The 72,089-nt window shown below is 34.5% G+C and overlaps 3 protein-coding genes across 6 annotated transcripts in view; 1 reads left to right on the top strand and 2 right to left on the bottom strand.

The window, feature by feature from the left end:
- LOC132724823 (dual specificity mitogen-activated protein kinase kinase 1-like) overlaps positions 1 to 3,292 on the bottom strand; it is a 30,673-nt gene extending 27,381 nt beyond the window's left edge. For all 3 annotated transcript variants that reach the window (XR_009624963.1, XM_060709775.1, XM_060709774.1), the window contains exon 1: positions 3,111 to 3,292. Coding sequence is in view for 2 of the 3 variants with exons in the window: in XM_060709775.1 (XP_060565758.1) it covers positions 3,111 to 3,184 (74 nt within the window). In the remaining variant the exon portion in view is untranslated. The remainder of the gene's footprint in view (positions 1 to 3,110) is intronic.
- A 9,075-nt stretch (positions 3,293 to 12,367) lies between these two features.
- LOC132724824 (uncharacterized) lies at positions 12,368 to 18,676 on the top strand. Its single transcript, XM_060709777.1, has 6 exons — positions 12,368 to 12,770; positions 14,373 to 14,547; positions 14,907 to 15,109; positions 16,261 to 16,461; positions 16,704 to 16,778; positions 17,091 to 18,676. Exons 1-6 carry the CDS (start codon positions 12,680 to 12,682, stop codon positions 17,732 to 17,734), a joined length of 1,389 nt encoding a protein of 462 aa, XP_060565760.1. The 5' UTR covers positions 12,368 to 12,679; the 3' UTR covers positions 17,735 to 18,676.
- A 22,941-nt stretch (positions 18,677 to 41,617) lies between these two features.
- LOC132724822 (uncharacterized) lies at positions 41,618 to 46,481 on the bottom strand. 2 transcript variants are annotated; one of them, XM_060709773.1, is made up of 4 exons: positions 46,411 to 46,481; positions 43,192 to 43,278; positions 42,222 to 42,461; positions 41,618 to 41,989 (listed from the first exon to the last, which is right to left on the bottom strand). In XM_060709773.1, the coding sequence occupies exons 2-4, from the start codon at positions 43,247 to 43,249 to the stop codon at positions 41,772 to 41,774; spliced, it is 516 nt and encodes a 171-aa protein (XP_060565756.1). In that variant the 5' UTR covers positions 43,250 to 43,278; positions 46,411 to 46,481; the 3' UTR covers positions 41,618 to 41,771. The 2 variants fall into 2 exon arrangements, with proteins under 2 accessions (XP_060565756.1, XP_060565755.1); XM_060709772.1 differs by lacking the exon at positions 46,411 to 46,481 and adding an exon at positions 45,143 to 45,310.
- Between the last annotated feature and the right edge of the window lie 25,608 nt (positions 46,482 to 72,089).

Below are 72,089 nucleotides of genomic sequence, written 5' to 3'. Positions count from 1 at the left end.
ATTTATTTGGTTATTAGTTGACAGCCATGAAAGTAACTGAAGTATGTTGGGGGAGATCGGTCATGGAGGAAACATTATGCGAGAAACTTTTATGGGGGAGCATAGTCTGACTACCATGTACTTTTATGTTTTATTGGTATGATCATAAAGTTTGGGCGGGTTGGACTCTTCCTATGAAATCTGATTGAGACACTTTTTACCCCCTCCCCCCCCCCATATTTTGGTTTTATATTTTAGGTGAAAATATGTAGACTAGTGAATGGTGAATAAAACTGTTTTGACATATTTTTTTTTATGTTTGTAATGAAGACCTTATAACATAGATATATTGTCATTTTCCCAAAAAAGGCTCTGACACAAAAATTCTATTTGGTGTTGAAATATTTACTCAAAAATTATAAGTGGTGTGCCGTTAATTGTCTTTCTGATGTTAGGGAGTAAAGTGCCTGGGAGTTGAAGCATCTTGTTCCCATTGCATGTATCATATATAAATATATATCTGTGGATAAAGAGTCAACTCGGCTCTATACCAACTCAGCCCACTTGTAAAAACAAGAGGGCCATGATGGCCCTGAGGTCGCTCACCTGTATATAGCCCCCCCCCCCCGGGCCAATTTTTACCCAAGGGCTTTTATTTGTTTATTTGAACAGACTTGGTAAACACCCATAAGAAGATGTTTCATGCTAAACATCTAAGTTCTAGCTCATTGGGTTTTTTAAAAGAAGATTTTTTAAGTTTTTACTATACACATATTGTTAAAAACAATGACACCCCTGGGGCAGGGCCAGTTTTGACCCCCCGGCTTTTATTTGAACAAACTTTGTAGAAATTTACTAAAAGATGTTTCATGCTTAATATCTAAACTCTAGCTATATGGGTTTTTTCAAAGAAGATTTTTAAGTTTTTGCTTTACACAAAAAAGGAAAATCAATGACCCCCGGGGCAGGGCCAATTTTGACCCCCGGGCTTTTATTTGAACAAACTTTGTAGACACTGATTAGAAGATGTTTCATGCTTAATATCTAAACTCTAGCTATATGGGTTTCTTCAAAAAAGATTTTTAAGTTTTTGCCATACACATATAATGAATCAATGACCCCCGGGGCGGGGCCAATTTTGACCCCAGGGCTTTTATTTGAACAAATTTGGTAGACACCCATTAGAACATGCTTCATGCTAAATATCTTAGCTCTAGCTCTTTGGGTTCTTTAAAAGAAGTTTTTTTAAAGTTTTTACTATATGCATATAGGGAAAATCAATGACCCCCTGGGGCGGGGCCAATTTTGACCCCAGGGCTTTTATTTGAACAAACTTGGTAGACACTCACTAGAAGATGTTTAATGCCAAATATCTTAGCTCTAGCTCTTTGGGTTCTTTAAAAGAAGATTTTTTAAGTTTTTACTATATGCATATAGGGAAAATCAATAACCCCCTGGGGCGGGGTCAATTTTGACCCCAGGACTTTTATTTGAACAAACTTGGTAGATACTCACTAGAAGATGTTTCATGCCAAATATCTAAGCGCTAGCTCTTAGGGTTGTTTAAAAGAAGATATTTAAAGATTTTTCTTTCGGTTGCCATGGCAACCAGAGTTCTGCATGGAATTAAATTCTTTGAACAATTTTTAAAGGTGACCACCAAAGGAACATTCCTGTGAAGTTTGGATGAAATTGGCTCAGTGGTTTATGAGGAGATGTCATTTAAAGCAAAAGTTTACGGACGGATGACGGCCGGACGCCGGACGAAAAGCGATCACAAAAGCTCACCCTGTCACTTTGCGACAGGTGAGCTAAAAACATATTAAACATATTAACTTTTTTCTGATTACTTGCATGCTATCAAGGCACCTTTTTTTAAATGAATAAAAAGAGATATCTGGTATATCATTATATAATTTTACATTGTACTTCTGCAGAATAAAAGTATATTTAGAAGAAATTTGTTATGTTTATTCGTTAAAAATTAATATAATACAAATGTGTTTCTTTTGATGCTTTTTGTTTGTAAAGTAATCTATAATAAAAATATGAAATAAAAATATGTTCACTTATTATCATAAGCTTCTAATTTAGTAATTAGTTGTAGGTGGATATTAATCAAATTTGAATGATCCCCTCTATCTAGTCAACAATATATTGATGTGCCAAAGCTAGATTGCGAGATATTTTCGTTCTGGGTAGGAATCTCGCTTTTAGAGGCCAGATGTTGCCCTGAAACAAAATAGCACAATATCTCTTCATGCAATATAATTAGTTCAACTAGCATTAATCATAATTATCATCTGATTAATTGGTACCCTTAACACACATGGTAATTGTTTGGTTATAAAAGCGGGTGATGATAATTTATAAAAAACATTAATTATTTGGTTCCCACAATAAACAAACCATTATATTAATAATTTGAAAAGTAGGCCGAGCTGACCCCTGCCGAGCTGACTCGAGGGCCGAGCTGAACCTGATTCTATCTGCGGAGGGCTATATGTATAGGTTAGAGTGCATATTGGGTGTTCTTTGTAAATAAGATTAAGAAAGCTAAAAAGGAGCGGAGCTTGCGAAGCGACTGTAGCTTTCTTATTTACGAAGAACATCCAATATGCACTCTAACCGGCTTAGTGCTCCGCCAACTTGCGTTTTATAATATAAAACGTCCAGTTTATATAAATCTGTTCTATTAAGATTTGTAACCTGAAAATTTGAAAAATCCTTGTCGGTGATTGGCTTAAAAAAATGGCGAGCACTAACCCAGATTAGACTGCAGGGTCTAAACAAGGAGTATATATAGTAGACTCATTTTGTATATAAAATATTGACAGAGATTAACATGATAAACAGTGTCTATTCCAGGAGATGATTTGCTCAGTGGAGTTTCTTTAATTTTCTAAAGTTTACATAAATTAACAAACTGAAACATAATCAGATAGTGAAACACAATTTCAGCCTTTCTGACAATATTTTATACCATAATAATTATTACACTGGAATTAATCTGTGTCATTTGAAATACTAACTTCTCCTTCAATAACAAATGAAACTAAAAAAAATAACAGGAAACAAAATTATTTTTTTGTATTTTTTTAGGTTAAAATAAATGTATGTAAAACACGCACTCGCCGCCGTCTGATTCTCCATCTCCTGTCTGTGTGGGCAGACGAAGATTAAATTTGTTCTTACTCATAGGCATTTTTTATCTTTGCATGTAAATTATACACATTTTTAAAGAAAATATAGCATCGATTTCTTTCCTCTCGCTCTAATTGGCAATTTAGGAAAATTAACGGATGTGACGTCACTATTTTCGTTTGACAGTTTTAAAAACGGAAAGTTTATATTTTGTCGAAATGATATTTTTAACCGAAAAGTCTTTTGACTTACGTAGGCCAATTTAATTTTATGTAAATTGTATCATAGTTATGTATAGTAAAATAAACATTCGCTAAATGAGCACTAGCCTTGATATGGAATTGAAACGGAATGTATAATCACGACTGGGAAATATCGTATACTTAAACACATTATATCTATTCAATATGAATAGATACGACCAGTTAAGTTCCGTTGATTAGCTAGGTTACATCTACATGCTTAACAATCAATTCTGATTATGACTAGCAGGCGCGTTGTCAGGGAATTGTTAATAAAAGAAACAATTTATATGCAAATTTAAAAAGTTAAAAGAATAAAAGTTCTACAAGACTATATATTAATTTAAAAGACATAGCTATATATAGTGTGCGATTAAGAATTTATAGAATGGGTCAAGGCTCTCAGTAAAGATGTTTAAACTGGGGCTAGACTGAATTAACAGTCAGAGGAAGGCTATTCCAAAGACGTATGCTCCTAGGAAAGAAAGAATTTTGATGATATTATGTCCCCGAGTAGGGTATCAGGTAGTTCAGATTTCTTGTTTGATTAAGGTGTTGGTGGTCAACAAAAACAATATGTTGTTTTGGATTTTATACAAGTAGGTTACAGCACTGATGTTTCGACGCTGTTCAAGGGTTTGCCAGTTAAGATCATTTATCATTTTTGAGACACTACTTGTATAGTCATTGTCAATAAAAATATATCTAGCAGCTGATGTTTGGACTCGCTCTATCTTATAAATTAAGTACTTCTGCCAAGGATGCCAAACTATGGAGCAATATTCAACTTGAGGTCTAACATAGGTCTTATATGCAGTTTCCTTTATCTTTTTATTTGGGGTTTTAACATTTCTTCTAATGAATCTAAGGGAGATATTTGCTTTAGATGTAATATTGTTTATATGTTTGGTCCATGAAAGGTCTTGACTAATAGTGACTCCTAAGTATTTTGCTTCTTGAGTTGAGTTTAGTTGGATGTTAAGGAGGGTATACGGAAATATTACGGGGTTTCTTTTTCTTGTTATCCTGAGAACTTCACATTTATCAGGGTTGAACTCCATGGACCAGTCTTTTTCCCATATTTCTAAAGCATGAAGGTCATCTTGGAGGGTTTGGGCATCTTGTTTAGATCTGATGGTAAGGTAGACAACCGTATCATCTGCAAAGATTCTAACCTTACCTTTGACACTATCCGGGAGGTTACAATTATTACTGTAGGAAAATTTGAGATGCTACGAAGAATGTTATAAATTTATTTTCTATATCTCATTAAAAAAACCTTTTATCTTCGATTTTTATTGTTTATCATCATTATTATTATTATTATTATTATTATTATTATTATTATTATTATTATTATTATTATCATCATCATCATCATCATCATCATCATCATCATCATCATCATCATACAGGATTCATTTTTAAAAATGCCAATAGCATAAAATGCTCTCACTTTTATTTGCTTGATATTATAATAAGTCATAGCCAGCATTTTTTTTATGAAATTAAAGGTACATGATATTGTACATACTAGCTCAAAATCCACATCAAGGATATGAATGTACAAATGCAAAGGCATACACAAAAGATATTCCAACAGGGCCGACAAATCTGATTTTGATTTTTCTGTTTTAATCTAAAGCATTTCTTAACTTGTCTGTATGATATTTATATAGTAATTTTTTTGTAATTTCCACTTGTCCGTACAGGCTGTGGGACAACCGGGACAATACTCCATCTCCCCTGCTCGAGACGAAGAAAGTCTAGAATTTCTATAAAAGATATTTGAACCTTTGGTTTTCATGAATTTTGTCTGTTTCAAAGTATTAATTTAAAACCGTTTGAAAATGAAATATGATATTGTTACAATTCATATAATTCGGAAAAGAATGACGTTTTTGTACACAATAGTATTTCTTGATCACTTACATATGAAAATGATCAACAACAAAGGGTTAACTTTTTACCATTTAAAGAAAGTTTAAAGCACAAAAACATTATGGTATACACGTATTATATACTCCAAGCACTTGGTGCAGGCATGGATCCAGAAAACCATGGCTGTGTACGTTTGGAATAACGTACCAATTATCTTACCTCCCCACTTTACCGGGTGTTTGCTTCTAAAGCTACATTTAAGCAACTTAGTATTTCTAAACAATTAACAACGAAGCACGAGACTGTTGTAAGAAATCAATGGACATATACTATGGAAGGTTTTCTGGAGCAGAACTAAAAAAAAATAACTAAGGGATACGTCTACAAAACATCTCGTATTTCCACAGTGGTAGATTTTGAGTAATGAATATCAGCAATTTGACTTTTACCCAGCAAACATTACAAATCGGTCTAATGTCGGCCCGTTATCAGCAGCAATGTCGGCACGATATCAACAGCAACGATATCGGGCCGATATCGGTACCCATTGTAGGCCCTGACGTCGGATATGCAACCCGGCTCAAGATCGGGCCGATATCGGCTGTGTATCCCTTTACCGACTTACAGCCGATGTCATGTCTACACTCATAAGCATTTTTTTTTTTTCTGAAAGCATATATTGCTTTGCTTTCCTTTCCATAGGGCTTAATATCTAAACGAAAAGTCATTTAATATTTTATGTGAATAAAATTAAGTTTACTAGAGATCATAAAAACAAATTTAGGAAATGCAAGTAACTTTTGTCGTTTGACAGTTTGACAGAACAATCTGAACGAAACAAAAAAAAAAGAACAGAATGAAAAAGTATATCAGCATCTGTAAAAGTAAATTTTAAAGGCTGCATATAGACTTGAACCTACATATAAGATTAGGACGTATGTCAAATTGTCAATGGTAAGATGAAGGTCACATAAATGTAAGAGAACGTACGACTAATTTTGCAACAACAAGTAGTTAACAATCTGTTTGAGTTAACTACTGTATCTGAGTGTGGGGTGGGGGGCAATTTATCTCAGTTATCAAAATGATTTAGTGTTTTATAGAAATGGGGTCACTTTTTCTATAGAATATTGACCGTTGGTTATTACTCTATGCGGTTATTTTACTTCGTTACACCTGTCAACAAAACAAATAGTGCAATACTTGTAAAATGAATAACGAATGTACTTATATATATTTGACATCGAAAGGAAAACAAAAACCTATTTCCGAAACAGTATGATTGAAAAATATGTCTGATTTTAAAATGCATATTTGCATACACTTATGAACAATTCCGAAATATCGTCAAATGTTACACTTTGTATTTTCGGTTTGTAACAAATATAATAATAAGGATCCTGTAAGTTGTATCTGAGGTTGTAATTTTGTTGTGATTAATGCTTTCGAGGGATCACTTTGTTTCCATTTTTTTTAACTTACGACTTCTGATAATGGAATAAACTAAGTCAACAACTCCCAGCGTTTACTTGTTTAGCTTTTTAGCGTAGCATTTGGAACTTTAAAATTGATTCGCCCGAGCCGAAAAATTATGAATGTCTTTAACAATTACAATGTTTTCTTCCATATATAAAGGGCACTGGTTATGAACAATTTTAAATTCATGTACATGGTTAAAGCCTGGAAGATTTGAAAATGTATTTAAAAGTAAAATATTGTGAAGTGAACAAAGAAAGTAATTTACACATTTCAAATGACACATAACAATCCATGTAAATAACAAAAAAGAGATCAAATATGCAAAAAAATGCCCTTATAGCATAAGTAACGCAGTAGAAATGTGGTAACAAATACTGCACAATCAGTCATTAATCGCACATACAACATGTAACTTATTACTTGAATCTTGAATCTTTTTGCTTTTCTTAAATTGTTAAAATCGTTGTAGGTTTTTTTTCTTCTCAATTTTGATTTTCTCGAAATATTTTGCCTCATATCGACTACCAAGAAAAACATTTTGCCTCATATCGACTACCAAGAAGAACATTTTGCCTCATATCGGCTACCAAGAAGAACATGAATAATCTGGTAGCTTCTGTATACGTGCTGAACATAAATTATATTTTCTCTCGTTATCTAAAAAACCTTGCTTGTCTATGCATACAGCAGTACGCTTCCAGATTCATCCTAATTTTCATGAAAATTTTGAAAATGCATTTAAAAGTAAAATATTGTGAAGTGAACAAAGAAAGTAATTGACACATTGCAATCGGCACTTATAATCCAAGTAAATTACCAAAAAGGTCAAAATATGCAAAAATTGCGATAGAAATATGGTGATAAATACTTCAAAAAATCAGTCATTAATTGCAATTAAGATATAAATTATCACTTGAATCTTTAATCTGTTTATTTTTCTTAAACTCTTAGTACATGTACAGTTTTCTCAAGTTTAATTTTCTTGAAATATTTTGGCTCATCTGGAGGCATGCAGCTTTAAGATGCAAATTTACCTTACAAAGAATATCACTAGCATTTGTATCAACGTACAAAGAATTATCGATAAATAGACCTAGATATGCCCATTATGTCCCGGAAATGCTTTTTTTCCTCAATGTACTTTCTGAACCATATTTTTCTTCTGTTGCTCTTTGGCAATTAGTAAAATTATAGTGATTAAGTATTTTTTATAAAAGCCAAAAAAAACTATTTGTTTACATTTTGCTTCTTGTGTGCCAAATCATTCACATTTAGTGCTACTCTCTTCAAGTAATATGAATGTAACATAATTTTAAACCATTATTAAAATGATATAAAAATTAATATTTGCAATTTTAAAGATTTTTTTTTTCATTTGATATGTCCATTACAATCTATTCGAAACTTTTAAATTGTTAAAGCTTTCGTTTGGAACCGAATATAAGACATTTAGACTTTGGCGAAGCCGTTGAACAGCATCGTCTCTTATGGAATGCCTTTTTTGTGTCACATGGTAGTATCTGTTATAATTACCAGTTAATGTCATGTTGTGTTAATTATTTTTTTTATTCTTTAAAAATGAAGTAAACAAATATGTTGTTATATTTTTATTTGATAACTTTATTTGTGCATTGTGATATTTATTTTTATGAAATGGCGGCTCAATTTAACAGTTTATCCGTTATTTTTGCGTTATTGGTAATACTACAAGCCGGACTCTATGGTGGCTGATTTGTGCCATTTTTTGGTTTCGCCCCTCTATCCCGCCAAGCGAAAAATCGAGAATTAACAAGTTAAAACGGCGGGGTCGCGGGACGAAAATATGCTAATTAGCGGGGGTGCGGGGCGAAGTTAAATAAATAAAACTTCGCCCCGCGGGGTGAGGAACGAGCATTAAGAAAAAACGGAGGGGGCGCGGAGCGAAAACACGCTAATTAGCGTTTTTTCGCTCCGCGCCCCCGCAATTTTAACTTGTTAATTATCGACTTTTCGTTTGGCTAATTAGCGTGTTTTCGTCCCGCGATCCCGCCGTTTTATTTCTTAAATCTCGCTCCGCCCCCCGCGGGACGAAGTTTTATTCCCACGACATCGTTAATAAGCTTGTTTTCGCTCCGCGCCCCCGCCATTTTAACTTGTTAATTTTTGACTTTTCGCTTGGCGGGGTCGCGGGGCGAAAACACGAATGACACAAATCAGCCACCATAGGACTCCGAATATTGTTATGGTCTACATTGAATACACTGGTATTTTCTTCTTCTTTTTTGTTGTTGTTGTTGTTGTTGTTATTTATCTTAGATTTAGTTTTTATGGTCTTCACTGTTTATTCTTTTTTGTGTGTTACGCATTGTTTATTGTTTGTCAGGTTTGGATTGAAGTAAATGAATTATTTAACACAACTTTATATCTGTCGCACTTCAATTTTTTAGTCTTTCCCTGTTTTTGAGCACACGTTGTCTGTAAAAAATTAATGGAGTCAAAGTCTTGACCAAGTGCCTCGATTGATATATCATACAATGATACTTCAAAATAATGATCAATTTATTGACCACTCTTTCAGTAATAGTCTTAATTCAATCTGCACAGTTCATTAGTCAGCAATTATATTTTTGTCTATCCATCCATTGATGATTAATGATACTATTCAATATATGGAATTGCCAAGCCCAAGTTAGTTATAGCAACAAGGTTAAGGTTAAATTTAATTTGATTTTGTTGTTTATTCAGGTCAAGGTGAAGTTAACATTGACACTAATTAGTGCAGAATACTTTTCATCTAGAGATTTACTTTTGGATCAATGCTTTTCTTGTTCCTAGATTAATTGGCAATTAATTATCTAAAAGCCAAGATGAACAGGACTCTATAATTCTTGTCGAAATTACACTTCTTTTTTGTGATCGCTGTCATCAGCATACAGAATAAGCTATACTTAAAATCATGTCATTTATCTAATCCATACTCGGGTCACGACCATGTTTCTTCATATGACACCAGTACTTGTTGGTTCCAGGCAGCGGACTCAAAAGTGATTAATATAAGTTGCAAGAACATGCTTTGCATTCGAGTTTAGATAAATATGTTAAAACCAAACAAGGTGGATGATACATGTATCAGTGGAATATGATCTTTTTTAAATCATACTTAATTCATGCAATAAATTATATTCTACCAAAATCTTTTTTAAGTCGTGAATACACAGATTTTTCTTAAATTTTTGACACAATACTTAAAATACTAACATGTCTATAATTTCCTACTTCAAAATATGACAAACAATATCATCAATGAACGCACCCCACACGACTCAACAACAAGAGCCAGTGGCAATGAGCCCAGGAGGACTCCAAACAAAAACAGGACAGGGCGGAAGGCAGAGCACGGACAGGCTAAACGCTAAAACGAAACATATGATGAAATAATATTAACCGACAAGCAAATCAAAGATTTGCCACAAGGTTCAAGAGCTTTTTTATTCTTTATTTCAAACTTTGACAGATTAACAATAAAAGTGTTTGGTATTTCAAAACGAAAGCGGCATCCTTTAAAAACCTGGGACTTCATCTAAATCCTATACTTTTGGATGACTTTAAATTTCTAAGTTTTGTTGTGTACAGATACCTCAGATACATTTTAAGTATAATTCTTGTTTCTTAACATTTTGTTATTATAAATTTCTTACAAAGCTTGTTAGTCAATGTCCAACAATATTTGGCAAGTAGAAGGTAATAACTTATCAAGAAGATTAGAAGCAACAGTAGTAAATAAAATCATTACTAACAATTTTTAAAGGACTATGATAGTTTTTACACCTCCAATTTTTTAAACAATATTTTCACTACCTTAGTTTTTTTTTTATTTTACCACAAGCATTGTGACTATTTCTATTTCTTAGCAATTTGATCAGAAAAATAAAAAGACTTAGCATGTTGTACGATCTCATCCTAATTTACGTATGTACGAGGAGGAATGGTCCAAACTAACGCAGACTTTTGTTATTGTATACACACAAAAGGTTAAAGAATTTAGGATTTAAAGCTTTATCTGATGATCTTTTTAATCTAAAACCTATTGACAGAGACCGGAAAATCAAGTAAATTTTATGAAACATGTTTTATTTGTTTTGAAACTTTGTGTTTACATTTTGGAGTCTGCAATCTTTACATTTTTTAGACTTGGTTTGGTTTAAACAAATATATTAAGCTCGATTGCGAAACAAGTTCTTGCAACTTATACCAATCACTTTCCAGTCCACTTCCTGGAACCAACCAGTACTGGTGTCATATGAAGAAACATGGTCGTGACCCGAGTATGGCTCGAACCCATGATCTTTGGGTTGAGAGACAAACACCTTAACCACTAGCTCCCCTTTTTTAGACTTGACGGTTCATATGTATTTTTTTATTTTTGTGGAAATGGTTTAAAAATAATTTTAATGATTAAGACACATGCCTCATTTGTGTAAAAATGTAAAAAGTTTTTATTGACCGTTTACAGGGTAGGTTCATCCGTGTTGGTTTGACGCCCAAGTGTCTGTGCTTTTTATGGGTGCCACTTTTTCCGTGGATATCAATTCCGGTGCAGGTTAAAATTCATTATCCATTGGGTATATTTTAGTATTATGTATATACTTAGTGCAACGAGCAAATGCTTGAAGTCATTTTACAACAGTAGTCCGACGTTTTATAGAGTGCGAGGGGCAAAAAGTTTCAGAAAAGGTAAACATATTGTCTGGTACCCATTATGCTTATTCAATAATCGAAGTCAGGACGTCATGAATCAGCAACTGACAATAGTGCTCATTTACTTTTGTGTATAATTGTCGTGGGATTTGTATTTATTTCTAAATAGAACTGTCTATCGGTAGCCTCACAATTCCGCTCAGGTTGCACATTTTCTCTTGAATTGGAATATGCCTAGCATGTTTCAATTCTAGAGAATATGTGCAACCCGACCAGCATTGTGAGACTACCGATGGGCAGTTCTATCCACTGGACTACCCGGTTTGTTATCAATTCCCAAAACCATTATTAGTTAATAGGTCTATATCTTCATAATTCAAAGGAAAAGACGCATTTTGTATGTTTTCAATAAGTTTATATAAATGCGCAAATTTACGAATTAACATCGACATATTGACAAACTTTTATTTATTTATTCTTAACGTCAGTGCAATAAATATTTCCGTTTTCCCAAGATTACAAATGGCAAAATTGGTCACATCAAAATAGGATGGTTCAATAATCAATATATACAGTTACGTAATATGAACACAAATTGATAATAATATGGTAATAATCATCATTATTCACCTTCCTCGCCCATGTCAAGTTTGAGAAAACAAAAAGTATCAATAATAAAATGTAACACATTTTAGTTAAATGAAAATCAAATATTTTCCAACTTCGATTTTATAAACCTTACAAAAGAATCTTGTTTGTTTGCACGTCTACATCAAATTTATTTTTGGCTTTCATCCATTAGAGTGTATTAATTTAAAGAATGCATCACTAAAAGTTTCAATTTATTACTTCCATTTTACTTTATTTCATTGTTATGTTTTAACATTAACACTGCTAGCTTGTTATCAAAAGAATGTATTTAAAAAATACCGGCGCTACCTGCGACGTTTAATTATGGTTGTCACGGTTAGTTCGTGCGTTCATTATTAACGATCATGTCCATTTCCACTTGGATAACGTTAGTGCACGTTACTGGTGCTGGAATAGAAAGTCATTAAAATCAGTAATAACTTTATTAAAGGCTTTATGCAGAGTACTTTCTCATTTCCGATGACAATACTGCCTTTAATAGCACCATGCTCCAACTAGGTTTCACATTAAGGACCTTTCTTTGTTTTTTTTCTTTTTTACATTAACTTTTCACTATCTTTTTTGTCGTCTAATACTGAAAACGGTATTTTTTATTTCAGATACAGGATTAAACAGGTGCACTAAGGATGCCGTCTTTTTTCTTATGTTTTATGTTGATTCTAGTGAACACATTCAGTGAAGGAATACAGCTTTCAAAAATTGAAGAGCCGGACAAAGGTAAATAAAATTTAATGATATGCATGTATATTTGCTTGCTTATTTTTGTTAATAGTTTTGTTTTCATGAAGAAGAGTGCGGGGTGGGGTCATTCCGTGAAGCCAAATTAATACATTTTGTGAATATTAAGTAAGTGGCCAGTTTCACTGTACATGGCTACTGCAGCGTTATTTTGAACAAATGTCTTATCTGTATCATGATTCATTATCTTTGTTTTTTCTTATTTTCTCCTCTTTTTTTCCTTTTTCTTTCCTTAAAATATAAAAACAAACTTTAAATCCTGCTAATATGAAATTTTCGTGTTTCTTGATTAAACTTAATAGTAAAATACTTTGATCGTGCCAGAAACTACAACTTGTTTTTTAAAAGTTCAAATACATGTAGTTGGATTTTGATTAAGATAGAAACAAACGGAATCCCTTAAGAACTACGTGTATTAAAACGACAAAATTGAAAATGCTGCAGACTCGGTTTCATGGATTGTACTTGAAGGTGCAAGTCACCGTCCACGCTCGGTAGCACCGGCTTAAGCAGAATTCAACATTTAAACACGAAAATGGTGAAATTTGAATTTAGAAACAGCCACAGATGTGTTTATACGGGGGATTTTCATATGATCATAAACCTTTTATCAGGAAATAGATTTTCTTTATTCTATTTCTAAAAGTAGTGAGAATTAAATGTCGCGGTATATTGTATCTCGCTCACATCTGTTCTAGTACGATAAAGATAATTATTTAATTGAACACGACTTTTCTTGACTGCGGTTCATTTTATTTACAACATAGTGATTCCCCAGTCAAAATTCTATGATAAAAATGACCCCTTTATTGTAACGTTACCAAACCGCACGTGAAAGAAATTTTACTATTTCTTGTATAAAAACGGAGCACCGGGTATACATTATATGAGAAGAACACGTGCATTAACTGATAAAAATCACGTCAACACGCGTCATTGCTGCACCTTTTTTAAAGGCATATTATGCCTTAGAAAAATCTTTTTTAAGAAATAGCAAACAGCAGTTTTATAGCATTTAGATAATTGTTTTAGAGATGCTTATTACCTGAACAAATTGGCGATGAATGTAAACTTCTTTATCATAACAGTATCAAAATGTAAAAGGTTCATGTAATTGACCAATTATAATCTAATGGAAATTATAAATGCATAAAAAGGGTTTTGACATTTAAAGATAACAGCTTTTCTTGGACATAATTGGCTTTAAATATGTGTGACTCACGGCGCCGAACAACAATTATGACAGGGGAAGGTCGCAATTATTCGCAAGGGTCATTTTGTATGTGAGGGAGGTCATGATACTTTAACCGGGGGTCATAATATTAAGACCGAGAAGGCATTATTCTATGAAAATATATTGTTCGTGTGGTATTAATTCTATGGGAGGTACTGTAGATTGTTACACCGCGGCCAGGGGACTTACACGGTAGCTTTGACTCTCCAGTGGTCAAACAATCAAACTGAGCCTTCAACATTTTCATTTTTGACGTTTTGGACGGTTTTAACGGATTCCTTTTGTCTCTTTTATAAAATGTTTAAAATAAATGCAAGAAACAATAAAAACTACCCTTTCTATTTCAGACATTTTTCAGCCTAACATATTGATCAACTATGTATACTATCCGATTTCGGCGACATGGAATGAGGCCCGGACAGTATGTCAAAGTCTAGGCGGAGATCTAGCAAAGATTAATTCAGGAACATTTGTGGACATAATTGCTAACATTGCATTTGAAAATTACCAAACAGACATCTTGTATGTACACTACTATTCATTGAACTAGACACGTGTTCAAAAAAACAAAAACTAGGTCAAATAAAACTAAAAAGTTAAATTCAGCAAGTAAATAATAGAAATATCGGATAAGTAACAGCAAATGTACCGTGAAAGTAATTCATATTTAGCAAAATGTTTAACGCAATTTAAGTAATAGATAACACTGCTGAGTTTTTATCAAAGTGTTGACTCTTTGACCTAGGTCTCTTAAGAATTATTTTTATGGCTTGTACTATCAATTAATCTTTTAATTTTCTTTATGAATTTATATCTAATTAATCTGATTAACCACTCATAAAAAAGGTACTCTGTCACAACTTTTCACAACTTTGTTGTAGTTCAAAAGAATATTGGATCGGGCTTGTAGAAATGACAGAGGACAATCATTTCTGGGTATCGGATTGCTCACCTCTGAATTTTGGCGAAAACTTCCCGTCTAACTGGAAAGACAATGAGCTGTGTTTCCGGATGAGAAAAGATCACACTGGGGAGAGAAAGAACTGCAACACAAATCAGGGGTTTTTATGTCAGGTAGAAACAGGTATGAACGTAATTATGCTCAATTATATCAATAGTAAGAGTGGACAGAGCCGGTTAAAATACGCGTGTCGACAAATGACAAGTAATTGCTTAGAATTGTTTAACCATTTTCATGGTATCATTCAATAATGTCATACTGTAGGCGGCCGACAAAAATGGTGATTACTAATATTATGCATTTGCTGATGCTATATTTTTACAAACTGAGAGATTGCCTTGCACTCCATGTTCTTTGTATAATCCACAGCCTTTGTCTTTTAGATACTTTCAAGTTTCAGATTTTGATTATGATTTAGTGACCTATTTTTATCTTAGAGCTACAGCTTTCAAATTTGGACTATATGCACATTTAAACTTTGATATCAGTTGACTTACTTTTTACCCAGATCACTTGAGAATAAATGTGTCTTTTACAGGGAGTGTTTCTCATGTGAGCGATATAGAGCATTTAGTCAATTTTGTTACGGTCTTTTTGCACACATATAACGCTGTTGCGTTCGGCTGCTTCTTTTACGCCTGATGTTCGGATAGTCTGTTTTCTTTGCATGAACTGCGCTGTCTATTTCTTTCAGAGACGCTGCATTCCTGTGTTACTCCATCAATCGTAACGTTTTGACCTTTTCTTTAAAAGACCGTCAATATGGTCAGAAAAACATTTCATATTGTTGGTATTTCATACATCCAGTGTCATTCATATTCCATATTCCTCATGGCATTTGTATTTATTATACACTATTTTCATGTACTTCATGTCATTTGTATTTCATATTTGTTTTCATATATCCATGCTATTTGTAATTCATTTGCCCAATGTTATTAGTATTTCATATATCCAATGTCTTTTGTATTTCATGTACTCTGTGCTATTAACATTTTATAAATTGTGTGTCATTTGTATTTATAGACTTCATGTCATTTTATATCGAATGCGCCGTGCCTTTATATTTCATTTAATCACATCTTTTGTTTGATACCCCTTATCTCCACATTCACAGCAATTTATAATCTTGGCTCCTAAGCTAATCTTGTTACATTTTCAGATACTCCACGTCACATCACGTATTGTTTGTAAATTAATTCAGGAACTAGTGTGACCGATGTTTGAGTGTAAGCTGTAACGAGATAATTGTATTCATGTGTTTTATTTTACAGACGTTCCATGTTCATACATTTCTCGACTAGACAGTCAGTTTCTGTCAATGAGCACTAATAGCTCGGACTGTAAGTCAGAATGTTCAGGTAACGTTGATTGTTGGGCCACCGTCGAGAAGTTTCCAGATACATGTATCATGTTGGCCACGATGGATCTTGGACAAGGAATTTTTCAGATGTTCAGCAAATTTTGTTTGAATGGTAATAGTACATGTAGTTTCTGTTACCTACAATAGAAACAAATATTTCTCTTGAAACATTCAGTTAGCTTTCTTATCTTTATACGAATACAGTTTAATTCACTGTGATTGTATGAACGTTATATCCAAGTTTGGTTTGTCTATAAATTAAGTAAAGTATTTGATTTGGCAATAATTTATCAATGGAATTTCTGGTGATTAAGTTTTGCATTTTGAAAACATGAAGTATTTTTTTTATTTCAGTGACACTAAACACGGCGATGCCGGTAATTGCTGAGAACAACAGTTATATACCTGGACATAACTGCTCTAATTTAGGTAGTTATGTAGTTAAAGTATTGGTGATAGTTGGTGATATCTATTCCGCCCATTTCCGTTACATTGAATACTAAATAAAGCTTCGATGTTTTAAAGATCATTATAAGAATCTTGTGAAAAATATTTGTACCGGTTAAAGTTAACTCTGTATAGCAGGATAAACCTTCAATGCAGGAATGCCTCAATTCATAATGCTAGTGCAAATGATTCCTTTATGTTATAACGTCTAAGATTAATTCTTGTTTGTATTTAGTTTTGTTTTTCAAATATTTCATTTCCATTATCGATTTGACCGATTTATGTTTCTTTCAGGATATACACCAGTTACCGTGCCAACACCAAGTAGCACGGTGGTACCATCTTCATCCGTGGTGGTTGTACCAACTTCTTCAACTCTTTGCCCGCCTTTAGTCGTTTATTCAAGTATTTCTTCTATTTGTTTAACAGAAACAAGTATAATAACGTCTTTAGTTACAGAACATTTTTCTGTCCCTTTCAATGTTACACAGACCGTCAATGTGACACACAATGTATATAACACTGAGTATTTTAATATCACTCTAACAAACACAGAGTTTTTAAATATTACTCAAACTGTGTATTCAACGAATTCATTTACTGACACCTACACGGAAACAATTCATTCAACTTCAACAGAATTTTATACAGTTACACTCACAGTGTCATCATTTGAACAAAATAACTTTACCACGGAGCAAGCGGAAGTCATCGCCAAGGAGTTCGTGAAAAATCTAACAGTTAACTCTAAATCAACTGGAGCTCATATGCGGAAGTTGACAAGTGCAGACGACAGGAGAGCGTCGGTTAAGTATATGGGTACCGTCGGTATAATTGCTGTTGTTATTCCATTGACTATTTTACTTTTACCAGATTTGAAAAATGTGTTCATGCATATTCGTTCGCATCGTTCTATTTATAGCCGTAGACAGTTATAACAACACACTTTCTTGGATAAAAAGTTTTCATGGGTGCATTGAAATGAAAAAATAAGTGTCTGGATGGATGTAAAAATGATTCTAAACGTCATTTCTGGGAACTTGCTGTAAATGAGAAGTGACAAACACATAATTATGCTAATAAGCCACTCGTTTGAAATATGTCTTTCGGACAAAAGCATTATTATTATAAAAGAAAACTTGTTTTATAGATATTAATCTTCAAAAAGGGTGATGTAAATATTGCAGGAAATTGTCGAGCAATTTCATTGATACCAGTTCTCGAAAAAATTTACTTACAAATTTTACTGAACAGACTTACCATATGGTTTATTAAGTATGACAAATTAATTTAAAAGTCAGTTTAGGGTTAAGAAAGGCAATTCTATTATTGATTGTATTTTCAAATCAGCATTCGGTTAGAAATAAAGTGATAAATGCTGTTGGTAAAATATACTACTGCTTTGTCGATTACGAGAGAAGAATTAATAGAAACTTTGTTTATCACAAACCTCTTACACAAAATGCTCATTGTAAGATGGTGAAGGCATTAAAAGCAATGTATTCCACAGTTAGATCATGTGTAAGATACATGTGTATAACAATTTATACTCGGGACTAATTTTATTCACATGTCGGTTTGAAACAGGGTGACTCGTTATCGTCGTTACTGTTCATGTTTTTCTTGAATGACTTGATGAATAATGTCAATTCAGACATAGATGACATCTTAAGTAAAATCAGTTCAATTGAATTTAGCAAAATATAAGAAAACAATGTTAATTAGTCTTACACAGATTGCTATTGTATTCAACACTTTTTGTACCAGAAATACTTTAATGCTTACTGAAGATGCAGAGGACTTATTATTGCCTTTGTACTATTTGCACTTATGCTCATCAATTTGTATATATGGGATGTGTACAATTTTTACAATGTTTAATGCTCATAGTCATTGTTTGTGGGCGATTTTAACGTTTTAAATAGATGTTTATTATTATTATTATTATTATTATTATTATAAATTCCTAGAGGAAAAATAAAATCGTTGATGTATGACTGTTTCAAAACAATTTCTCATCACGCATAAATCGGGATCGTACAATTGTCATCAAAGTAAGTTATTAAGCATATGTCTCTAAATGCAGACATTTCAAATATTTGCAGAAGTTGAAGTAACAATAACGAAAATACTTAGATACACGTATCTTTGTGAGTTGATCGATCCGTAGTTTGAGTGTTTAGAAAAACTTGATGTTTATTTATTTTCATACTTTTCAAGAACCCTATGTACACATGTATTTCTGTACCATTGTCTAAACAGGAAACCATGTTATATCTAGTAAATATACAAAACAGTTTGAAAGAAGTGACATGTGTGTTTATATTTGTCTGAAAGAGGTATGCATAACTGAAATTCAAACTTTAATCGCCATGTTTTTTCTGGATTTATCATATTGTGCATTTAGTAATAAATGTACATGTAGTTGCATGGAATGCATTTTCTATTTCTATTTAATGCTTAATTTCATATCAATAACAAGTAAGTTTTAAACATAGAACATATTACACATATTTGTTCATAATTTGAAATAAGATTCCGCTCAACATTTTTCAGGAGTCGTACGTATAATGAACCCAAAGTAGAATCACAAAAGTTTGATGTTATAACTATTTTTGACATGTTAAACATGTTCAAAGTGACCTTGATTGAGTATGGTGGATAAGACTCATCATGATGCCAGTGACTTTAACCTGAAAATGAGTGTTACATGTAGAACTAAACATATTTAAGTTTTTTGGTATAGATAAACAAAAACAAAATGTATAACCAATACCGACACGTACTGCCTATTGGGTCATGGCAATAGCTCCACCTTTTCCTTGAATTGATGAGGTTATTATGGTGCTGTATATAATCAAAGCACTAAAAGTGCTGTTAGCGGCAAGACCCAAAAATGTGTATAGAAATACTTAATCAAATAAATAGGAAGACACTTAGTTTATAACTCGACCTGGTTTAATCAATCAGCTAAATATGGCAATATAGTTAAGACAAATTTATTTTAGTTATTTATTTTAGTTCGATTGTGTTGGATGGTATAATCTTATTGGAACACTCTCGAATCCGTTCCTGGAACCAACCAGTAATAAGCAATGAATGTGAAGGTTTTTGCTCAAGGAAACAACGACTTGCCCCAGACAGGGATTGAAACCACGCGGTCAGCAGTCTTTAGATTACTAATCCGACGCATAAACTACTCGGTTACGCCGCCACGCCAATATAAAGAAATCCTTTTTAAGTATCTTGAGCAATTATTTCGGACACATGACCGATATGTATAGACTCTTCATCCGCATACTCCAAATCATTATATTGAAATATTTGAACTAGAAAAATAAGGGGTGAGAGGTAAAATAAATTATTGATTTATATGGGATGAAGTTTCCTTCAAAATATGAGAGGTCAAGTGTCTAGGATGAATCTTTTGTTTCCTAGTCTATATTTTGGTGATTTGCAAAGCAACATCAAAGGTACTCGTGCATGCATAAATTTAAAGGCATGATATGAACTTTGTCCTAGCTTGAAAAAAAGTTTACCTTTACAAATTCTTTTCTATCTGCATGTAACGTACATAATGCAGAATTATCGTTTAATGTATGAAAAGTCTTGTTATTGACTTTTTTTCATCTTTCGCAACATTTTTTACTGCGCAATAATAAATCAGATTTTAGAGCTTTTGGTTATTTTCGCTTACTTCAGAATGTGGGTTGTTACTAAAGCGGCTTACCAATATGAATAATTGTAAAAGTCAGTATGAAATTTGTTATAATGTGTTGTAGGAAATGTCACTGACAAACATTGATTCATGACATGGAACAATAATCTATGACAATGTTGAACGGAAGACGCAGCTGTTTTTGTATATATCAATTTTCATATAAACGATGATGCTACAATTTAATCTGCGACAAGATCATGCAAAATCAAGCTTGTTTAATCATCGCATAATGGTACACGCTTGCAGAAATAACGAAGAAACATTAACATGTGGCGCAGAATAGTTGTGTTAAACATATATATTAAATGGCATTACCAACTGAAAGATACACATATAATTCTATTTACAATCACAATAATTGACATTATAAACTGAATATGAATTGTGTTTAATTTTCGAGTTTAAAGGTCTGCGTACTTTCATAACCTTCATGGAATCACAAAATGTTGCATTTTCACTTCCTGTTGTTGTTGTTGTTGTTGTTTTTGCTGAAGTCGTGGCTCTATTTTTTAACTTCGGCATTTGACATAAAATGTCTGTAACCTCACCGGATACTTTTTGAGTTCCCAAAAAGGAACAAAGGTCGCAATGGCTGAGTGGCATAAAGAATTACATCTCAAGAACACGAACCTTTGGCAATATTGTGATTTTGTTACAAAAAGATGTCGTTTATAAACTGTCTAGTACATAGGAGTTACTGACATGCAGACAAAACTAACGATTTTAATTACCAAGTTTTATCAAATAGGTTTTAGATAATTGAAACAAAATTAAAAATCTGCTTTCAAGTATTGTACATCTAGTCTATCCAAACAATCATATTCAATTAATAAAACGTATTGATTAAATCACTATAAAATCATAAATGCGCCCATCCGTTAAACATATTTTTGAACCGTAATGCAAACACGGGTGTTCTGTACAGTATCTAATGTTGCTATGCAACAGAGGAAATGGAAGGCACTGTCTCACGAGAGTAATGAAATGTAATGTTTTCACGCGCATTAATAAATGGAGGTAATTTCCTTTCAGTTTCCTCTAAACATCATTTTTACTATAACTTTATGTACAAATTTATAGCTGTATTCAAGGTTATTGACAACAGACGACATTTATGCACGTGCTGACAATGCATGTAGTAGTTAAATGTCGTACGGGATAACCTATATTCAATTGAGCCGAGTCACGACAAAACCAACATAATCCGCGCAGTCTGATCAGGATCCATGCTGTTCGCTTACAAACCCTATTACAAGTAGAGAAACTAACAGCGAACAGCATGGATCCTGATCAGACTGCGCGGATGCGCAGGCTGGTCTGGATCCATGCTGGTCGCAAACCCATTATGTTGGTTTTATTGTTTATCAGTTCTAAGGTTGTAACTATAGATCTTATATTCAGCGATTTTTATCCCGAGAAGATTTTTCGTTAAATGCTGTATCAGTTGTTTTGGTTAGACGTACTACATTGGTTACTTTAATACTGGTCACAAAATTTTATGAAGTTTTATTAAGTTTGTAAATTATGGCAACTGTCAAAGTACTTAAGAATCGACACCCACCTTCTCCCCAAAAAGAGAGAGGGATACTTGATTTAATAAACCATTTTACTTTTAAAGATTTTTTGTAACAATTATACATCTTTATAAGATATAAAATATGTGTTTAGATCAAATATACTGAAACAAAAAAGAAACTTTCTCCAAGTTTGAATGTAGATATGTCCAGGTTTTTTTCTTATTCATAACTATTTTCAACATTTTTGAAGTTATGGTTGTTCCGTTTTTAATATGTTTTGCACTTTTTTGTAAATACTATACTTTTGTATATAACATTGTTTAAGAATTAATACTGAAAATTCATTCGGATTAAAATCAATAAATGTAATTCCAGTGCCGTAAATACAATACAAAATGTGACAATTCAGTGTTTTTTTAGTTGTTTCATATCCGTGTAGACAATTTTGCAAGCGCTTGACCATTTCCCATCTTAAAAATAAAAGAGAAAATATAAGTCTAAAATAAAACAATTCAGAAGAAAGAGGGTCATTTTGACCTCTCAATACAAATAGGGTAATATTAACCGCAGCATGCCTCAAATTGCGGATGTTACGAAAACTTAAAGCTAATGGATTTTCAAGTTATTACACATTAAGGCCATTTACTTCTTAAAATAAACCAAAAAACGAAGTGCAAATCCTTAATGCGTTTAATTGAGGACTATAATGTATTCTCAAAACAGGGCAATAAAATTAGACTATTACTTTAATTGTAAATATTTTTACTTTTCTTAAAATCTTCATTTTTTTTTTAGGTTGGATTAAAAAAAAAAATTGGCTCATCTGGAGGCAATTTTTACCCTCTATTGCTACCCATGTCAGCAAGTAAAAGCTTATAACTGTTAAGTTTCTTTTCACCGATGTTATACTTATAAAAATGTAAACGATGGAAGCAAGATTAGATAAATTATGTAAGGTTTCAGAATGGTGTAATTTCACCCTTCCCAAAGCGAACACCGACTTTGTTAATGGTAGTAATTCTTACACACCTTGACTTAACATCGTACATGAATATTACTCTGCGATAAATTATCATAATTATTTTGTACTGTTTTCAAATAATTATATATATTTTTATAACTTCTGATTACTAGTCGAAGAGTAATCAAAATAGAATGTGATTTTGTTTTGCTGCGTGTTTGCTGTAACAGGTTGCCGAGGTGCTATCCTTTTTGCCTGCATCATCTCTGAATATCGAAGGCATCATGTATAGTGGAACATGTAAAACAACAAGGTTTGAAATACAATGGAATTATTGGATGTTCACTATAATGAGACATCTTTATGACACTGCGCCTACTGACAAGGTTCTTAAACATGACGAACCTGAAACGGCGCAGTTTGAACATATATGCTTCAAATAAAAGTTTTGTCAATGAACAATGTTTTAAACAAAGCAATGGAGTACAGTGGCCAGACTGTTGACTATTGCACAAAGAGAAACCGTAAAATCTTAATCAAAACATCCACGTACAGCGCGAAGATGTTGTAAACATATGATTAAACTTCTCAGCCCCTGAAGGTCTTGAACTGAAAAAGCCCGATGCCTAAAGAGAGACTGTATGTACTGCGCATGAGGGCCAAACTATATTTGGCATATAAGCGAATACGATAGGTTTAAACCCTTTGGCTTGATTTCTGTAAACATGGTGCTTTAGATGGTTTCAGTATGTAATTAATCTGGATAGACGTTTCGGACTCAAAGAAAAAAACGACCCAAAATTGATAGTCAAACTAAATTGGGATGCACTGAAACGGATCGTTAAAGCATTAAATATATTGCGCTGAGATGTTGGCACATAAAACTCGACTGTTTCTGTAGAAGTTTTATTTTTCAGAATGATGCAACCTATGCAGTTTGCTGGAAGTCGATGCGTTATTATTGGAAGTGCTTCTAACGGGTGCAATAAAAGATGGTGTGGGTGTCAACACAAACAAGGACTGAATTAGTAATAGTGATTCTGAACATTTTAATGAGCTCAGTTTAATACAATACGAGAATCTCTTTTATGTTTTTTGATGCAGTTCACATAATCGTACGAAATTAGCATTGCACAACTATGAAACGTGCATGGTATAAAACAACAGCGTATGTATTCTGATGTTCATTACGGATAACCTGATGTTACGTGCAGTTTACCGGAGATGATTCACAAAGATGACAATGCTGAATGATTACTGTGATGTGAACTGTTTTCACTGAAACAGAGAAATTTTGATGAATTAAACAATTTTGCATGTCAATTTCAATTTTTTTTCATATGCCAAATTACCCCGACTAGGTCTTTGATTAAATATTATATAATTATTTTGTATTTAGAATTACATTTCCCTTTAACCCCTTACTAAGAACTGGAAAACCTGGTCACAATTTGACCTGCTCGCAGTGTCAAACACACAATTTTGGATTGTCGTCTGACAAAGGGGTCTGAAGGCAGGGAGAGGTATGGTGGATATTTGAAAGCAACTTGCATGGCATGTTGGAGAGTGGTATGGTTATTTAAGTTCATTGCCTCGTTTGAGATGTAATTTGTACCTCGTGGCTTATGGCTTTTGATTTTGACTTATGAGTTTTGAATTGTGGCTTAAAACCGTTGACTTAAGATTTTTAATAGTAACTTATTACTTTTTGAAATGACTTGAATACATCAATCAAATATTAAACTAAGGTTTATTATTAGTCGATATAACTTTACTTATACCAGTTACCATTAATTAATCTTATTTTTGAAAGACTCTTACAGTATATGTGCATATTGGTAAGTTAAATCATTCTTATACTAGACCAGCATCATTACAGTTTAATTAATAGAGCAATAAAACAGTTTGGATGCAGAAGGATTTTTTAAAATAATTTTAAGGGAATGTACAAATATATGTACGCCTTTGCCTAAGAAATATAATTGTTAAGGCTGTTGAAAAAACAGATGACAATAAATGAATATTGTTGCTCACTATGCAAGCAATTATCGGTATGTCAGGAAGGGTTGGATATAAGTTAAGAATTAAGATATAAGTTAAGAATGGATGACAATATAAGGAATGAATTATTAAGTAGGGCAATTATAAAGTAACCTTGTTTTAATGATTTTAATGACAAAGCTAAACTAAAAGCTTTTTTACAAGTAAGACTTTTATAACCGTCGTATGAACAACAATATGGATGTTTCTTTTAATTAATTCAAAATTTCACTATTTTTGTGTTTAAATGTTATATTCTGCTTAAGCCGGTGCTAGCAGGAATGGAGGTAACTTGCAATTTCCACTACCGTCCATGAACAGACTTAATTAAACCGAACCTGCAACATTAAAAAAAATAACTTTAAACCCCCAAGAAGTGTAATTAAGGGAGATAAATCTGCAGTACACAGTTGTAATATGTACTGTGGAGTTGTTTACCTTTAACAGCCAGTTTTTTTAAGTATTTAATTTTGTAATCTTTTTTAATATATACATTCATGAACGAGCCTGCAACATTTTTAATTTTGTCGTTTATATAGGAGACTATGATAAATTAACATAAATCTAAATGAACTGTGAAATCTAACTTACCAGTTTCAAGTTTGTTAACCAGTGCTCAAATAATCTAAAAAGCGCAGATTGACAAGGATATTGTTTATAATGCCTCAGTCACAAATGACAAACGGCCGCCGGGCGGCGTCTTTTCCCCCAAAAATTCGTAATATCGGCCAGTGTCTGTACGGCACTGTGACAATCGCACGACAGCAGCTGAAAATTTTGCTCATCGGACAGGCGCCATCGAGTTTAAAGTACAGTCGAGACTGTCATATGTGACTTTCCCAGGGATCTTCAGAAAAAGGTCGCATATGACAGGGAGTCTCTAAATACAGTCTCAAAGAAAATTAAATTTAAATATCATCTATCTGTCTATATACCAATGTGACTTACAGATCCTGTATGTTTTGTGATTGATATTGTTACTGTGTTTACGTATCTTGCAAAAAAATATATATGGATATAATTATGCAAATAAAACAATTTTTAAACATCAAAGAATATGTAAAATGTGTACTGCAAATATTTGTTCACATTATATTTAATCAATAAATTACATGCATTGATTTCTTATTGGAAAATTTGACTTAGAATTTATAGAAAATAAGGTTCTAATTACCTCCCTTTAATGGCCTTTATTTACATGAAATGTTAAATTGGGTGATATCTTTACAAATAATGCTTATTTGAACTTACAATATTGACAAATCTTAATTTGAGCATCATATTTATGAAATAAAACCATGAAAAAATTGTGTTACAGGATCTTTTAACAATTGTCCATATCCAAAGCTTTTTCTGGTTCGGTATCAATATTTTTTGGTATCAATATTTTTTCCGTATAAATTATGCAGCCATAGAAAGGTAAATTAAAAAAAATGCTGCCTAAAGAATCTTCCGTGTGCACTCTATAATTAAAAAAAATCTAACACAAGTACTCAGGCCATTTTGTACATTACACACACATCGATCGCATCATGCTTTCCATGAACAGACGCTACGTCACTTGGTACCTGCATGTATCTATATACATGCTAATTGTGTAATTGAGATGGAGGTGTGAAGACTTTGTTTGCTAAGTGCTGGATTATAATTGGACTTAATTATTTTGGCCCTCTGGGTGTTAAAAAAGGGATTCTTTATCTGATTAACGGATAATTAAAAGGTGTGAAAGTCGTTTAAATCAGACAAAACATTGCATTGGGACCGGCCAATTAAGGTCGCTTGTCACATATGACAGGGAGTCGTTTAATACAGACCATTTATATAGGAAAATACGTTGGGAGTACTGAAACAAGGTCGGATAAGACAGGGAGTCGTTTAAACCAGGGGGTCGCTAAGGCAGTACTACTTAACATCTAACGGCGTCCGGACGATAATTTTTGGGGTCAGTAAGTTGAAAAGGTCATCTGGCGGGGATCGCCCAATCGCCAGGCAGCACCTGGACATCGCCCGGAACCCGCACGGCGCCCAATTAGACACCAGTTGGCGAACGAGTATCGCCCGGTACCAGGACGATTCATGCACAGGCACCGGGCAGTCGTTGTTTCGTCGTACGGCGATCGCGCGCCTTGAGTTTGTTGTAATTACGGCTTGAGTTTTTTGTTGTTACCTAAAAATGCATTTGTGAATTTCTTTGGATTTAGTCGGGCAAGAACGTCTACGTGGACTATTATTAAGTAAAAGGCAAACTACAATTGTTGCATTATTTGCTCGACCTTCATCTTGTCTCTATCAACTTCCTTCTTTCCTGGCATATTGACCACTGACTGATTTTTAAAAGAATATCATAAAATGACAAAATATGATAAACAAGATCAACAAGGAAATGCGGCGTTCAATGAACGCAACCCCCACATGACCCAGCAACAAGAACCAATGGCAAGGAGCCCAGGGGGACCTTTACCGCCGGCGCTAACGCGGCGACCGTCTGATCCATTTATAAATCGCGCAGACGTCATTCGTCAAAGCCGCCGATGTTGTAAAAATCGTTTCATCGGACGGGGCCGTTATATTTGTGACCTAGGCATTACAATAATTGTATTTTTGTAGAATATCAGTTCGCTGAAAGAATTTGTGTAAAATATACGTCTCATTTATCTTTGCTATAGAAGATAAAATTGACATTGGCCTTTTGAACGTCTACATGCCTCCAGATAAGCCAAACTATTTCAAGAAAATCAAACTTGAAAAAATATACTCTACAATTTTAAGAAAAGTAAAAAGATTCAAGATTCAATGTTAAATGTGCAATAAATGACTGATTTTGCAGTATTACTGGTTGATTTTGCAGTATTAATTACCATATTTCTACTGCTTAAATAATGTTGACATAATAATGAACATTTTAAGGAGATAGACATTGATCAGATACGTCGCTATACAGTAATGAAAACGTTCATTTACAGTTAGTGAAATTCATTCAGTTCTTAAGTATTTAAAGAACAACAAATCTGCTTCACCAATGGATAACTATCTTACATGAATACCTAAAAAACTTAAATCTAACTAAATTTAACCAATTGTTTGCAAACTATGTAATATTATGTTTGATCCAGGTTTCTTTTGGAGCAATCTGAAGTACTGTAAAGAAGTAATTTTCCTTTATATAAGAATAAAGATGATATAAACGATCCTGATAATTACGAGAAATTACTATTTTGAGCTGTTTCGGAAATTTGTTGTGAATAGTCGGTTGAATAATTTTTAATAATCTAATAACATAATCTCCGAAGAGCAGTCTGGGCTATGAAAGAAATGAGCCGCGTCACGACAAAACCAACATAATGGGTTTGCGACCAGCATGGATCCAGACCAGCCTGCGCATCCGCACAGTCTGATCAGGATCCATACTGTTCGCTTACAAACCCTATTGCATGTAGAGAAACTGAGAGCGAACAGCATGGATCCTGATCAGACTGCGCGGATGCGCAGGCTGGTCTGGATCCATGCTGGTCGCAAACCCATTATGTTGGTTTTGTCATGACGCGGCTCAAATACAGTTTGTTGATCATATTTTGTCACTAGAATGTTCAATAGATTTGTACTTGATCAAAGGAATCTATATTGTGCTTTTATAGATTATAGAAAAGCCTTTGATTATGTTAATAGACTTTCTTTATGACATAAATTGTTAAGTTCAAATATAGATGGTGAATTAAATATTTTAAGATAATATACAATATGTATACAAATGTCAAATGATGCGTTAGAGTCAATGACCTTTTTCTTTTTCGAGTTTCTGCCGTCGACCAGGCGAAAATTTTCAAAATAAATACTGGCAAAACAAAAATTGTTGGTTTAAACAATATTTATTTCTTCATCAATATTTACAGACAAAATTACAATATATAAATTGCATTCAGGATTGAGTAGAAAGCTAAAAGCTTATATGAAACTCTCTCCTGTGAAAAAACATATTCAGTGTTAGGGATTTTCCCTAACTTTACCGAGTACCTGGGACTCAGTGCTAATACATCTGTTACGTCCCACTTCAAATGGGACGAGTCCTCAATTTACAAAAATGTCAATGTTTGCATAACTTCATAATACAATCAAATTTGTGTACTTTATCTATAAATTGACGTCTGTGTGCTCTTGAATAATATCTAAGACTTAGAGGTCAATAAACTAAAAAACATTAACAGTCATGTTCAATTCGTCATGTTGAAGAGCCTGCAAATCGACGGTCTACAGTCTTAAACGGTCTCCAGTCTCGAAGGAATGTGGAAAAGAGACTGCTGACTTAAATTTACTTCATATCTAGCATTAATATAAGCAATGGATAAGAGTTTATTTAAATACTTTTATATTTTTGTACATATTTCCATGTGTATTGAACCTTTTCAAAGGTAATATTTTCCTAATTAACAACGGAACAGTCTCATATCTCAAAACATATTGACAACAGTGACTGTTGATGTTTGTGGATACCATTGATAGGTTGGCCCAAAACGAGGCCGAGCACTTGCTCCTAGTCTACGTTTGGGATATAAATCTGCATTGCTTATGAGAAGGGAACAAATCAAAATGAGGTGAAAGTCAAGTTCTTAAAATACAATTTATTTAAAGCGGATAGAAAATCCGTTTTCAATCAGAGCAAAAAAACTTGAGAGAGAATTAACCATTACCGGGGGAGAAAGTGTTTCATCCCAGGGACTTAACGGCTCTTTTTTTCTTTCCTCCCTGGCAATTTTAGCGAGTAAATTGATATGTTTACTCAGTAAACGCGAACACTGATATTAACATTTTATTTTAGTAACAACTTGATAATATTATATTTTTTGCAATAACAGTTCATTGTACCTGCATTTAATTCCTTCCATATATTTACAAGAAGATAATGAAGAGTTTCAAGAGTTTATTTCAAAGTACATTCGGGCAATATGCTCATGTGTACACAGTACGTATAACAAATAAGCATACAATACAATCAAATAATAAATACCTACTACGTAGCTATGACGTAATTTGTGAAGGATCATAAAAAGGAGCTGAACATGTCAAGTGTATAAGATTCAATGCCTATATCCAAATTTAAATAATTTCTCAACATGGGAGAAAGGAAGATAAATAGACAAAAAAGAAAAAAAGAGATCAGACTAGAGACACAGAAAGTGGAGTAGACGGGGGGGGGGGGGGGGGGGGTCACTGTCATACAATGGAAAGTGTACAAGTAGGTCCTATTTAAGAGACTTACAAGAATTAAATCTTTAAATAAACCAAGTATTGACAATTTAAAAAGATTTATTTATAAGTAATACAGTAATGTGTTTCCTCGTGACAATATGCAAGTTTAAAAAAAAGTTATTTAGAAGGTTAGCCTTGTCAATATCTGATGTTATAGGAGTACCATTATCAATAAGTGTGTTTTATTCCAGTGTTATGTGATGATGGGTGTAATAAATTGTTTAAGTTGTTTCAAATAGTCAGATGAGCTTATATTTTCATTTTTTTATTTTCTCTGCAAGTTTTATTGTATATGTTTTTTGGCATTTCTTAGAATTTCAGTAGTTTTATTTCTTAATTGTTTGTATATGTCCCAGTGTTGTTCTTTTTGTGTTCTTTTTGCTCTGTCATATGCTCTTTTACGCTTTCTCATGAATTTTCTTAGATCATTGTGCATCCAAGGTGGGTCAGAATGCCGAACTGTAATTGTTTTATGAGGAATATGTTTTATGATTTTATCAGTTACATTTGAAGCGTAAATGTTGATATCTTCATGGAAGAGAGAGTTCCAGTTAAAAGTACACACATCATTTTTAAAATTGATATAATCGCCCTGATTGAATTTCCAAATAGACAGACCTTTTGAAGCATTTACGATGTGGTTTGGAAGTTTTTAGACAGCAGTAGATAGGACAGTGATACCTTACATTTTGGGCAAGAAACGGTTCACCTACACCAAATAAAGTCACCTCGCATGTCGATGATAAAAGAAAGATATCAATAAGAGACTGAGAAGATTAAGTAAAGTGTGTTGGCTCATTGATAACTTGTGTCATGTTATATTGTGAAGCTATTCTATTTATTTTTGTGCTTGTGGAAGACTTCAGCATATCTAAATTTAAGTCACCCGTGATCAATATATTATCAATGTTTGTATCAAAAGCTAACCCTATAGAATTCTCAATTTTTCCCATGACAAGTGAAGAAGAGTTTACCGGTCTGTAAAATGAGCCAAAAAGGATTTTTTTTTTTGTTTTGAAAGAGAAGTTCAATCCATATACACTCTAGCCCCTGAATTTCTAAGTCCGTTCTTCTGTGAGCTGGAATGTGGTTTTTAACATAAACACAAAATTGTTGTGCTTTATAAAAGGAAAAGGGATGTGTTAGAAAATATTAATCCTTTAGTTTGATTATTGGTAACATGCTTGAGATTGTTGATTTTTTTCATTTATGTATAAAAGGTATTCTTTATTTCATGTCATAGAAATTATACTATGATCTTTATGAGGATTTTCCTTGGCTGAAATGTATGAAAACTTCTTTAGGTCAATCTATTAGATATTTCAAACAGTCACTTCCGTGCTTGATTATAAGAAAATCATTTATGTTAGAATTAGATATCAGTTTTTATTTTATGCTTTTCAGTGGATTACTGATTTATCCGTGAAAATTATATTTGATAATTTCACAGTAAAAATTATCAAAATATAATTTCACTTTTTTCAATGACGAAACTACTTTTTTAAGATTTTCCCCATGTAGTACCTCAATTTTATTTTTACTGACAATTCTGACAATGTCAGGCTGTCAAAAGAAATAGCAAAGCTGAAATAGATAAATAACTTAAATGTCAAAAGTAGTAAAGAGAGAAAACTTACTTCTATTCCTTCAAATTCCAATCACCAAATTTCGTCTCTAAAAATTTTTTTGTTTCGTTTTTACAGTCTGAAAAATACATTCCTTCCCCATGCAAAACTGCTCTTGATGACATTTGGGCATATTAAAGTATCCTACGAGCAATAACTGCCGTATGCTTTATGAAAAATTGAAAAGCATTGACAGCCATCACTCGTAAAATAAGTAAATCAACCCAGCGTTCCTTAGCAAGCTTCCAAGTTTTCCAATTTCCTAGCTCCTTTTCTGAATGTTTTCACTTCTGTCAACACTTATTTTTTGTCTGTTACAATCCTCAAATAAGTTTTCTTTCTTTTAAAAAGGTGTATGACTAACAAATCCAAATTATATCCTTCTGAATCTTACACAATTATTTTCCTCCCATGAAATACACAACTTTAAAAAATGGCTGCCGTTTACATTTTACAAAGCCAGGTCTAATATAAATTCGCAGTAAGTAACAGAAATATGGATGGATGGTTGGACTTTTTCTCCTACAAGAATTGTTTGTTTTTATTATTAAAACAAGCGATCATTCATATTTTTGATAAAATGAATAAATATCACCGTCATTTAACCTTGATTGGCGGACTTTTTTTTTCAGCTCAAGACTTCTTGTTTAAAATGAGAAATTCCGTCTAAATGGGGCTCTCAATGGGGGAAACAGATTTTAATATTAACGTTAAAATTATGGAAATTTCGTTTTAACTTGTTTTTAAGCATAAAATAAAAAGAAAATTTGTCTGTTTGTTGTGTAAGATGTAATTTTATTTCATCTCGTGAACTTTAAAAACAGTATTCTCACTCGTGGCTACGCCACTCGTGAGAATACTGTTTTTAAAGCCCACTCGATGAAATAAAATTTCATCTTACACACAAACAAACAAATATCCTCTATATTCAAAGTTGTCAAAATTCCGTGTGTGAATCTAATAAATGTCTAAATTAAAGAACTTTTGAAAAGGTAAATGGTTTTGAAAAATACTTAAACATTTAGCCACCAGATTTAGCAATAGTTTTTTCTTCAAATTTAGATGTATGGGCCATAAAATGCCAATTGAAACATGTAGAGTTTATAGTTTGATAGAAGTTTAAGAATGTGTGGTTTATGTTCTAATCATAAGCAAGGTTATGAATTTCATTATTTATGTAATTTTTCACTCACTGAGAAAGACATATTAAAACAGTTCTTATTTTCAACCAAACATTCTTAAATTTTATGAATAGTGAAAGCAAAATTGTTTTGGTTAATCCAGCAATCTGCAGCAAGAAAACCATTTTGTACTTAGTAATACAAAATGATCACATTCACCAATTCTAAAATTACAATGGTATAATTTCTATTGTTTTTATTTTTTCCTTATGTACGTGTGTTCACATTATTGCCATGGTTTCACTTTACTATGTCACTTTGTTTTGTACTGTACATGTTTTGTTCTATTCTTATTTTCTCAAACTTGAGGTATCAATAAAAAAACTTAAGACTCCTCTATTATAAATTATATCAACTGATATGGATAAAACCTGCCACATTAGTGTATTTGAAGTCTTATTTTAGCATGATATGAAAAGAAAGCATAATAAGAAAGGAAAATGTATTATTATTATTTATTATTGTTGAATTGTACACTAACAATGCTACCTTTTTATCTGAAAGTATAATAAAAGTACTACCTGCGACGTTTAATTATAGTTATCACGGTTAATTCGTGCATTCATTATTAGCGATCATGTCGATTTCCACCCGGATAACGTTAGTAAATGTTATTGATACTGGCATTGAATATCATAAAAATCGGTAATACATTTCTTTAAGACTTTACGTAAAGCACTTTCTAATTTCCGATGAAAAACATAGAGGGCATTGCCCTTTTCAAAGGTAATCGAAACAGTTCATAAAGCAGACATGTTTTTATGCGTCTGATACTAACAGTATTAGTATTTATCACAGAAACAGGAAGAAGAACACGCATGTAGGATGTTTTCTTATATCAAGGAGTTTTTCTTTCGTTTGTTTTATCTTATGGTTGTAGTGAAAACATTCAGCGAAGGAATACAGCTTTCAAAAATTGAACCTGTCATAGGTAAATAAAATCTGATATTAGATATTATTTGTTTCGACGAATCCAAAATAAAAATGGGTTTGTTGTTGTCTTTTTTGTGAGGGTTGGAGGCGACAGAGAACAAGAATGTTTTATAACGTGAATCTTATGAAAATTTAGATAATTTCTTTATCAATATTTAAATAACTTCAGGGTAACTTCAATAATAGCTATATTAGATATACATTTTCTTTTGTTTTTCTCTTTCTCTCTTCATTATTTTTGTATTTTTGAATGCAAGAAAAGAATTTGAGCCGTGTCATGACAAAACCAACATAATGGGTTTGCGACCAGCATGGATCCAGACCAGCCTGCGCATCCGCGATCCATGCTGTTCGCTTACCAACTCTATAATCAGTATAGAAACCGATAGCGAACAGCATGGATCCTGATCAGACTGCGCGGATGCGCAGACTGGTCTGGATCCATGCTGGTCGCAAACCCATTATGTTGGTTTTGTCATGACACGGCTCAATTTTATTGAAGTATAAGTACTCACTTTACATTTCTTTAACACTTGTATTTTATACAGTTCCTATTCCATGTCTGTATAAAAGGGATTTTATTCTTAGGACTCCATTTGAAATACTTTGTGCGCCTTTATCCTCTGGAATTTTTTTAGCTTGCATTTATATTTTAATTATTAATTCTAGCGGGTAATTTTTAATTTCTTCTGCTGAATAATAGTAGTTTGTTGTTTCAGTATTCTGTAATTTCTGGCCTCTGAATCTTGCATTAGAGTAGCTCCTTTAATTTTTAATAGGTCGTTGTTAAAACGTTGCACTATATTGTTGTTAATATTTACGGTGTCGGAATTTGTATAATTTATATTGAATTATGACTTCTGTCCGTCCGTCTGTATTTTGATTTTATTCATAAAGAGGTTTTTTTAATGATCGCGCAGTAACAGTCTCGGATACTGAATTGCCAAGATGAAACTTGAAATGGTCCCCATTAGGATTTGTACAAAACGAACATTTATGTTTCAGATTTCTTTCAACCAAACGTGTTGGTCAACTATGTTTACTATCCAACTTTGGCAACTTGGAATGAGGCCCGAACAGTGTGTCAAACTTTAGGTGGAGATCTGGCAAAGATTGATTCACAAACAACCTTGGACTTTATTTCTGACCTTGCATTCGAAAACTACCAAACAGACATCTTGTATGTATATTAATATTCACTAAACTAGACAAGGCAAACCTATTTTTATGTGAAATCTTGACTTGTTAATTATTCGCAATCGCAATAATAGTATATAGTTAGTTCAATTAAATCATATTCTATGGTTCTACATAAAATCGAGAAATTATTGTAATTACAGCATAACTCACAAAATATTCAATTCAAAACTAGCAAAATATTCAATTCAAAACTAGCAAAACATTCAATACAAAGCTAGAAAAATATTTAATACACAATCTTACGTTTAAATAATACTAATACAGTTAAAGCATTTTGGATAAGTCCAAGAATTCTCGGATATTACCGTAATCTGAGCAGTGTATATGGGGATAGAATCATTGCAGACGTCTATAAAACTTAAATGTGTCCATTTTTATTTCTGTAAACTGATATTGAATGCTTCAACATTTGTTGAAAATGCTGTCACAACGTTGTTTTAGTTTAAAAGAATATTGGATTGGACTCGTTGAGATGACAGAAGGCAATCGTCACTGGGTTTCAGATTGCTCACCTCTGAATTTTGGCGAAAATTACCCAGGTACCTGGCAAAGCACTATGCTCTGTTTTCGGATAAGGAAAGATCAAATTGGGGAGAGGAAGAAGTGCGACACAAATCAAGGGTTTTTATGTCAGGTAGAAACAGGTATGAACGTAATTAATAATGCTTCTATCGAGTTTAAAATTTACAAATTTTCAACTGTCCCTTATGCTCAAACACGGATAGGCAGATTGGAATCAGAATATTTAAACAATTCAAATGAGCCGTGTAACGACAAAACCAACATAATGTATTTGTGACAAGCATGGATCCAGACCAGCCTGCGCATCCGCGCAGTCTGATCAGGATCCATGTTGTTCGCTATTAGTTTCTTAGTTTAGTTACTTTCTTGTTGTAGGGTCTGTAAGCGAACAGCATGGATCCTGATCAGACTGCGCGGATGCGCAGGCTGGTCTGGATCCATGCTGGTCGCAAACCCATTGTTGGTTTTGTCGTGACGCGGCTCATTTAAAAGAGAATGTTCCAACAACTAGTATTAAAACTGCTGCCTATGTGAACAGAATCAAAGAAGACATAAATCGAAAACATCATCGAAGTAATACGAGTATAAACAAGTAAATTTGTTTTCAGTTGTAAGACCCATGATTCATATCCTTGATCTCTCACATCCTGAACTTTCAATAAAGTTATTATCAAAATACAAATCCGGAGCATGCTTAAAATGATGAAAATGATACGCCGACATTCTATTACACTATAAGTGATGCAAATTCTTTTTGTTGAACATAGAATCAATATCTATTTACAATGTGAACCTTGTATATCAAAGCGTTATCAAGTTTTGACAATTTTTAGGGATAAATCATTTAAAATGTAAACAATTAGATCTAAAATTATAGCTACTATCATCTATGAAAATAATAAACATTATCAATGATCATTTTGAAATTGAATTTTTGAGCATCATTTAACCATATATCACCGACGTTTCATGTTTCACAATCACTACTCCTAGAAAATAAGTAAACTCCACGAGACACAAGTTCATTGCAATCCTAGAAGGAATTCAAGCCACCAGAAAATAAATGGCCCTCGAACCTTTAATGGCTATTATGGATATTTTCTAGACTTAATTGAATAATGAGAAGCAGCAAATAAGTTTTAAGTTCTTAATAATTGTATATATGTGTTCTATTTTACAGACGTTCCATGTTCATACATTTCTCGACTGGATAGTCAGTTTCTGTCAATGAGCACTAATAGCTCGGACTGTAAGTCAGAATGTTCTGGTAACGTTGATTGTTGGGCCACCGTCGAGATGTTCCCAGATACATGTATTATGTTGGCCTCAATAGATCCTGGGCTCGTAAATTTTCAGATGTTCAGCAAATTTTGTTACAATGGTGATAATCTTTTCTGTTATTTACATTTGAAAAATATTTCTATTGATTTGTTTGTTTGTTTGTTTGTTTCATTTTACGCCTTTTCCAACAGTATTTCAGTCATATAGGCGGGTAGTTTCCTAACCATTTCTATTGAAACGTTATATATTCTTTTCATTGTATTTACCTTTTTTTCGAATATTCTTTTATCTACCGTGACTTAAAACGTATTTGTTACTTACAAGCTGGAAGAGTATACATTTTCTAGCTTTTTTGCTTTTAATACCTTAAAATGATATTAAAACGTTACATCTGGGTGTGTCTTGATGCCTAGTTAAATATTTGACTTAAAACTAAATGAGCCGCGTCACGACAAAACCAACATAGTGCGTTTGCGACCTTTTCGCTTACCAACACTTTTACTATGTTGGTTTTGTCGTGACGCGGCTCAAATTATATATGAAATTTCAGGCAAATGAGTTCTAATTCAGTATCTTTAAAAGTACATAGCACCCATTTTCTTTTTTTTTTAAGTGACATTAAACGAGACCATCCCGGTCGTTGCACATGACAACAGTCATATACCTGGACATAACTGCTCTGATTCAGGTAATACGTATTTTGTTACAAAGATCACTTGATAACACATATTCCGCCAATTTCCCGCACATTTTAACCAGATATCAGATATATATATATATATTTTAACCTGATAATAGATATACCGCAAATTTTCCGTGCATTTAACCCTGTTAATAGATATTCCGCCGATTTCCTGCATATTTTAACGTGATAATAGAAATTCAGCCAATTCCCCGATAATAGATATTTCGCCAATTCCCGCGCATTTAATCCTTATAATAGATATTCCGTCGATTTCCTGCACATTGTAACCTGATAATAGATATTCCGCAAATTTCCTGCATCTTTTAACGTGATAACAGAAATTCAGCCAATTTCCCGCACATTTTAACCTGATAATAGACATTCCGGCAATTTCGGTTCCAATTAATACTGACGGAGTTTCAATGTTCATAACAATATTGTTAGCTGAATGATACAATCTTATATGGAGGACAGACTTAATTCATAGTGCACGCGGATTGATTGATATCTTATGCTTTAAAATGTTTTATTGCGCTAGACTATAGAGATCGTTCAGTCTACTTTGTAGTTATCCAGGCAACCAGCCGGAAACCGTCCGCATACGCATTTGCAAATAGTTCTACTTAAATTATCCCTGTACTGATCAGGGGGAATTATCGCCGCGGGGAGTTTGCTTTATCTAGTGGACATTTGATAGAATGCCTATCGCCGAGTGACATTAGAAATTTTACACCTCATTTTTTTCAAGCAATGTAGTTTAAAATAAAAAGTGTTGAATTGAATTGATACATTACGCTTTATATACAAAAGGACTTTGTGTCAGTCTGGTTACGATATAAAACCGCAAACTCTGAAGAAATGAACTAATGATGATGAGGACACATGCAGTCATTTTGATGAGTTTACATTATTATCCCACATTTCTTTCCATCTTATTTTTCATTAACGATTTGACTTCACTATTTTACTTCTTTCAGACTATTCTCCGAGCATCGTTCCAACACCAAGCAGTACATTAGTCCCATCTTCTTCCACGGCTGTAGTACCAACTTCTTCAACTCTTTGCCCGTCCATAGTCATATATTCAAGTATTTCTTCTATTTATTTAACAGCGACAAGTATAATAACGTCTTTAGTTACAGAACAATTTAATGTCACTCGAACCATAACAAACACGGTGTTTTCAAATGTTACACAAACTATGTATTCAACGAGTGTATTTACTTACACGGAAACGATTCATTCAACTTACACAGTTACAACACTGTCGTCAATAGAACACAATAACATTACCACGGAGCAAGCGAAAGTCATCGCCAAGGAGTTCGTGAAAAATCTAACAGTTAACTTTAAATCAACTGGAGCTCATATGCGGAAGTTGACAAGTGCAGACGACAGGAGAGCGTCGGTTAAGTGTATGGGTGTGGTCGGTATAATTGCTGTTATTATTCCGATGACAATTTTACTTTCACCAGATTTAAAGAAATTGTTCATACATATTCGTTCGCATCATTCTATTTATATCCGTAGACAGTTATAACAACCCACTTTCTTGAAAAAAAAAGGTTTTCATGGGTGCCTGTCATATCTGGAACTTGTAAACACATAAACGAACAATCCACGCGCTTTACATTTGTGTTTCGAAAAATAGCATTATTTTCATTGAAAAAATGTGTTGTAAATATGGTGGACGATTTAACTTTTTAGACAAATACAGTATTACAGCCATATAGACCTTTTTACGATGCGGTCCGTTGCTATGAAAAATCGACCGGAGGTAGTATTTCCCCGCACATGCGCAATCTGCGTAGGGCAAAAAAAAAATAGTCTCACATAGAAATATAGAAGAAGTTCATATAGACAATTCCGAGTTAGTTTAAGGTGAAAGGTAGAAAATAGCTTTAAACGAAAATTAAAAAGATTCCTTTATAGCTTTGAAAAGGAAATTGTTTAAGAATTCCCCCTTACGGTGGGCCCGCTTACGGTCAAGGACCTGACATTGAGATGTTTTTTAAGAAAATGTGGAATTATATTTTTTATTCAAAAGGGAGTCAACTAAATTGTTGTTGAAATAGTTCATAAAAAAGATAAAAGAAATTTTATAACTTATGAAAATCGAGGTTAATTAGCATTCTGAAAATAGTTAGAACAGGCCCGTTGATAATGCATTTTTAGTGTTCAGTTTACCTGATTTTATCCTTTATTTGACTGTGATGCAAAACAGATAATTTTTAAGTCACATAAATATATTTTAAATAGTTAATTTTTTTTTCAAAATCTTTAAGGAAAGTGAAATAACACTCATTTTATCCGGTTCCTCGTAACACATGTTAATATTTTTTAATGCAAGTCACACTAATTGTCACTTCACAAATCAATAAACATTGATGAAATCGGTATATATAAAAGTTACTTAAATTACGATTTTCATAATTGTACGTGATAACTATGTCATGGTTCTAAAACGTCCCGGTTGAATGATATTTATACAATATCTAGCTGGAAACAAACAACCACGGTCGCGTGTTTGACACTTACCGCCTGGCCAATCCAAAGGAAGTGTACAATACACATTCTGTAATATTATGTAATACAGGGGTAATAAAATTTAATCTTTAACACCCTGCTGTTTAAATTTAAATTACGGATGTAAAAGTCGTCTTATGATACCTTAAACAGACGTTGTTGTTGTTGTTGTATGCGCCTTTTGACCATTGGATTATTAGTCCTGCATATTTATTATATCTGTTATAAATATCAATTGACGTTTTAAGTACTTACCGTTTTAAGTCATCCCAAAATTACTGTTTTCTGGTTGATAAAACATGGAATCACGACTATTAAAGCTTTAAAGTATCATACACTGTTGTCAATTTTATTGCGCTTTTGCCCTAGGCAGAATGCGCATGCGCGAAATGCAACATTGGTTGCTATGGAAGAAATGTATTGTAAAAAGGTCTATACTCCTTAGCGTTGAAGCGTTACATATGATTGTGCAATTCATTCAAAAGATGACATCCATGTTAGATCTTTAGAATATGTGATAACAGTTAAAAATTCTATAAACGGGAATTCTAAATACCGACATTCAAAATATTTGTCGAAGTTGAAATAACAATAATGAAAATAGCAGTACACCTTTCTTAATGAGGTGTGAGTTGATCGATTCGTAGTTTGAGTGTATTTTTACTTCATGTGTTTCTTTTTCCAGAAAGTGAAAGCAATAGAAAAACTTGCTGTCTATTTAATTTTATACTTTTCTAGAAACATTATGCAGACAATATATGTTTGTAGCATGTCTTCACAGACAACCATGCATTATATCCACTGAAATTTCCAAAAAAAATAGTTTTAAAAGAAAGTGGCATATCCATCATACTTGTCTAAAAGAGGTATGCTTTGAGAAATCAAAACTGAAATCGCAATATTTTTGGGGAATATCATATTGTGGTTAACAACAGAGCTATCTCTTTTAGAAGTATACGATGAATTGTTCCTTTAACAACGTCTGAGCTAGAGCATGTCGCCCAATTTAAGTGTTGTTGTCATATTATATATTTTTGTAAGCCCTGCATCAAATATCGAAAATCGAAGAAAAAAAGGTTTCCTTTGAACTGTAGTAGTGGCGGCGTTTCAATTGACACTACAATTCGGCGGCATGCCCGGAAATCGCTATAGAGTAAATAACCGTATACGGGTAATGGAAAATGTCACCAAACAACCTTGATTCATGACATGGAACAATTATTTGTGACAATTTTGAAAGGAAGCCGAAGCTCTCTTTGTATTTAAACGATGATGCTACAGTTTAGTCTGCTATAAGTTCATGCCAAAATACACCCGTGTAATTATCACTAAATGGTACTCACATGCAGAAATAACGGAGAAACAATAATACAGACTAACAAACATTAATTCACCGGAGGTTAATTTTTGTGTAAAAATAATCTATATTTAAACATTATGTTATATGGCAATATACCGACTGAAAGTTAAACATATGATCTATCACAAAATGACATAGTAAATTGACTTTGCATCACACGCCTCAAATTAGGTCATGTTTCATTTTCGATTATAGTTTGAAAATTTTAAAGGACTACGTAGTGTCATAACCTTCATGGTATCACCAAATGTTGCAGTTTCACTTGTTACTGGTGTTGTTATTGCTGTGGCTCTGTTTTTTAACTTCGGCATTTGACATAAAATGTCGTATGTACTTGACCGGTATTCTCGTCCTCTCCAGCAGAAATAACATTGTCCTGAAGATGGATGAAATATTCCTGAAAATAAAAAAGAACATAAAACCGGAAGTTGAAGCGCTTCAATAGTTGCACGTCATCATGGTTCTGCAAAAAAATATTAATCAGAGAGTAAGTACGTTAATTTAAATGAAAGGATGGGAAAAACAATTACTGGAAAATCAGACAATCTCAGTAGATTTTTATTTGAATAAAGACAATGGCGATATAAGTTTAGTGATTTAAAAAAATCATTAATTCTATATGAAATAACCTAGACAATGGGTATTTCCTGGTGACATAGCCCGGGCAATATACAGTGGTTCCCCAGCACGTGAATATCCTCTCTGAACAGCTCTACTTGGCATCTGGCCATCACTGCAAGAGAACCATTGATATCCTTGTAAAGCCCATTGTTTCATAAGCGTCTCGTGATTAGGATTACTAAAAGGTTGAGGATAAAATCCTGTATCCAGTGCTACAACATTGTAGCTCCGTGCCGTACCGGTACGATCTTGAATGAAAAGTAATAAGACATGGTTAATGAAGCATTAGTGCATATTCGGTATCTATTACCTTAATTAGTATGCTAACGTTTTTTTAATATCTTGCGTTACAAATTATTTAACAAATAAAAGAACTATCATAAATCAATGAATTTATTGGTTCTCGTGAATGATTTATTGAAATCATGGTCTTATATTTATACACTGGTCTTATATTTATACCATGATCTTATATCTATAACATGGTCTTATTGGGCGTATGTAATCTATAGCCCCTTGTCCCGTGTTCACTATGATTCTAGAATCAAGATCCACTTTAGGAACCAATTAAATACTAAAAAATCGCCATTGTTTATCATCATAGATTTAATATTCAATTATTAACTTAATAAAATTGGGCTTGAAATAACATGTTCATGAAATTCTAGATTTTTTTTTTTACTTTACAAGATATGGGCTTTTCAGAGTTGATCCAAAAATTGATATTGATCCTTATTTTGAGCCGAATATGCATATATTTTGTATTGTTATCCCAAAAATGGTCACCATGTTTTTGGTTTTGTTTATTTAACATTTTATTTTATTTTAATAAGATTAATTTTAGTTTCATAAAGCACTGGGGAATAAAAACAGGATAATTTGCTTTTTGAACACGAGGTCATGTGTGCATTTACCGGGGGATTTTTATTTGTTAACTGTTTTCAGTCTTGTTACCTCACCTCTATACATTGTATATACCTTTTGAGTTCCGAGGCGTGAACGGTCGTGTTGACTGGATGGATCTCGGCCGTTGCATTTAGAATAACATCTCAAGAACAGAGTTGTCTGAAAAAAGTGTGATTGTCGAATAAACAATATGTCATTTATGCAATGTCAAGTAAATAATGAGTTATGGTGCATGCAAACAAAACCAACGATTTCCATCATTAAGTTAAATCAAACCTTTTTGAAAGGTTAAAGAAAATTGAAAACAAAAATTGCTTCCACTTATAGTCGCTCTAGTCTAAACAATTACATGTAATTGATAAAACTTATTGATTAAATAACTATAAAATCATTAATACCCCCATTCGTTAAAGATATATAATACTCAAAGTTGATATTTGAAAATGCTGGTTATTGCTTTACAGTCTTTTTAAATGCAAAATAAACATCTTTTGAGTATATACAAAGAAGGTATGTTAAGTTTTAAACTCTATATATAGGTAAATACAAATATCATTAGAAAGAAAGAAAGAAAGAAAGAAAGAAAGAAAGAAAGAAAGAAAGAAAGAAAGAAAGAAAGAAAGAAAGAAAGAAAGAAAGGGTCAAAATAACTTGACAAGTAATAACAAAGTTTGTTCTTTTTCTCTCTCTCTTTCAAGTTTGAAAAATTCAATTAGAATTTTAAAATTTCAAAAAATTTCTGCAATAAAAGTATTTAACCCAAAGATGGGCATATTATATGTGCGTTCAGACAGTGTCTAATTTTGCTAAATGAGAAAATGGAAGGTACTGCTTCACAAATAAAATGAAAAGGTACTGTTTCACTAGTAAAATGAAAAGGTACTGTTTCACGAATAAAATGAAAAGGTACTGTTTCACGAATAAAATGAAAAGGTACTGTTTCACGAGTAAAATGAAAAGGTACTGTTTCACGAATAAAATGAAAAGGTACTGTTTCACGAATAAAATGAAAAGGTACTGTTTCACGAGTAAAATGAAAAGGTACTGTTTCACGAATAAAATGAAAAGGTACTGTTTCACGAATAAAATGAAAAGGTACTGTTTCACGAGTAAAATGAACAGGTACTGTTTCACAAATAAAAATGAAAAGGTACTGTTTCACGAATAAAATGAAAAGGTACTGTTTCACGAGTAAAATGAAAAGGTACTGTTTCACGAATAAAATGAAAAGGTACTGTTTCGCGAATAAAATGAAAAGGTACTGTTTCACGAGTAAAATGAAAAGGTACTGTTTCACAAATAAAATAAAAAGGTACTGTTTCACGAATAAAATGAAAAGGTACTGTTTCACGAGTAAAATGAAAAGGTACCGTTTCACAAATAAAATGAAAAGGGAATGTTTCACGAATAAAATGAAAAGGTACTGTTTCACGAGTAAAATGAAAAGGTACTGTTTCACGAATAAAATGAAAAGGTACTGTTTCACGAGTAAAATGAAAAGGTACTGTTTCACGAATAAAATGAAAAGTTACTGTTTCACGAGTAAAATGAAATGTCACGTTTTTCACGCGTTTTAATTGTTTCTTTGTTGTTTTTTTCTCTTATCATCATTTGTAATTTGATGTTCAAGTTTATAGCTGTTATTTAATGTTATTAACAGCAGACGACATCTATGCACGTGAAGTTCCGGTATCGTATGGGACACCCTACATGTATAATTATTAAATATAAGATATTGACTTTTATACCCTATATATTGCGAGTTCAGCGAGATTTTTCCATCAATTTTGTGAACAAATGTAGCGTTCTTTAGGTACTTATTGAATTAAAAATGGGGTGAAATAAAGTTAAAAATCCGAATCGAAACCCACGGAAATATTTGAAATTGTCAAAAAAAAAAAAAAAAAAAGACTTAATCTTAATAACTTTTTACCTGTGAAAAAGTTTCTGTGTGATAAATCATTAAATGTTAAGTTTTAATTTTAAAATAGAAGATCTACTAAAAAATAAAAAAAAAACTTACGAGTTAAAATAAGTATCCATATAAAACACTATGAACTTGTGACACAAGAAATTAACCGCTTATTGAACAAGTTTTATATTATTTACAATTACAACACAATTATGTTTTAGTTGATAGTGTAAATTACTTCAAAGTGTAAATTTCAGTGTCATGTTTTTGTATACATGAGGTCATAGGTTTACCTGTATGATCTTCAATAGATAAAACATTTCTGCATTTAGTATATACATTTGTACAAATAGATCGAATATATTGATCATTTTATGATCAATAGAAACCCTGTCAATATATGAGAAATGTATACAAATCTTTCCGCACTACAAGTATACCGTGCACTTGAATAAAATAAAGTATACCGTGCACTTGAATAAAATACGTCCTCGAACAGAATTAGTTCTATAGAACGCGGCCAAATGTGACAACTTTAATTTTGTTACTTTTTGCATATTTTGTTTTCTTTTTTCCTTTTTTCTTTCTTTTTTTAGTATGTAAAAAAGTAAAATATTCTGTAAAAGAATCATTATCTTTAAACAGTAATGATAAGTGATACAATTCTTAACGGGACATCAATTTTTAATTCTTGCCAAATGTTTTAAACAACGCCTATTGATACATAAGTTGCGGAACGGAACGGAACAAAACATTGGGGCACCGCATGGGACACAGCAATGTTTTATTACTAATATGTCATTAGCATAGCTACTTATAAGTTAACATGATTCGTTTTAACTGTAATCAAGGTAGTAATGAGAACATATTGTATGTTTCAGAAATAAAAGAATACTGAGTTTAAAGAACGTAATGATTTAGCATTAAAACTAGGGCAGATTATTCAACATCTAAGTTTACCTGCTAAATCAAAGCATCAAACTCATGACCTCTTTTTTATTTATACAGATAATACAATGAGTTAAAAGTAAGTTGAATGATAAACAACATTTTTGAAAAAAAAATGTTCAGAAATACACCACAATGTGTTCGTTTGACACTCCATGTGTGGAAATATAGACTTCGGGAGTATTTAAAATTTCAGTTTTGTTCATTGTGTTTTACATGTATATTTACAAGAACAATATATTTATGTAGGTAAAACACGCCTGCAAACTCAATATACATGTTTCCCCTTAAAAGTTTGGAAATACCCTTACCCAGTTTATATTATATTTAATCAAAGTCAATTATACATATACATGTATATTACGTTTAAACAAATCATGAAAATGCAAACACTACTTCACATTCAAATTCAATAACTTTGATGATCATACTTGGATAATAATGCTGCAAACTTGACCTGGCTTAGTGAAACTAACCGGTCTATGGTAGTAAACAATGGTTTCTATATATCAAATTAAACTGTTTATTTGTTTATTTATGTCTCATACATGTATATTTACATAGTACAAAACATATAGTAAAAACAGCAATAAAAGCATGGCAAATCTATCACAGATTTATAGGAGTCAATCATTATGTAACATAAAAATCCTAGTTAAAAACATTAAAACAGTCATTCAAAATTATTGAGAACTTTATTACAGTATACATATCTATAAAAACACTGTGTATTCCATCCACAATTACAGTTAAACATGTATTCAAAATATACATAGTAAATTGCAATGGGACATTGCTTATTAAAAAATCATATAGCACTTAAATCTACTAATTAATGACAATTCCTGACATAGGACCACTGATAAAGTATGCTATTGTAATAAATGATGTGTAAAACAGTAACATCTACTAACTTTTACATTTTTAGAAATTAGATTACCATTGGTAATCCATGCTCTAAGATCTGCTATAAAATAGTGAAGATTAAGTTGCTAAGAAGAGAGGATATTAGGAACTGTAGTGTATGAAACTGCAAGATGGAAGTTTTAATGAACAAGAAGTGGTCATTGTTTACATTGATATGTCAACCCCTGTGGCATGTTTCATTATTTTAAAATAAAATTATCGATATGAATATACAGTACATGAATGTATTTTAAGAGATGTTTATATTATTTTATTTTTTATTTGATACATACTGATAAGTTAAGAACTGTGTTGATATCAGACAAGAATTTGTCTGCACTGCTAATGATGTTTCTAAGAGACATATAATGTATTGTATCTACATCTTCTTCACTGCTTTGGAATAAGCTGTCGACAACTTAAGTATTTTCATCAATGATACATATTAAACATTAGTTCGCTAGTTATGATAAAATATCCATACTAAATATGATAAAGTCATGGCGCAACCTTCAACTATGGAGTTAGAGAGATACTTGGTGGATTATCAATCAAACTTTTATACTTCCGCAATTTAACACCAGAGACTCTATATAAATTTTTTGTCCAAATATTATTTCTACAATTGCTTGTGTTAGTTAATTAATTACACTACAGTATGTATGTGGTTTGATACATATACATGTATATCAAAATTACTAAGTTTTTTTTTGAAATTTATACACTCTTTTTATCTGTATTGATGAATAAATTCCACCCCTTAAATAACACTTTGTAGATAAATTTCCCTCTTAAGAGATACAATCTCTCACTTTCTGAGCCAAATATCCCTACTTGGCACCGGACAAAGTTTACATGTATGTGAACAAAATCTATATGTATTGCTCACTAGCGGAATCAGTTGATACAGTTGGATTCATGTCCCCTTTACCTCATTTACAAGTGTGTTTTTTTTCTCTATCTAAAAAGTATATATTTTCTGCACGTTAAATGCAAAATAATAAAATTTTATAAACACTATATATATGTTTACACATAGGTCTCTTTCATCGTACATGTCATTTTGTGCCTTGCATACTTTTGATACTTTGATAAGAAAAAAAGTTAACCAAGAAATTCAAAGTCAGAAGGGAGCATAACTCTGAAAACTCTGAAAAAAATACCCAAAAAGTAACCTGGCCTTTAGAAATGCATTTCAATTTAAAAACTAAAATGTATTCCAAGTTAAAAGTCATTAACTAATGGAAAGTTTTTGAGAAATACACATGTAGATTGAACTCGGCAAATGTGGGTTTTTCCAATCTTATACCCTGATATAAACAAACCGTTATAACTTTACAGCACAACATCGGTTACAACAGAAAAGTCATCTGTTGCGCGCATTTTTGAAGCTGTAACTATCGAATTTGTTTGTACCCCCGGAATTAACTGGGAAAAACCCAAATTCTTCATTCCGTAGTAAGTCTATTGACAGAAGCGAAAGAAAATAAGTAACAACAGGGCCATAATGGCCCTGAAATCGCTTACCTGAATATAAAAATGACAAGGAACAAGTAATATTTTAAACTGTTAATAAAGATATAAAGATAAAATAAGATATTTAAAAAATTTACTATATTCATATTAGGAAATATTTCGGTTGCCATGGCAACCAGAGTTATGTATGGAATTAAATTCTTTGAACAATTTTCAAATGTGACCACCAAAGGAACATTCCTGTGAAGTTTGGATGAAATTGGCTTAGCAATTTATGAGGAGAGTCACTATGTGACAGGTGAGCTAAAAAGGGGGATAATTTTGCAAATTGTTGGATTATCTGTCTTTTTGAAATGGTATTTTGATATGTACATCAAGTTTGATGTGAATTAAAATGGATAGTTACTTAGAAAATAGACCTTAACAAAAACATTAACTTAAGGTCTTAAAATCTAAGATGAAAAAGAGGTGTTATTTTGCAAAAATAATTTTAGGATTATCTGCTCTTTAAAAATGGTGTTGTTTCATGACAATAGTCATGTATACCAAGTTTGAGGTGAAAAGCTTTTATAGTTTCTGGGGAAATTAGTTATAAAAATAACAACATAGTAATGCAAAATATTCAAGCAAATGATATTATCTTAATTATTTTAATACTTTTAATCAATTATATGTTGTAATGTGTGGAAAATACATTTTATATAAAAAGATAATACATATGACAATATCAATGACAATTTCAAACACAGTCTTTTTTCAGGAAAACAAGTTAAAAAAGTTTTTTTTCCAACAAAATCATCATATTTTAATTGTCTCCTGGTATCTTTAAGTATGATGTTGAAGGTTTTCTTGGAATATCAAACAATTCAAATCATTTAATTTGAGTGCAACTTCTCTATATATTTATTATCTTAAAATATGGCGACCATCTTGGAGGCGATCTGGGATGAAAATGTTGACACCGGTTGCAACATGCAATTTTATAAACTACAGTTCCTAACCTTTAATTTGATATATAGAATCCCTTGTTTACTGACATAGACCGGTATGTCCTAGAAACCGGTATGTCCTAGAAAGCCACCAGATATCACCATCCGTTAGCAGCATTATAACTGATCAAGGGACTTCACTGAGGTTTTCTGACAAGATGGGACTTGAAACAGTTTTTCAAGATAAATGATATGATCTATTTGATGTAGATCTAGACAAATAACGTGTGTGGAAATTTTCAGATCATTCCCTCACTTCATTTTTCCAGAAGGATTATTTTAATTGTGAAATGACCAATATTTCAGTGTTACAATACTTCTTAATCAAATTGGGCTAAGAATTGTACAAAAATACGATTTTCAATTTATTTCCGAGTACTAGTTAGTATATTTTTAATTGATATTTTGCATATCTTTCTGTTTTGAGTGCCACAGCTGATCGATGTAAGAATATTAAATTTTATATTTTAAGTATTTTGGACCTCAGTGGAGTTCATTTAAGACTTTTCAAATTTTTCAGTACTTACCATTGACTATAATTTTTCCAAAACTGTCATTGAATACTTTGCATCCCTGTTGTGGCATGAACAAATCAACTCTTACTTTCCTGTAAACTTTAGAAATATATAGTATATAACAAGTAACATGGTATAATTTTCTGTAAATGGTTAACGTTTAATGCTTTGCTCTACTTGCAAGAACATGTTTATCCACAATTTGCTTTCTCTACAACCAAATCGTAAAAAATGATACAATACATTTTAATGTCCCAGCCAGCTCAATAATACACAAACAATTTCACATTTAAAAGCACATTATGCCTCAGAAACCAATAAATTTTTAATTCATTCGAAAGGTTAAAAATGTGTTTAGTAATGTTTTGACAATTAATTAAGAGTATGCTTGAGGTGAAACATTTAACGAAAGTAGCGCTCAACATACAAGAATTTGTCATAATAGTAGCAAAATGTAAACAAAGGAGTATTCTGACTTCCACTGGATGTGGCACAATGTCACTGTGTGCAAAGAAACCTATGGTGGCAACTGAAAGTTACTGCTATGGAAGTCCATGGTTGCTAGGGAAAGTCAATGGTTGCTATAGAAGATAAAAGTTGATAGAAACATCAGTGGTTGCTATGAAAGTCACTTTTTGCTATGGAAAGTCAATGGTTGCTTTGGAAAGGAAATGGTTGCTATGGGAAGTCACTGGATGTCAAGGAAAGTCACTGGGTGCTAAGGAAGTCTATGATGGCAACTGAAAGTCACTGCTTGCTATATCAAACACTGGCTGCTATAGGAAGTCAGTGGTTGCTATTGAAGTCAATGGTTGCTATGAAAATTCTCTGGTTGCTGTGGAAGTCAATGGTTGCTAGGGAAAGTCAATGGTTGCTATGGAAGTCAATAGTTGCTATGAAAATCAGTGGTTGCTATGAAAGTCATTGTTAGCAATGGAAATTCAATGGCTGCTATGGAAAGGTAATGGTGCTTATGGAAAGTCAATGGTTTCTATGGAAAATAAACTTGCTGCTATGGGAAGTCACTAGATGCCACGGAATGTGACTCGGTGCTAAAGAAGTCTCTGGTGGAAACTGAGAGAATGGTTGCTATGGGAAGTCAGTGGTAGCTACGAAAACTGGTTGCTAAGGAAGTCAATGGTTGCTAGGGAAAGTCAAAGGTTACTATGGAAGTCAATATCTTCTAAGAACATAGAAATGTGTCCATAGGACACGGGTGCCCCCACACGCCACTGTTCTGTCAATCTTATGACTCTAGGTCAAATATATTTTGGACTACATGTGCCACAAGTTTGAAAACTAAAAATATTTTACTAAGTAAAGGGGCAAGAACTTTACAAATACTGAATAAATCCCCAAGCAAAACCCAAGGTGCATAAGTACACATGCTGACAAACATTCTTGTAAACTTTCAGGCCTACAAGTCAAATACTTTTTGGGCTATGCATGAACAAGTTAGAAATTGCAAATTTACACTACTGTAAGTCAAGGACAATAACTCTAACAAAACTGAAAAAAATCCACATGCAAAGTCCCAGGTGCATAGCTTCACAGTGATGTTGATCATTATTCCTGTAATTTAGTGAGGTTGATCAACATTCCTGTAAAGATGGTTGATTCTTACTCAAGCACTCAAGGAACAAATAATACAACATAATGAAACGGTTTTTACTAAGTCAAGGGCAATAACTCTACAAATACTGGATAAATCCACAAGTGAAACCCAAGCTGCACAACAACATATGCGGAGCAACATTCCCATAAGGTTTTATGACTCTATGTCAAATCCTTTTTGAGTTACATGCGACACAAGTTGAAAATTGCAAAAGATTTCTAAGTCAAGGGCAATAACTCTAAAAAGACTGAATAAATCCAGACGAAAATACCCAGGTGCACAACTTCACATGCTGATCAACATTCCTGTAAAGTTTTATGACTCTAGGTCAAATCCTTTTTGAGTTACATGCAACACAAGTTGAAAATTGCAAGTTTTTACTAAGTCAAGGGCAATAACTCTAAAAATACGTCGTGTCCGTGATATGCAGGCTTCGCAACCTCAGATTCCCTTTTACATTTCCATTTTTTTTAGTTCTGCTCATTGTTTTCACGTCTAGGGGACATGGGGACCATACGCCGCTTTTCATGGAGTGGCATTACTGTGTCACATTAAAGGTTTCATGAACACATCTGCGGATGTTTCTAAATTCAAAATTTCACCATTTCCGTGTTTAAATGTTGAATTTTGCTTAAGCCGTCGCTAGGGGGCGTGAACTTTCAATTTCCAGTACCGTCCATGAACAGGCTCAATCAAACCGAGCCTGCAACATTTTCAATTTGGCCGTGTTGGGCAATCTTTAGGGATTCTGTTTTTCTCTATTTTGTTAGGTCTTTTTAAATTTGACTGTCTACTTTTAGATAGTAAAGAGTAAAATAATTAACTAGAATTATAGATTTCGAATACATTAATGTAAAATAAAGTTTTTATGTTTATATTTCTCTTCTTATATAAGTAGTTTTGTTAAAGTAAAAGAACCAAAATCATCATCATTGGACACTGAAAACTTTAATATTTATATGTAAAATCTCTGATTTTGAAGAAGATTGATGTACTTTTTTATATATTTTTTTAATGAAATCAAATTGTACAATTAAACATGTATCTCTGAATGAAAAATATGAGCCAAATAAATAAGTAAGATACAAAATTTAACAATTAGTACTTGTTATAAGTTGGCAAGAATGAGCCTTATTCAAGGGGGTCATACCATGCGCGCGCATCCTCAAAATTCTGATACCGCGAACACTTTTTTACCGGCATTTTGAACAAAAACGAGTCATGTTAAGCAATCAGAATAGATTTGAATTTAATTTCTTTTGCAAAGAAGATGTCCTTACTTCTAGTTTTAATATTCCAAATGCCTTGACACAAGTCTTCCCTTTCTCGTCAGTATTTCGGGTTGAATGCGATTTTGATTCTGGATACTGCGTACACCCGGCGTTGAAATGTTACAAAAGTTGAGAAATTGTCGATTAAACTGAACGTTTCACACAACTGGATGTTAGTGTATTGTAGAATCTATTTCACAAATATATTTTCAATTTATTTTATTTTTCATTGTACGAAAAATGTCTTAAAACGAACTATTTACAAGAAATAGAAATTATGATACTGCGTATACTCTAAAAAATCAAGATACTGCGTACACATTTATATGTTATTGATAGGATAGTTCCTTTACTTTCGAGTAAATTCGCTCGGAAATTTAAGTTATGTTTAACAATACTTCTTGCATTCAGATCTCATTAGATTTTTTAGTGAACAGTTTATTTTACGCAAGAACTTACTGGGTTTATATCATACAAGATCTGAGTTTTAAATGATGTCCAAAATAAAGATAATAATATCAGAACTTACCAGGTACCTTCAGTTTATGATGTTCAATAAGTGTCTACTAAATTATTATGATTTTTAATGTGTTCAATTGATATAATGTTAAAATTTAAATTTATTTTTGCATTTTAATCAAGTATTTATAAAATAAGGACCATCAGTGATAACATGTGTCGCCTCATGATAGCCAATCGCATGTTGCAGCTACTGTGTAGCAGGAGACCCAAAACTCATTAACAGAGCAAACACTTTTTCAAGGGCAATAACTCAGCTAAAAATCATTTAAGTGAAAAACTTGAATATTATGAGCAAGTACTTGACCTATATATAAATCCTGTAAAGTTTCATTGAAATTGCATTAATGGTAAAAGAGGAGTAGTCCTGACAAACTTTATTAACACTCTTTTCATTCAAGAGACATAACTGGGGCAAAAATCATTCAAGCGGAAAACCCGTGTATATGCGAAAGTACTTAACCTACCAATCAATCCTGTAAAGTTTCATTGAAATTGCATAAGTGGTATATGAGGAGTAGTGCGGACAAACTTTAAGAATAAAAATTATTAAAGGGCCATAACTCGGACAAAAATCATTGAACCAAAAAATGCTGACGATATGCATAATCAGACTTGGTACTGACCATTACTTTAAAGTTTGCATGAAATTGCACACTATTTTATGAGGAGTAGTCCGGGGAAGTTTTCTGACGGACGGACTGACAGAGGGACGACGGAAAAGTGATCGCCTGTAGCACAGATAACACTTAAATGGACATTAATATTCCTGTTAAAATCAAAAGAGGATTGTAGTTATTAGAGTAGAACCATTAACCTCATGTTCAATTGCTTTAATATCATCAAATGAAAATGATATCAGCGTCTGCATCAGTTTTCTTTTACCAAACATTTGTCACCCATTACAGATTCCGTGGCTAATAACTCGGGCGTACAATCACAATTATGTATATTTTAGCTTACATGATTGTATAATTCACTGTCAATGGCAGGAGTGGAGCCAAACTGATTAGCCATTAATTGTGTACAAACCTGCCTTGTTATCATTTAATTATTTTATTAAATACTGAGAAATTCTTAGAATAAATTTGCCACAACTAAAAGAAGTTTATAGAATAACTGTTCAAATATGCTGCATCAGTGGCTTATTTGAAAAAATGCAGATTTAAAAGCACATATAGAAGTAGATTTTCCATAGGACACTGAACCCTAACTTCATTTTATGGCATATTCTCCTCTTTAACTCAACTCAACTCAACTCCCTACCTCCACTCAACTAAACTCTCTATTTCAACTCAACTCTTCCCTTCCAGTCAACTCAACACTCCCTTAGCACTCAACTCTCACCTTCAACTCAACTCCCGTCTCCCCTTCAACTCAAGTCAATTCTCCCCTTCAACTCAAGTCAACTCTCCTCTTCAACTCATCTCAAATCTCCCCTTGAACTCAACTCAACTCCCTCCCTCCTTCCACTCAACTCAACTTTTCCCTTCAACTAAACTCTTCCATTTAACTTAACTCAACTCTTCCTTTTAACTGAACTCACATATTTCTTTTAACTCAACTCTCCCCTTCAACTCAACTCCAATCTTTCTTTCAATTTAATTCAACTCTCCCCTTCAACTTAACTCAACTCAACTCTCCCCTTCAATTCAACTTACATCTACCGTTCAACTCAACTCTTCTCTTACACTCAACTCAAATATCCCCTTCAACTGAACTCAACTCTCCCTTCAACTCAACTCTCCCCATACACTTAACTCACATCTCCACTTCAACTGAACGAGTAGTTCACACAACACTCTGCTTCCAGTCAACTAACTTCCCCCCAATAAATTTTTTTTAGTCAAAACAACTTACCCTTTCACTCAATCAAGTCTCTTTTCAAACTCACCATCCCCCCTACAAATTCAATTTTCCCCTACATTTCAAGGAACTCTTCCCCTTCCCACTAACCCCAAAATTTTTAAAAATCAACTAAATTTTTTTTTAAATTTAAAACTCTCTATTTTCACTCAACTCAATTTTCCCTTTAAAACTAAATTGAACCCCCCTTTCAATTTAACCCCCCCTTAAATAACTCTACTTTTCAACTCAACCCCAATTTACCCCCCCTTTTAACTAAAATCAATCCCTCCTATCACTAAACTTCTTTTTCTTCCTTCAATCAAATTCAACACTAAATTTTAAACTAAAATTTTCTCCCCTTTCCCAGTAAACCCCAACTCTCCCTTACATTTGAACCCCCCGTTAAAACCCCCCTTAACCCAACATCCACTTAAAACCCCTATCTCCTTAAACCCAACATCCCTTTTTAAACTTAAACAACAATCAATTTACCCTAACCTTCAACTGTCCTTTAAACAACTCAATTCTCTCCATTTCACTCAAACTCTTTTCCCCCCTTCAACTCAAATCAGCTCTTTTCCTTTACTCAATCAAATCTTCCCTTCAACACAAGTCACATCTTCCACTTTGCAATCATTTCCTTTCCCTCAACTTCAAACTCTCCCCTTATACTCAAAACTTTGCTTCCTCCCATTCAGCTCCAACTTTTCCGCCATCATCTGAACTCAACCTTTTTTCCAATCTCCCCTTTTTCAGCTCCATCCACTTCTCCTTTAAATTCAACTCAAATTCTCTCAACTCAACTTCTCCTTTTTCCTCCATTTACTCTTTTCTCCCATCAATTTAACTCTCGCCTTCCACTTAACTCAACCCTTCTCTCCTTCCCCACTCCACTTAAAAATTTTCTTCTGCCACTCAACTTAACTCTCCCCTTAAACCTTAACTAAAAACGTTTCCCTTACATCAACTCACATCCTGCTTTTCCCAAACTCAAATCCTCCTTCCGGACTCAAACTTAACTCTCCCCTTTAACTAATTTCAACACTCCCATAACACTTCAACTCACATTTTCCCCCTTCAACAATCTAACTCCTTCCTTCCCACTCCAACTAGACCCTCTCCTTCATACTCTAAACCCAACACTCCCTTTAACTCAATATTCTCTCCTTCCACAGTCAACTCTCCCATTCCATTACCCTTATATCAACGAACCTCCTTTAATTTACTAAACTTTCCCCCTAACTCAACTAACTTCCCCTAATTTAATCAACTCTCCCTTTAACTCACCTCTCTCCTCCAACTTCAACTTAACTCTGTCCTTCCACTCAACTCAACTCTGCCTTTCAACACAACTCAACTCTCACCTACCACTCAACTCAATTCTCTCCTTCCAGTCAACTCAACATTCCCCCTCCACTCAATTCAACTCTCTTTTCCGACTCAACTTAACTCTCCCCTGTAACTCAACTAAACACTCTCCTTACACTCAACTCAGATTCCCCTTCAACTCGACTTAACTTTCTCCTTAAAGTCAACTCAACTCTCCACTTCAACTCAACTCTCCCCTTCCACTCAACTCAACTCTCTTCCTCCACTCAACTTTACTCTCCCCTTCCACTCAACTCAACTCTCCCCATCAACTCAACTCAACTCTCCCCTTCAGCTCAACTCACATCTTACACTCAACTGTTTCCTTCCACTTAAGTCAACTCTCTTCTTCCACCTAACTTTACTCTCCCCTTCCACTCAACTCAACTCTCCCCATCAACTCAACTCAACTCTCTCCTTCTACTTAACCCCAATCTCCCCATCCAGTCAACTGAGCTCTCCCCTTCCAGTCCATTATAACTCTTTTCTTCCACTAAACTCAACTCTCTTCTTCCACTCCACTCAATTTTTTTCTTCCACTCAACTCAACTCAACTCTCCCCTTTAACTCAACACAACACTCCCCTTTTAATCAACTAACATCTTCCCCTTAAACTCAACATAACTCCCTCCTTCACTCAACTTAACTCTCTCCTTAAACTCAACTCTCCTTTTCAAATCAACTTCTCCCCTTCCTTTCCACTTTAACTCAATTTCTTCCCTTCCACTCCAACTCAACTCTCTTCTCCGGACTCAACTCTCCTCTGTTACTCAACCTTTCCTACACTCAAAACTGACCTCTATCCTTTAACATAACTCGACTCTCCCCTTTCCCCTTTCCCATTTTAACTAAATTCCCCCCTTTCCAAACTCTACAAACTTTTCTTTTTCCGATTTAAATTTTAAACTCTCCCCTTTAAACCCTCAGCTCTTCCCTTAAAATTAAAATGAACTTTTTTTAAAACTTAACTTTTCCCCTTCAACTTAAATCAAATTCTGCATTCCATTCCATCTTTTCCCCGACACAATTTTAACTTCCCCTTAAACAAAAATTTCCCCACTATTTAAAATCAATCCCCCCCCTTTCATTTAAATTTTTTTTTTCCCCCACCCCATTTTAAACTTTATATTTCCCACTCAATTAATCTCCCCTTTAACTCAACTCAACATCCCCTTAAAATTTAAATCACTTTCCCCCATTTAAATAAAACTCCCCCTTCCATAAACCAAAACCATCCCCTTTAACAAAATCTCAAATTTTTTCATCAACGGGTTTTTTTCCCATTAATTTAAACCCCTCTTTTCCCACTAACTTTCCCTTTTTCCCCTTTCCCACCCCAAACTAACTCCCCCCATAACTAATCAATTCCCTTTTAACTCAACCCCACTATTCTTTTAAAATTTAAAACTAAAATTCCCCAATAATCAACTCCCCCTTAAACTTAAAAATCTTTTTCCCCACTCCATTTAAAACTTTAAATTTTCCCCCACCAACTAAACCCCCCCCTTTAAAACTAAAACCTAAACCGTTCCCTTACACAAAAATTTCACCCCTCCCCTTTTAACTCAATCCCCCCTTTATCAACTAAACTTTTTCCCCTTTCAATTCAGCAAAAAGTCCCCTTTAAAAATTTCTCCCCTTCCCAGTGGGCTAAATTACCCTTTCAATAATCATTTCCCCCCTTCCAAACTCCACTCAATCATCTTCTCCCATCATCTTAGCTCTCCCCTAACTCATATCTCGCCTTCAACTCAACTCTCTCATTCCAGTCAACTCAACTTAACCCTCCCCTTCCACTGAACTCCCCCTTCCACTCAACTCCACTCTTTTTTTCCCACTCAACTCAACTCTCCTCTTCCACTTAACTCAATTCTCCCCTTCCACTCTACTCAACTTTCTTCTCCCCTTACAATCAACTCACATTAACTCCCTCCTTCCACTCAACTAAACTCTCTCATTCCAGTCAACTCAACTCTCCCCTTCCACTTAACTCCCCCTTCCACTCCACTCGACTCTTTTTCCCCAATCAACTTTAACTTCCCCCTTCCACTTAAAACTCCCCCTTTCTTCACTCCGCTCAACTTTCTTTCTCCCCATACCTGAAACTCACATCTTCTCCTTTAACTAAATTTAAAACTTTCTTATTCCTAAATTTAAACCCTTCTTTAACTCAACTAAATTTCTCCCTTTATTAAACTCTCTTTCCCCGGATAAATTTAAACTTCCCAAATAACTTTTCCCAACCCCAACCCCATTTTTCCCCTTTAAAAATTAAACCCCTTCCCCCTTAAAAACCTAAAAAAAAATCACATTGCCAAATAAACTCAACTCTCTTTTTAAACATAAATTTAAAACTCGGGTTTTTTAAATTTAAAATCAATTTCCCCCTTTCCAAATTTAAACTCAACTCTCCCCTTTTCCACACCAATCAACTTTTTTTCCCCAAACCCAAAACTAAAACTCCCCCTTTTAAAATCAATTTCAACAGCCCCTTAAACATTTAACTACACCCCTTTTTAACTAACCCCCTTCCCTTCCACTTTAGTAAATTCCCCCCTTAACTCTACTCACCTCTCTTCTCCGACTCAACTAAGCTTTCGCCTTAAACTCAACTCTTCCAATACACTCAACTGAACTCTCTTCTTTAGCTTAACTCAACTCGCCTCTTAACTCAACTCAACTTTCCCCTTCAATTCAACTCAACCATCCCTTCGACTCGACTCTCTCGTTTTACACAACTCAAGTATCCCATTCAACCCAATTGAACTGTACAACTCAACTCTCTCCTTTTACTCAACCTTCTCCTCTTACTTAACACAACTGTCCCCTTCAACTCAACTCTCAATTTCCACCCAACTTAACTCAACTCTCTCCTTCCAGTCAACTTAACTCTCCCCTTCCACTGAACTCATTTCTCCATTCCACCCCATTTAACTCTCTTCTCCGACTCAACTCAACACTGCCCTAACACTAAACTCACACTTCCCCTTACACTTAACTAAACTCTTTTCTTCAAATCAACTCTCCCCTTCAACTAAACTCTCTCCTTCCAGTCAACGCAACTCTCCCCTTCCAATTACCTCAATTTTCCACGTCTTCCCACTCAACTCTCTTCTCCGACTAAACTCTCCCTTTTAACTCAACTCCTCCCTTACAATTAACTGAACTCTCTCCTTTAACATAACTCAACTCTCTCATTCCCTTCCACTTAACTCAATTCTCCCCTTCCACACTCTCCTTTCCGACTCAACTTAACTCTCCCCAACAACTCAGCACATCCCTTACATTCTTACACACAACTCTCTCCTTTAACTTAACTCAAATCTCCCTTTCAACTTATCTCAATTCTGCACTTCCACTCCACTCAACTCTCTCCTCAGACTCAACTGAACTTTCCCTTTTAACTCTTTACACTCATCTCACATATCCCCTGCAACTCAACTTGAGTTGAGTGGAACCTTCCACTAATCTCAAATATCCCCTTCCATTTAACTTTCCCCTTCCATTCCACTCAACTTTATTCTCCCACTCAACTGAACTCTCCTCTTTAAATCAATCAACACCACCCTTACAATCAACTCACATCTCTCTTTAAACTAAACTCCCTCATTCCACTCAACTTAACTCTTCTTCAATTCAACTCAACTCTCCCCTTCAACTCAACTGTCTTCTTCCAGTCAACTCAAACTCTCCCCTTCCACTTAACTCTATTCTACCCTTTCACTCCACTCAATTTCATCTCAGCTCTTCCCTGACACTCAACTGAACTCTCTCCTTTAACTTAACTCAACACTACCCATACAATTAACTCACATCTCCCTCTAAACTCAACTCTCTCATTCCACTCGACTTAACTCTCCTTCAATTCAACTGAACTGTCTCCTTCCAGTTTCTATCCTACCACTCCACTCAACTCTCCCCTTCACCGCAGCTCTGACCTGACACTCAACAGAACTCTCTCCTTTAACTTAACTCAACTCTCCCCTTCAACCAAATTGTGCACTTCAACTCCACTCAACTCTTCACCAGCTCAACTCACCGCTTCCACTTAACTCAATTATCCCCTTCCATTCCACTCTACTCTATTCTCTCACTCATCTTAACTCTCCCCTTTTACTCATCTCAACACTCCCTTAACACTCAACTCACATCTCCCTTTCAACTCAAGTCAAATCTCTCCTTCCACTCAACTCAACTCTCACCACACAGTCAACTCAACTCTCCCCTTCTATCCACTTAACTCTTTTCTCGCACTAAACTCAACTCTCCACTTATCTTCTTCTCCCACTCATCTTAACTCTCCCCTTATACTCAACTCAACACTCCCTTACAATCAACTCACATCTTTCCTTCAACTCAACTCTCTCCTTCTACTTAACCCCACTCTCCCCATCCAGTCAACTGAGCTCTCCCCTTCCAGTCCATTATAACTCTTTTCTTCCACTAAACTCAACTCTCTTCTTCCACTCCACTCAATTTTTTTCTTCCACTCAACTCAACTCAACTCTCCCCTTTAACTCAACACAACACTCCCCTTACAATCAACTAACATCTCCCCTTAAACTCAACTTAACTCCCTCCTTCCACTCAACTTAACTCTCTCCTTCAACTCAACTCTCCTTTTCAACTCAACTCTCCCCTTTCCTTCCACTTTACTCAATTCTTCCCTTCCACTCCACTCAACTCTTTTCTCCGACTCAACTCTCCTCTGTAACTCAACCCTTCCCTTACACTCAACTGACCTCTATCCTTTAACATAACTCGACTCTCACCTTCCCTTCCACTTAACTCAACTCTCCCCTTCCACTCTACTCAACTCTCTTCTCCGACTCAATTTAACTCTCACCTTTAACTCAGCTCTTCCCTTACATTCAACTGAACTCTCTTTTAACTTAACTCTCCCCTTCAACTTAACTCAATTCTGCACTTCCATTCCACTCTCTACTCCGACTCAACTTAACTCTCCCCTTTAACACAACTCAACACTCAATTCACACTCAAGTCACACCTCCCCTTCCACTTTACTTTTTTCTCCCACTCCACTTTACTTTATACTCCCACTCAACTAAACTCTCCCCTTTAACTCAACTCAACACTACCCTTACAATCAACTCACATCTCCCCTTAAACTCAACTCCCTCCTACCACTCAACTCAACTATCCCCCTTAACACAACTCACATCTTTCACTCAACTGTTTCTTTCCACTTAAGTCAATTAACCCTTATACTCAACTCTCCCCATCCTCTCCACTTAACTCTCCCCATCCACTCAACTCAACTCTCTCCTTCAACTCTACTCAACTCTCTCCTTCCATTCAACTCAAGTCTCCCCTTCAACTCAGTTCTCTCCTTCCACTCAACTTAACTCTACCTTTCCACTCCATTCATCTCTTTCCTCCCACTCAACTCAACTCTACCTTATCACTCCAATCAACTTTATTCTCCCACTCAACTCAACTCAACTCTTACACTCAAATCACTTCTCCCTTTTTAAACTCAACTCCCTCCTTAGACTCAACTTAACTCTCCTTCAACTCAACTATCCCCTTCGAATCAACTTTCTCCTTCCAGTCAACTCTCCGCTTCCCTTCTACCTAACTCGATTCTCCCCTTCTACTCAATTCAACTGTCCACTGTATCTCAGCTCTTCCCTTAGACTCATCTTAACTCTCCTCTTTGATTCAACTCAACACTCCTCAACTCAACACTCCCTTAATCACTTACTAGTAACTCACATTTACCCTTAATCATTTCTCTCTTCCACTCAACTAAAAATTTCCCTCCAGTCAACTCAACTCTTCCCCTTCCCATCAACTAACTCCCCCTTCCACTCCACTAATTTTCTTTTTAAATAAACTAAACGCTTCCCCTTTAATCAACTAAAACACTCCCATAAATCAATCACATTTCCCCCCTTCAAATCAAGGGTCTCTCATTCAAATCAACTTCCCATTCAACTTCAACTCTCTTCCAGTCAAACGCAACTCTCCCCTTCCTTCCATTTAACTTCTATTCTCCCCTTCCCACTCAATCAACTCTCTTTCCAACTCTCAAATCTCCCCTTTACTAACTCTTCAATTACATTCAATGAACTTATCCTTTTAACATAACCAAAACTTCTTCCTTCACTTCCCATTAAATCGAATTTCTCCCCTTTCCCGTTCTAACTAAAATCTTTTTCCCGACTAAAACTTAACGTCCCCTTTTTTACTCAGCTCTTCCATAATTCAATGAACTATTTTCTTTAACTTAATAAAATCCTCCCCTTCAATTAAACCCAAATTCGCATTTCCCAAACCCCACTATTTTCCCTCCGAATAAAACTTAACTCTCCCCTTTAAACTAAATCAACATTTTTAAACACTAAACTTCCCATTTTTCCCCTTCAATTTAAAAACTCAACTCCTTTTCTTCAACTCAACTCCCCCTTTTCCCACTTAACTCCCCCTTGGGACTCCTTTCCCTCCCGCCCCCCACTCAATCAATCTCCCCTTCCACCCCCACTTTATTCCCCATTAATCAACGCCCCCTTTAAAATCAATTTTAAACTCTAACCTTCCCACTAAACTCTCTTTCCCCACTAAACTCTCCTTCAACCTCCAATTTCAGTAAACCAACCCCTTCCCCTTCAACTCAATTAAACTCAAACTTTCCCTAACTTTTCCCCTTCCCAAATTTCAACTAACCCCCCCTTTTCCCAATTAACTCCCCCCTTCCATTAAACTACCCCCTTCAATCAAAAAATCTTCCTTCCCACTAATCTCAAATGAATCTTTTTTCCCAATTTAACTTTCCCCCTTCCCCACTAAACTCCCCCCTTCAACAAAAACTTTTCCCCCTTCAACTCCCCTTTCATTTAAAACCAACGCCCCCTTAAACTAAAACTTAACTCTAATTTCCCCACCCCAATCTCCCCTTTCCCAATTTAACTCAACCTCCCTTTTTAAAAATTTAAACTCCCCCCTTTCCCAACTAAAACTTTTCCCCCTTAAACTCAACAAAAATTTTTTCCATTCAACTAAACTTCGCCCCCCCCACTCAATTCCCCCCTTGAACTCTTTAAAACTTTCCTTCCACTAAATTCTCCTTCTCTTCCATTTCAACTCTCCCCCTTCCCCCCATTTCAACTCCCCCTTAATTTTTACTTTCCCTTCCATTCAATTTTCCCCCTTCCCCCAAAATTTCCCCCCCTTAAAACTCATCTTAATTTCCCCCCTTTCAATCAATTTCTCCCCTTCCACCCCCATAATTTCCCCCCTTAAAATAAAAATTAAATTTCTCTTCCCACAAAAATTTCCCCCCTTCAACTAATAAAACAAAACTTTTCCCCTTTTCTTTAATCTCCATTCAATTCAAAAAAACTCTTCCCTTTTAACTTTTTTTTAAAACTAAATTTCCCCTTTCCACTTAACTCCCCCCTTAAACTCAACTTAATTTTCCCCCTTTTTCACTCAACTTTCCTTTTTCCATTTAAAACTTTTTCCCCTTTTGGAACTCTTTTTTTAACTCCCCCCTTCCACTAAAATTTTCCTTTTTAAACTCAACTCTCTCCCTCCTTTCCCAATCAACCCCCCCTTAAAAACTAAAATTTAAACCCTTTTCCCCTTTTCTACTAAATTTCCCCTTTTTTCAACTCAAAAAACAAAACTCCCCCCTTCTATTTACCTCTCCCCCTTAAATTCAACTAAATTTTCCCCTTCCATTTAAACCCTGTCCCCTTAAACCCCAAACTTCCTTTCATTTAAACTCTCTCTTCAACTCAATTTAAACCCTTTCCCCCTTCCCACTACCCTTTTCCCCCCCAATTTTTTTAAAATTTTCCCTTTCCACTCAATTTGGGGATAAAACCCTCCCCGCTGGGGGTTGAATGAAGGGACTTTCGATTTTTCATGTGGGGAAAGTTTATCCACCCAACTTACGGAAAGCGGTTTTTTTACCCCGGTCCCGTTGGGTCCCTAAAAAATGTAGAAGGGCCCCTAAAAGTCTTTTACCCCAGTAAAGGGGAACCCGTCGCAAATTTTGCCCTTTATACTGGTCTTTTGACGTAAAACCCAAAAAACCAAACAAACAAAAAAATTTCCCATTTCCAATCTCCCTTCCATTTCCATCAACTCTCCCCTTCAACTAAACTTAGCCTTTCCCCTTTTAAATAAACTGTCCCCTTCAACTAAACTCAACTCTCCCCTTCTAGTTAACTTCCCCTTTTAAATTTAAAATTCTTTCCCCTTTCCCAATCAATCAACTTCCTTTCCACTTAATTTCTCCTTCCTCTATTTAAATTTTCCCCTTTCCCAATAATTTCCCCCTTAAACTAATTTAAAAACTTTTCCCCTTTCCTTCCCCTTTCCCGGGAAATCCCCCCTTAACCCTAATTTCCCCTTAATTTAAAAATTTAAACTTTTCCCCTTAAACCCCTAAAAACTCTATTTTCATTCAATTTTTCCTTCCATAAATTTTAAACCTTTCCCCTTTTAAACTAAATTAACTCCCCCCTTTTCCACTCAACTCCCCCCCTTAAAATTAAAATTTAAACCCCTCCCCCCCTTAAAACCCCAAATTTTAAATTCCCCTTCCACTAATCCCCCCTTCAACTAAAATTAAAATCCTCCCTTCCACTAACTCTCCCCTTCAATTAAATTTTAAACTTTTTCCCCAACTCCCCCTTTTCCCTTTCAGGGGAATTTCCCCCCTCCAACCCCAATTTTCCCCTTCAATTTTAAACCCTTAACTCTCCCCTTAAATCAACAAAACTTTTCATTTTTTCCCCCTTTTCCCCCCTTAACTGATTTAACTCCCCCCTTTCACTCAATTTCCCTCTTCAATAATAAAACCCTTTCCCCTTTCCACCCCACTAACTCCCCCCTTAAAACTAAAATTTCCCCCCCTTAAACTCAATCCCCCTTTCCCACTAACTCAATTCCCCCCTTTCCCATTAATTTTCCCCTTTAACCCCAAATTTAACCCCCTTTCTTCCCCCAAAACCTCCCCTTCTTCCCAATTTAAAACTAAACCCCCCCTTTTCCAAAAATCCCCCCTTACATTAAACTCCCCCCTTCAACTAACCCTTAAATTTCCCCTTTCCACCCCTTACTTCCCACTCAATTCCCCCCTTGAACTCATTTAAATTTTCCTTTCCACTCAACCTCCTTTCCCCTTTCCACTCAACTCTCTCCTTTCCCTTTCCAATAACCTCCCCTTCAATTTAACTTAATTTTTCCCTTTTCAACTAAACTTAACACTCCCCTTTCCCACTCAACTTCACCTTCCACTCAACTCCCCCCTTGAATTATCTTAATCCCCCTTTCCCACTCTTTCTCTCTTCAACTCAACTCTCCCCTTCCACTCCACAAAATTTCCCCCCTTAATCAATTTAACTTTTTCCTTTCCCAACTCATTTCCCCCCTTCAATTTCAACTCAATAAACCTCCCCCCCACTTAACCCCCCCTTAAATTAAAACTAAACTTTTCCCCTTCTTTCAACTCCCCCTTTAAACTAAATTTTCCCTTCCCTTAAACTCCCCCCTTAAACCCTAAAACACTCCGTTTCACTTAACTCTCCCCTTTTAAAGGGTCAATTTAAAATTTTTCCCCTTCCACTCAACTCTCCCTTCTTTTTAACTTATTCTTCCCTCCCATAACTTTTTCCCATTTAAAATCTCTCCTTTAAAACTAAATTTAATTCCCCCCTTCCCACTCAACCCCCCTTAATTAACTTTATCTACTTTTAAACCCTCAATTTTAAATTTCAATTTCCCACCAACCCCCCCTTAAACCCCAACTTCCCCCTTTCCCATCCATCAAAAAATTTTTTCCCTTTTCCCACTAAAACTAAACCCCTTCTCTTAAAACTAACTTAACCTCCTTTTCCAACTGGACTTAAACTCCCCTTCCACTAAACCCTCCCCCCTTAAACCCTAAACTTAAAACTCCCTTCCATAAACAAAACTTTTCCTTCCACCCCAATGAACAATTTTCCTTTCCCACCCAGAAACCCCCTTTTAATAAATTTTTAAACCCCCTTGCCCATCAACTCTTATCCTTAAAACTAAATTAACTTTCCCCCCACCCCACCTCCCCAACCCTTCCCACTAAATTTCCCTTAAACTGAATAAATTCATTTTCCCATCAACTTTTTTTTGAACTTAAATTCATTTCCCACAAAATTTTTCCCTTTTAATAAACTTCCCCCTTAACCTCCCCTAAAACATATTGACCATATGCCCAAATCCCTTTCGTTTCTTTTTCCCAACATAAAATACATTTATATTAAAAAATATCAAATTAAACCCCCCGTTTCCATTTTAAAATTCACTAACCCCTTATCCCTAAAACCATTTTCACATAAAACCCCCGGGAACCCATTTTCCCCAAACCCCTCCCTTTATCAGGGGCCATTTTCACAAAAAACCCCCCGATCATTTTAACCCCCGGTTTAGACTAAACCAATTTTATAAACTACAATCACCATAAAATTTTTCCCTCACCACACTATCCCCTGCCATACACTAGAACCATCGATCGTGTTTAAAACCCACTACCTTATTTCCTTTATAAATAAAACCCCCGCCAAGTTTCCCCTTTCACCTACATAAAACTGATATTAATAAAACCCACCGATCAGGTTTAAACCCCTCACCTAACTTTATAGGATCAATAACATAGAACCACCGTTAGGTTTCACCCTTCACCTCCCCTATACGGGCCAAAATCACTTAAAAACCCCGATCATTTTTCCCCTAAACCTACACAAATTACCTGGCCATATCAGATAAACCCCCGATCATTTCACCTCCCCCTACAAAACCCGGCCAATCACTAGAACCCCCGGTCATGGTCCCCCTTCCCCTACACATCCCGGGCCAAATTTTCTCAAAAAAACCCACCGATCATTTTCCTATAAACCCCAAAAACCCTTATATATACAAGAAATCTGAATTTTTCCCCTCCCCAAAACTAACTGACAATATCAATAGAACCACCGTTTCTTTTCCATCACCACATACCCTGGTCATATCACATAGAACCACGTTTCCTTTTCCCCCTCATCTACACTTTTAAACCATTCACATAAAAACCAGCGATATGTTTCCCCCTAAACTACATTTATACATAAAACCATACCCACAAAAAACCAAACCGATTTTTCCCACCTCACCTCCCAAATACATGACCATTTTCACTTAAACCACAGAATTTTCCCACCTCACCACACAATTTCCCTGGCCAATCAAATAAACCACCGACAGTTCCCCCTAACACACTATATATAAACCATTTTCACTTTAGAACCCCCGAAAATTTTTTCACCTCCCCACACATAACTGGCCCCTTACATAAACCCCCCTTTAGAAAAACCGATCTTTGTTCCCCTCCCCTAAAAATTTTTGGCCTATCAATAGAGCCCCCGATCATGTTCCACCTCCCTTTACACTTTTATATGACATTTAACTAGAACCCCCCTATATGTTTCAACTCACCTTAATATATTTTTGGCCCCAATTTTACTAAACCACCGTAAAACCCACCAATCATGTTTCCCCTTTCACCTCCTTTTCCCATTGAGCATACACATAAAACCCACCAAAGGGTTTTCTCCTCACTACACTAACCTGGCCAATACATAAAACCCCGTTCAGGGTTCAGTTCCTCACCTTCATATACAGACCGTATCGGGGGTTGAAAAAACCAAATGGTTTCACCCCCCCTTACATTTACCCCCCCATTTTTACTAAAACCCACCGATATTTTTTAAATTTCCCCTACACTATACATCCCAATACCTTAAAACCCACCATCAGGGCCCTTTTTCACCCCCCACTAATAGGGGACCATTTCAAAAAACAACCGTCATTTTTCCCACCTAAATTTACAAAATACATGACCAAAATCACATAAAAACCACCCCATCAGGTTTACCTAACCTACAATTTAAAAATGCCCATATCACTTTAGTACCCCCCATCATTTTTTCCAAACCTCACTTACACTACACATACCATATCAAAGAACCCCCGTCAGTTCCACCTCACCAAACACTAAAAAACATGATCATATCCCCATAGAACATCTGATCATTTAACCTCACCTTTACATATATAAAACCAAAATCCATTGAACCAAATATGTTCCACCTAAACCAAACTTTTAATATGACCAAAATAACATAGAAAAACCATAATTTTTAACTCACTACACTTTACCTGGCCATATTCATAGAACCCCCATATGTTTCACCTCCCCTTTAACTATACATAAACCAAATCACGTAGAACCCCCAAATTTCATTTTCCCCCCTTTCCCCTACACTATTTTATGCCATTACAAAAGAAAACCAAATAAATGTTTCAACTCCCCTTTAACTAACCGGGCCATATTACAAAAACCACCGTAAAACCCCAATCATGTTTCCCCTCACCTCATTTAATCCGGGGCCAAAACACTTTAGAAAAACCCCGATAAATTGTTTAAACCTTTCACCTAACTGTACCTGGCCAAAATCAAATAGAACCACCGATCCTGTTCCCCTCATCTCCACAAAATAAATCAAAATTTTAAAAGAAACCACAATCATGTTTAACCTAAATTTCCCACTATAAATTACCAATCACAAAAGAACCCCCCTTTCATTTTTCACCCCCCCTTTACCATACATGACCTTTATACGTAAAACCCACCGTTAATTTTCCCCCTCCCCACATTTTCCCTTGGCCCATACAATGAAAAACGATATTTCCCACCTAAAACTACCTTATATGCCCATACAAGTACCAGTAAATTTTCCCAAACCTCATTTACACAACATGACCATATCCCCCAAAAAACCCAAACCTTTCATTTTCCCCCCTAAACCTAATAAACATGTCATACCCAAAAAAATCTGATCATGTTTCATTTCCCACCTAGACTATCCCTAAAAATATCCCCATAAAACCCCGATCATGTTTACCTCACCAAACACTAACCCCTTGGCCATATACAAAAAACCACCGATCATTTTTTCCCCTTTCCCCTTTACACTTTTATATAAACCATAAACATAGAACCCCAATCATGTTTCACCTCCCCAAACCCCTTTTACCGGGCCCAATATTTCCCATAGAACCACCTTAAACCCTCATATTTTCCCTCCCCTTTCCCACAAATTCCTGGAAAAAATAATAGAACCCGTTTTTTTTCCCCCTCACCTACATTATACCTGGCCTTATCACATACAACCCGATATATTCCCCCTATTACACTAAAAATCACAAATATAAATTTAAAACCAGCGTTTATTTTTAACCCAACTACCCCTTTTAATACCATATCAAATAGAACCCCCAAATATTTTCCCACCTCACCTAAAAATTTATACATGACCATAATCACGAAAAGAACCCCCGATCATTTCCACCTCCCCACATTTTTCCCTTGGCCAATACATAAAACCCACCGATCATTTTCCCCCTCACCTACACAAATTTTAGGGACCATTTTCACATAGAACCACCAATCCATGTTTAAAACCCTTCCCCTACACTATCCCCGGGCCAATTTAATAAACCCCCTTAGAACCACCGATCAAGGGTTCACCTACCTAAAACTATTCCTGGAATATCACATAAAACCCATTTCCCCCCTTCCACTTAATTTCCCCCCTTCAACCAACTAAACTCCCCCCTTAAAACTCAACCCTCCCTTTCCATCAAACTCCCCCTTCAATAAATTCCCCCTTACACTCATTCCCCTTAAAAATTTTTAAAACCTTAACTTCCCTTCAATCAACTTAACTTTCCCATTAAATTTTAAACTTTAATCCCCCCTTAAACCCCAATTTAAACTCTCCTTTTCCCACTAAAACCCCCCCCTTCAACTCAACTCCCCCCTTTCGAATCAATTCCCCCCTTTAAACCCCATAAATCCCCTTCACTCAACTAACTCCCCCCTTCAACTCAACTTTTCCCCTTTCCCACACCCCCAAACTCTCCCCGTCAACTAAAACTCCCCCTTCAATTTCAACTTTTCCCCTTCAACTCAATTTAAACTTTTTCCCCTTCCACTCAACTCCCCCTTCAATCAATTTACTCCCCCCTTTAACTCAACAAAAACCCACCCCCTTAAAACTAAAATTTCCCCTTTCAACTAACAATTTCCCCCCTTTCCACTCAACTTTCCCTTCAATCTTTTTAAAACTCCCCCCTTCCACTAAATCCCCCTTTCCCAAACCTCCCCCCCTTAAACTTAAATGTTTTTCCCCACGTTAACTAAAATTTTAACTCCCCCCTTTTTATTTCAACTCCCCCCATCAACTCAACAATCTCCTTCCACCCCAAATTCAACCTCCCCTTAAAATCAACTTACATCCCCCCTTTCCCATTTCAATTTCTCCATTTAAAATAAAATTTAAACCCTTCATTTTAAAACCTCTCCCCTTTAACTAAAACTCAACTTTTTCCTTTTGTTTTTCCATCAACCCCCCCCCTTTTCAACTTAACTTAACTCTTCCCTTACACTTCATTTTCTCCCTTCAATAAAACTCCCCCCTTCCCACTAAACCCTCTCACCTTCAATTTAAAATTTAACCTCCCTTCCACTCAACTTCCCCTTAAACCAATTTAAAATTTTCCCCTTCTCCCAAAACTTCCCCTTTCCCCCATTTAAATCCCCCCTTTCCCTAACTCTCCCTTAAACCCAAACTTATTTTCCCCTTCCACTTAATTCCCCCCTTCCCAATCCCCTTTTTATCCCCATTTAAAACTCCCCCCTTCCCATTCCCTTTCCCCCCTTTCCATTTTCAACTTTTTTAAATTTTAATTTCCCCCCTTCCCAACTAAATTTCCCCCCTTCAACTCAATTATTTTCCCCTTTTAAATCAATTTAACTCCCCCCTTTCAATCAACTTTTCCCCTTAAAACTTAATTAAATTTTCCCTTTCCCCACTAACTCCCCCTTCCACTCAACTTACCCCAATTTCCCACCAATTTAAACTTTTCCCCTTTTAAAATCAATTTAAAACCCCTCTCCCCTTTCCACCAACTCTCCCCTTTAACTCAACTTAAATGCCCCCCTTCCACTAACCCCCCCCTTCAATCAACTCCCCCCTTCCCACTCAATTTTCCCCTCCCAAAACTCAACTTTACCTCCCCTTTCACTCAACTTTTCCCTTAAACTGAACTTTTCTCCTTCAACCCCCACTCAACTACCCCCTTCCCAACTCAACTTACACCCCCCTTCCACTCATTTCCCCCCTTAAAATTTGAACTTAAAATCCCCCCTTTCCCAAAAAATTTTCCCCTTCCTAACTACCCCCTTAACTCAATTTACTCTCCCCTTCCCTTAATTTCCCCCCTTCAACTCAATTTAAAACCTCCCCTTCCATTTAACCCAATCCCTTTAAAATTTCAACTAAAACTTTTCCCCTTCACTTAACTCCCCTTCCCTCAACTGAACTCCACCTTAAAAACTAAAATATCCCTTCCACCCCATTTCAACTCCCCCTGTAAAACTCAAACTACTCCTTCCACCACTCAACTTTTCCCCTTTTCAACTAACAAAATCCCCCCTTCCATTTAACTCTCCTCTTCAACTAAAATTAAACTCTCCCCCCCCATCAACTCCCCCCT

The sequence above is a fragment of the Ruditapes philippinarum genome, unplaced genomic scaffold (genome assembly GCF_026571515.1).
Source record: "Ruditapes philippinarum isolate M1 unplaced genomic scaffold, ASM2657151v2 ctg4375_1_1_1_1, whole genome shotgun sequence".
NCBI classification, from domain to species: Eukaryota; Metazoa; Mollusca; class Bivalvia; order Venerida; family Veneridae; genus Ruditapes; species Ruditapes philippinarum.
This window is presented reverse-complemented; position numbering and strand designations above follow the sequence as displayed.

Bases quoted from the DNA above. Each gene is read 5' to 3' on its own strand.
- LOC132724824 (XM_060709777.1), top strand. From the start codon at position 12,680: ATGCCGTCTTTTTTCTTATGTTTTATGTTGATTCTAGTGAACACATTC. The intron at 15,110-16,260 runs GTATGAACGTAA...TTTATTTTACAG, and splicing joins TTTATGTCAGGTAGAAACAG to ACGTTCCATGTTCATACATT. The intron at 16,462-16,703 runs GTAATAGTACAT...TTTTTATTTCAG, and splicing joins CAGCAAATTTTGTTTGAATG to TGACACTAAACACGGCGATG.
- LOC132724822 (XM_060709773.1), bottom strand. From the start codon at position 43,249: ATGCAACGGCCGAGATCCATCCAGTCAACACGACCGTTCACGCCTCGG. The intron at 42,462-43,191 runs GTATATACAATG...TTTTCATTCAAG, and splicing joins CACGCCTCGGAACTCAAAAG to ATCGTACCGGTACGGCACGG. The intron at 41,990-42,221 runs GTTATTTCATAT...TTTTATTTTCAG, and splicing joins AGGAAATACCCATTGTCTAG to GAATATTTCATCCATCTTCA.